We start from the raw sequence: 64,585 nt of genomic DNA, 5'->3' as shown, positions 1-64,585 counted from the left end.
CTAGTCACCTATAAAATTATAGGTGAGGAAACCAAGTCCATCAAGGTAATGACTTACCCAGGTTCACAGAGGCAGTAAATCAGCCAAGGCAGTACTTGCACCAAAGTCATCTGACTCAAAATCCAGTGGTCTTTCCACTGATGGACTTTTATACAAGCTGACTGTGTTCATCAGAATGAGGTATCCCCTTTGCTTCCTTGGGTTCCTAATGATCTGAAGAAATAGGGCTTTGTCTGGCAACTGCAAATATAGAATAGATAGAATACAGAAATTAGAATATGGAAAAGATAGAATGTGGTTGTCATCTCTTGGTTCTTTCTCTTTTTTTCTCCTTGTGGGAAATTGCTTCCATGTTGTGGCCAAATACCCTCCATGACTAATGGAAAGAGTGCTAGAGTTAGGAGTCATAAGACCTGGATTCAAATTCTGACTCTAGGAACTTACTACTTGTGACCTTGGGCAAGTGATGACCTCATTAGGCCTCAGTTTCCTCATGTATAAAATTGGGGATTTGTACTAGATGACCTCTAAGGTCCTTTTCAGGTCTAAATCCTCATTTCCATGACTTTATTTAAATGGAGTGGAATGTAATGCAAAAGGTACTTGGCTGAGAGTCAGAAAAACTGGATCCATGTCCTAGCTCTGGTTCCTTGCTAGTAATATGAAGGGGCCACGTTGCTTCCACTCTCTAAACCTGTTTCTAATTTTTTATGAGGTAGAGAGAATACTTGGATTCCTGACCCCTCGGGGCCATGAATATCCAATGAGGAAATGGACATAAAATACTTTATGGTCAGAAAATGTCAAAGAAATGTGGAATGCTATTTAAGTAGAAGATAGTCAATATACATTTATTATAACACAATAAACATTAAGTACTTACTATGTGCCAGGCACTATAGACAGTCTCTAACCCCAAAGAGATTAAAATCTAATGGGGGAAGACAATATACAAAGAATGATTTTTTTAGGAGGGGGGAAGGCAGGGCAATTGGGAATAAGTGACTTGCCCAAGGTCACATAGCTAGTAAGTGTGTCAAGTGTCTAAGGGTCGATTTGAACTCAGGTCCTCCTGCCTCCAGGGCCGGTGCTCTATTCACCGCACCACCTAGCTTCCTTAATTTTTTTTAAAGAAGGGAGAAGAAGGTACCCCATGACAGAGAAATGATGATAATGGTAGAGATGAAACCAAGCAGAGCAGCCAGTGGCAAACGAAGAAATGGCTGGGATTTTGAGCCCTCTATAAAGGGAGGCTATGGGAGGAGTTTTTTGCTTCTACCCTTTGAATCTCCAGTCAGAGTCAGAAGCAACTGAAGGTACTAATGAGATGTGAGTACCAAAGGCGAAGCAACCTCCATGATGATGAGTTTGCTGTGATGAACTTATCCTGGGTCAGGCATGATGAAGATGGAAGCAGAGTTACCTACTGTATGCCAGGCACTGTGCTAATGGCTGGGGATAGAAAAAGAGGCACAAGATTGTTTTTGCCTTCAAGGAACTCACATGTGCAGGTATAGGGACCACTCTTCTTATCTCATTTCAGTGCCTCAATGTGATATTGAGATGACCCACAACAACCTTGTCATCCTTGACTCTTTACCCTATATATCCAATCCAGTTGCCAAATTCTTGCTTGCATTTCTTTTCTTTTATTATTAAATTAAGATTTTTTTTATTTTTAGTTTACAACATTCAGTTCCACATGATTTTGAGTCCCAGATTTTCTTTCTCCCCATCCTCCCCTCCTCCCCCAGATGGCATGGAATCCGACATATCTTGTACATACAACTTTGCGTTAAACTTATTTACACAATAGTCAAGTTGTAAAGAAGAATTATGACCAATGGAATGAATCATGACAAAGAAGAAACAAAAGAGAAAAAAACAAAAGAAAAAAAGGGAGAACAAAGAGTTTGCCTCAATCTCCATTCAGATTCCACAGTTCTTTCTCTGCATGTTCATAGTTCTCTCCATCATGAGTCCTTTGGAGTTGTCTTTGAACCTCATATTGCTGAGAGGAGCAGAGTCTATTAGTCACCACAGAATCAATATTATCTGTGGTTGTGTATAATGTTCTCCTAGTTCTGCTCTGTTCACTCAGCATTATATTGTGTAGGTTTTTCCAGGTTATTATGAAGTCCATCTCTTCCCCATGTCTTATAACACAATAGTATTCCATTACATTCATATACCACAACTTGTCCAGCCATTCCCCAGTTGATGGACATCCCTTTGATTTCCAATTCTCTGCTACTACAAAGAGAACAGCTATAAATATTTCTGTACACAAGGGTCCCTTTCCCACTTGTGTTGATCTCTTTAGGATACAGCCCTAGAAGTGGTATTGCTGGGTCAAAGGGTATGAACATTTTTATAGCCTTTTGGGTATAGTTCCAAATTGCTCTCCAAAATGGCTGGATCAGTTCACAACTCCACCAGCAATGTAAAAATGTTCCAATTTTCCCACATCCTCTCCAGCATTTATCATTGTCCTGTTTTGTTATTTTAGCCAATCTGACAGGAGAGATGTGGTACCTAAGAGTTGTTTTTGATTTGTATTTCTCTAATCAGTAGTGATTTAGAACATTTTTTCGTATGCCTATAGGTATCTTTAATTTCTTCCTCTGAAAACTGCCTGTTCATATCCTTTGACCATTTCTCAATTGGGGAATGACTTGTATTCCTATAAATTTGGCTCAGTTCCCTGTATATTTTAGAGATGAGGCCTTTATCAGAGACACTAGTTGTAAAGACTCAGAGACACTAGTTGTAAAGATTTTCTCCCAATTTTCTGCTTCCCTCCTAATCTTTGTGGAATTGGTTTTTTTATACAAAAACTTTTCAATTTAACATAATCAAAATCATCCATTTTGCATTTTGTGATGTTCTCTATCTCTTGTTGTGTCATGAATTCTTTGCTTTTCCATAAATCTGATAAGTAAACTACTCCTTGCTCTCCCAAATTGCTTATAGTATCAGCCTTTATTCCTAAATCATGAACCCATTTTGACTTTATTTTGGTATATGGTGTAAGATATTGGTCTATGCCCAGTTTCTGCCCTACCATTTTCCAATTTTCCGAGCAGTTTTTGTGAAATAGTGAATTCTTAGCCCAGAAGCTGGATTCTTTGGGTTTATCAAAGAGGAGATTGCTATAGTCATTGACTACTGCATCTTGTATACCTAACCTATTCCACTGATCCACCACTCTTTTTCTTAGCCAGTACCAGGTAGTTTTGAGGACTGCTGCTTTATAGTGCAGTTTAATATCTGGTATGGCTAGGCCACCCTCCCTAGCATTTCTTTTCATTAATTCCCTAGATATTCTAGACCTCTTGTTCTTCCAGATGAATTGTGTTATTATTTCATCCAGCTCTGGATGATTTTTTGGTAGTTTGATTGGCATGATGCTAAATAAGTAAATTAATTTAGGCAAAATTGTCATTTTTATTATATTAGCTTGGCCTAACCACGAACAACTGATGTTTTTCCATTTATTTAGATCTTACTTTATTTGTGTGAAAAGTGTTTCATAATTATGTTCATATAGGCTCTGGGTTTGTCTTGGCAGGTAGACTTCCAAATATTTTATAGTGTCTACAGTAACTTTAAATGGAATTCCTCTTTCTATCTCTTGCTGTTGGGCTTTGTTAGTAATGCATAGGAATGCCGAGGATTTATGTGGGTTTATTTTATATCCTGCAACATTGCTCAAGTTGCTTATTGTTTCAATTAGTTTTTTACTTGATTCTCTAGGATTCTCTAAGTAAATCATCATATCATCTGCAAAAAGTGATAATTTAGTTTCTTCTTTGCCTATTCTAATTCCTTCAATTTCTTTTTCTTCTCTTATTGCTGCAGCTAACATTTCTAGTACCGAATTGAATAATAGGGGTGATAATTGACATCCTTGTTTCACCCCAGATCTTATTGGGAATGCATCTAGCTTATCCCCATTACAAATAATGGTTGTTGATGGTTTTAGGTAGATGCTATTTATAATTTTAAGAAAGGCTCCGTTTATTCCTATGCTTTCTAGTGTTTTTAATAGAAATGGGTATTGTATTTTGTCGAAGGCTTTTTCTGCATCTATTGAGATGATTATATGGTTTCTGCCAGTTTTGTTGTTGATATGATCAATTATGCGGATAGTTTTCCTAATATTGAACCAGCGTTGCATTCCTGGAATAAATCCTACCTGGTCATAGTGTTATTATTCTCATGATAAGTTGCTGCAATCTTTTTGCTAATATTTTATTCAAAATTTTTGTGTCAATATTCATTAGGGAAATTGGTCTATAATTTTCTTTCTCTTTTTTGACTCTTCTTGGTTTGGGTATTAGTAACATATTTGTGTCATAAAAAGAATTTGGTAGGACTCCTTCAACTATTTCCCCAAATAGTCTATAAAGTATAGGAATTAATTATTCTTTAAATGTTTGATAGAATTCACATGTAAAACCATCCAGCCCTGGAGATTTTTTTCCTAGGGAGTTCATTGATGGCTTGCTCAATTTCTTTTTCTGAGATGGAGTTATTTAGGTATTTTACTTCCTCTTCTCTTAACCTTGGCAATTTATATTTTTGAAGATATTCATCCACGTCCCTAAGGTTGTAAAATTAATGGGCATATAATTGGGCAAAATAATTCCTAATTATTGTTTTGACTTCCTCTTCATTAGAGGTGAATTCACCCTTTTCATTTTTGATACTGGTAATTTGATTTTCTTTTCTTTTTCTTAATCAAATTGACCAAAAATTTATCAATTTTATTGGTATTTTCATAAAACCAGCTCTTGGTTTTATTTATTAATTTAAGTTTTCTTGACTTCAATTTTATTAATCTCTCCTTTGATTTTCAGTATTTCTAATTTGGTATTTAATTGGGGATTTTCAATTTGTTCTTTTTCTAGCTTTTTCAGTTGCATGCCCAATTCATTGACCTCCTTTTTCTCTATTTTATTGATGTAAGCATTTAGAGATATAAAACTTCCCCTAAGAACTGCTTTTGCTGCAACCCAGAGGTTTTGGTATGTTGTCTCATTATTGTCATTCTCTTGAATGAAGTTATTGTTTCTCTGATTTGTTCTTTGGCCCACTCATTCTTTAGAATTAGATTATTTAGTTTCCAATTAATTTTTAGCTTATTTTTCCATGGTTCTTTATTAAAAATAATTTTTGTTGCATCATGACCTGAAAAGGATGCTTTGACTACGTCTGCCTTTCTGCACTGGATTGTGAGGTTTTTATGCCCTAGTACATGGTCAATTTTTGAATATGTGCCATGTACCACTGAGAAGAGAGTATATTCCTTTTTATCCCCATTCAGTTTTCTCCAGAGATCTATCATATCTGCCTTTTCTAAAATTCTACTCACCTCCTTAACTTCTTTCTTGTTTATTTTGAGGTTAGATTTATCAAGTTCAGAGAGGGGGAGGTTGAGGTCCCCCATTATTATAGTTTTGCTATCCATTTCTTCCTGTAACTCCCTTAACCTCTCCTCCAAGAATCTGCATGCTATACCACTTGGTGCGTACATGTTAAATAATGATATTGCTTCATAAACATGGTGCCTTTTAGCAGGATAAAGTATCCTTCCTTATCTCTTTTAATTAGATCTATCTTTGCTTTTGCTTTGTCTGAGATAAGGATTGCTACCCCTGCTTTTTTTACTTTAGCTGAAGTGCAATATATTCTATTTTACCTTTACCCTGTGTGTATCCTCCTGTTTCAAATGTGTTTCTTGTAAACAGCATATTGTAGGATTATGGTTTTTAATGCATTCTCCTATCCGCTTCCATTTTATGGGAGAGTTCATCACAATCACATTCGCAGTATGATTACTATCTGTGTCTTTTTCTCCATCCTATTTCCCCACTGTTTATGCTTTTATTTCTTCCGTCTCCCTTCCATTCCTCAACAGAGTTTTGCTTTTGACTGCTGCCCTCCTCAGTTTACTCTTCCTCTTGATTCCCTTCCCTTCTCTTACATTTTTTCCCCTTGCTGCTTCTTCCCTCCCTTCTCAGCACCCCCTCTCTTTTCTTTCCCCTTTCCCCTGCTACTGCCTGTAGGACAAGTTTTATTTCTATACTTATCAGCGTATGTTCTTTCCTTCTTGAACCAAATCCGATGGGAGTAAAACTCAAATACTGCTCTTCTCCCTCCTTCTGTTCCCTCTACTACATGTTTTTGTTCCTCTTCATGTGATGAAATTTACCCTTTTCTACTACCTCCTTACCTCTTCTCCCAGAAGCATCCCTTTATATCTCTTAATTATATTTTTTATCATTATATCAGTTATTTTATACTGACACCCACAGTCTATGAATATCCCTTTCAATTGTCGTAATAACTGTACTATTCTCAAGATTGACATATATATATAAAACAAAATAATCCTATATAAAGATGTAACTAATTAGCCTTATTAACTAGGTTTTTTTTCCCCTGTTTTACCTTTTTATATCTTTCTTGAGTTTTGTATTTGAAGATCAAATTTTCCTTTGAGCTCTGGCCTTTTCATCAGGAAGGTATGGAATTCCCTTATTTCATTGAATATCCATCTCCTTTGCCTTTTGGAATATCATATTCCAATTTCTCCTTTCATTTAATGTAGAAGCTGAAAGATCCTGTGTGATCGTGACTATAGTTCCGTGATATTTGAATTGTTTCTTTCTAGCTGCTTGCATTGTTTTCTACTTGAATCTGGAATTTGGAATTTGGCTATAACATTTCTTGGAGTTTTCAATTTGGGATCTCTTTCAGGGGGTGATCAGTGGATTCTTTTGATGATGATTTTACTCTCTGGTTCTAGGACCTCAAGGGAATTTTCCTTAAGGATTTCTTTGAAGATACTGGCCAGGCTCTTTTTTTCATCATGGCTTTCAGGTAGACCAATGATTCTTAGATTGTCTCTCCTGCATCTATTTTCCAGGTCAGTTATTTTTCCAATCAGATATTTCACATTTTCTTCTATTTTTTCATTCTTTAGATTTTGTTTGACTGATTCTTGATGTCTCATAGAGTCATTAGCTTTTACTTGCCCAATTCTAATTTTTAATGTACTGTTTTTTTCCTTTCGGTTTTCTATCTCCTTTTCCATTTGGTTGATTTTACTTTTCAATGAGACATTTTCTCCATTTATATTCTGATTCTCCTTAAACATTTCCCTGACTTTACTTTTTAAAGATTTGTTTTCATCAGTGAATTTTTTTTTCCATTTTTTCTTTTACCTCCCTGATTTGGTTTTTAGAGTCCTCCTTGAATTCTTCCAGGAATGCTTTTTGGTCTGCAGACCAGTTCACTTTCTCTTTTGAGGTTTCAGATGTGGGTATAGTGTCTATGCTGTTCTTTTCTAAATTGGCATTTTGATCTTTCCTGTCTCCATAATAGGAATCAACGATCTTTGGCTTTTTAGGGTTTTTTTTTCATGGTGTTTTTTTCCCTCCTGGCTTCTAAAGTGGATCTCTGTTTTTGGGGTTCAGAGGGCTCTGTCCCAAGTTTCTTGTGTTGGATTCTGTGGGCCTGCTCACTGGCTTTATGTTCTATGGCCTCTGGTTTTGTGAGGTATGGGGGAGGGGTGGTCAGGCTGCTGGGAGTCTCCTCTTCCCCAGGACCGCTCTACAGCATGGGTTGTCTCAGCTGTTGTCTGCGCTGGTGTCTGCCACTTCCCTGGGCTGTGCAAAGCCATGTCTGGGGTCCTAGCATTGACGTTTGTTAGCTCCACCCCCCTGGGGCTCAGTTACTCTTGTTGTTCTGCTGCGGTGAGGGCTGCTGGGACACCTCTCTTCCTGCACTAGTCTCTTTCCACCACCACAGGAAGGGCCCTCTCCCCACTTCTCTTGCTACTGAAGCCCGCCTTCTGGCTCCTATTTCTCCTGAGATAGTATTCTCTGGGTTTATTCAAGGGAGGGATGAGAGCTGTTTTTACCTGGACATCATGGCTCCCAGAAGTTCAAGAAGGCAAGTTTCAAACCTTTAGACTGTGGGTTGGAGGCCTCCGGGCTAGCTGCAGGCTCTGTGCTGGTGTCTCCCATAGCTCTGACAGACTCCCGTCCTGGGCTGAGAGGCCTGGGGCTTGATCCTGCTTGTATTTCTTTGTCTCTTGATTCCATCCCTTTCTCTATTCACAAAACCACCACTCTGGTGCAAGTCTCATCACCTCTTGCTTGGACTATTGCAATAAGCCTCCCACTTGGTTTCCCTTGTCTTCAAGACTCTCTCCATTCCAAAGCATCCTCCACAGAGCTGCCAGAGAGATTTTTCTAAATTGTAGGACTATATCACCCCCCTCAAATAAACTCTTAATTGTTCTCTATAAATTCTAGGATTCAGCAGAAGCTATCACTTAGAGCCTTTCACAATCTGATCCCACCCTACCTCTCTGGCTTTATTCCACATTGCTCCCCTTCTTGGAGTTTAACTTCTAGTCACACTGGGCTTCCTTTCTTCAGGCAAGTCACTCCATCCCCTGGTTATGTGACTTTGTACCAGATGTCCCCCTTTGGCTAGCAAGCATTCCTGCCTGATCTCTCTATCCTCTTGGAATCCAGTTTCCTTCAAGGTTCTACTCAAATACCACCTTCTACATGGGTCTTTTCCTTTAGAGCTGCTAGTGCTTCCCTCTTCTCAAATTACCTAGAATATATTTTTTACATACATATATGTGTTTATTGGTCTCCCCAAATAGAATGTAAACAGTGACTTTTATCTTTGGATTCCTTTTGTTGTTTAGTTGTTCATTGTGTCTGACTCTTCATGACCCCGTGGATCATACTGCTTTCTTGACAAGGCACTGGAGTGGTTTTGCCATTTCCTTCTCCAGTGAATTAAGGGAAACAGAGATTAAATGACTTGCTCAGGGTCACAGAGCTAAAGTGTCTAAGGCTCAATTTGAACTCAGGTATTCCTGACTCCAGGCCCAGTGCTCTATCCACTGAGCCACCTACCTAGTATAGAGCAGGCAGTTAAGTACTGCTTTTGATCGACCCTAAAAGGCTATGCCAGAATTCTCAAGTTTTAACAGGTCTACAAGATTGCACATCTGCTGTCACAGCACGTCTATTTACCAACAGAGGCATCTGTTACTAGGTTGACCACAGAACAGTAACAATTTTGGAATTAGCACTTCTTGAAGATTGCCTACCCTAAGGTACTGAGGGGTTGTGTTCTCAATCAGTGGAAGGAATGCCTCATGAAATCAATTGCAGATCCTTGAAGAAACAAATACAGCACCTACTCCCTACACTATAATTCCCCTCTTTTCTAAGGAATATATCTTTGGCCTTCTTTAATTAAACTCTGAACATCTGAACATTTACCAGCTAACCAACCTCAAGCTCCTGGTTGTTTCTGTTTTTAAATAACTTGGCTGCTAATAGAAAAAATGGTTTTCAATTGAATTCTGGTAATTTTTTTTTTAATCCAGAAGGGTTGTATCAAATTAGATCTTTGCAAATTTCATACCCACATGGCTTCAATGATCATTTTCATATAAATGACTCTCTAATCTCTATATTGAATCTTTACCTCTTCCCAGAGTTCAAAGTCTAATATTTACAACTACCTACTGGATGTCACACTGGCATCTCAAACTTAACATGTCCAAAAACTGAACTCTGTCTTCCTTCCTCCCCAAACCTGCCCATCTTTCTGGTATTTCTATTTTTATTGCTAGGACCAGCATCCTTCTAGTCTCTCAACCTTGAATATTCATTCATGTTTGACTCCTGACTTTCCCTTTCCACATAGTTTGATAGTCTTACATACTATATTCTCTTGCAGGGGGTATGCTCGGGGAAGATTAGCACCTCTAGCGTGAGGGCTGCTTTCCACCTTTGGTGTCCACTCAATTCACTCAACTCTCACCTGTGGCTCCAAGAAACTGCAGCATGTGCAGTGGCTACACCCTAATAAAAAATTTTGGCAGATTGCCTAAACCAGGCTGAAGGTAACCAAGGGGTCTCAAAGCCACTGGTGACTTAGGGGGGTGTCTACCTCAGCATGTGAAAACTTCTTTTGGCACTATGGGTAGATGAGAACAATTTCTTTCAACGGCCAGTAAGGCAGGGGAAGCAGATGTGGAGTGCTTGGTTAGACACTGAAGACACCAAGGTAACCCACTGCATCCTGAGCCACCAGCAGTCATTGACTTTTGTCTTGCCACTGGACTGCAACGACTGTGGAAGAGACAGTGAGGCTGATGATTTTGCACAACTCTGCCTCACTCAAATCCAATTTATTCTGAAGTCAAAAGAAATCACTCATACCATATGTGGATTATTTGTGCCCAATTTGTGGTAGAGCTTTCTGAGTTCACACTGGTCTGACTGACCATAGTCAGACACTCTGTACCTTGATCACAATATAGTGATGTCATTTTGGTCTTCTTCAAGAATGAAGGACAACAACCATTCTCTTGCATTCATTCCTTCTTTTATATGCCTTCTGTGACCATCTTATTTGAGTCAACTGCCACTTCTTTCCTTAAGATGACATGGTACAGGTGAAAGAATGCTGGTGTTGGAGCCGATGCATTTACCTAGGTTAAAATCCTCACTTTGTTATTTGTGTGACCTCAGTGGGCTTCGGTTTCCTTATTTGTGAAGTGAGAGGTTGGACTAGAGCTTTAAGGTCCTTTCAGGCTCTGCATCTGTCATTCTGGAATCTTATATAATTGCTTCTCATGTGTTCTTTTTGTGTCCAGCTTCTCTCCTTTTCAATTTGTCTTTATACCACTGCCCATAACCATGCCACTCTTCTACTTAAAAAAGTTCATCAGCTGAAAGTGATCTCTCCCTCCACAAACTTGTGTGAATCTCTTTTTAAAAACAGAAAGCAAAATTAAAGACATAAATTGTGAATACAGAAGGGTACAAAATCTACTGAGGAAAATATTGATTTAAACTGTTCCATTTATGTAATGTGAGAAGACTATTTGTAACCTTTCAAAATAAGCCACAGATGATCATAGAATAAGGGTCGCAGAATTTTAGAGGCGTGAGGGACATGAAAAGTTATTCTAGCTCAACCTCTCCATTTTTTAGAGGAGACAAATGAGGCCTAAAGAAATTTAGTTACTTCAACAAGTTCCTAACGGTTAAAAGCAAAATCTTGGGCTCATCGTTGACCCCGGTACTCTTTCAATGTAATATACCATTTCTCTCCCACACCACATCATGTCTTTTAAAGATATATTGTTTTTAACTAATAAATACATAAATTCTTCTTTTAGAACAGAATTGCCAGCTGAGAAACCTAAGCTTTCATTAGGAATTTGAGAACGAAGTTTTATGAAAAATTTATCCCATGCCCATATTTCTTTCATTTGCTCCTTAAGACATTAGTTATTGCTAATTTTGTACGTATTTACCTACTAGAATAAAACACATATATTCTCTTTCACATTTACCAAATGGATTCTTTAGTGAGGATGGAAAAGATTTTATTAAATGATAGCCCAAATCTCTCATTTAAAATTATGTAAAAATACAACAAAAGGTTAAAATTAAACACAATCCAAAGTAACAAAATATCAAAATTTTATTTTAAATAAATTTTGTATATACAATTTGGTCACCTACTGTAGGGTCCATTATCGTTTAGAAACACTGATACAGATATAGCTGTAGCTTGCTTAGAAATGCAAGTTACCTGTCACATTTAAGAAAGCATAAAAAAGTTCATTATCTAATCTAATAGAAAGTTGTTATTCTAGAAAACATATCTAGGTTTCATCATATTTTCTATAAAAGACTACCAGAGTCCACATATAACACATTTTGGATAAGTCATTCTAAATTCCAAATTAATGGGCTCATGAAGCTCTTTATCATTTCTATGGACAAAGGATTAACTTCATGCAGCTTATTTTTTCTCAAATGATTTTCTAAAAATTTCCAGTGAAGCTAGAGGAATCTAAACATCATGCTGCTTCTAAGATTCAAATATTAAAAGATTTCTTTGACAATATTGAAATTACAAGTCCAAAAAAGAGCTTTAGATCAAAGGCACATGGAGAGGTGTAGAAGAATAAACTGGATATCCCAGGGGTGGATCTGCTGCTTGTACAGTAAGGTTTCTTAAAAGTACTGGATGAGCTTGTATGCTGTAACGTTCTTCATCATCATTTGTGGCATAAAGCAGTTCCCATGAAAGATTGGCCCACTGCCCCCTAACAGCTTCACCATTTAATTTCCCAACTTGGACCAACAATTCCTGAAGAGTAAGTACTCTCCCAGTGTATACTCCCTTTAAAGGAAAGGAAAAAAATGAAAAAAATTCAACACATTTAATGTTGAATATTAATTATATATACAAACACACAGGCAACAAATATGTTTAAAAAGTGTACGTCAAATTTTCTACAAAGAATCTCAAAGTAGGAAAGGACCTCAAAGACAGTCTAATCTTTAAAGTCTAACCCATGTTTGAACAAGAATTCCTACTACAACATACCCAATAAGTGGTCATCCAACCTCTGCTTGAAACTCACATTAAAAAAGTTTCACTGATATTTTTTTCCTTTAAATCAGTCACTCCAACCTCTCCTCACATACTGAGTCCTTTCTTACAACAAAGTAAAAGAAATAAACAAAACATGGTGACTGCACCAGATGATGTCCACAATACTCTAGTCATCCCCTGCCTTTCTTCCATAACAGGGAAGGTATATTTCATGAGGTATTCTTAGGAACCTTCAACAGTCTTGCAATTATCCAGAATTCAACTGAAGGTCATGTTGGGTAGTTTGTTATTTAAGGGAATCTTATTGTGAATACTTACAAATTGATAACTTATAATATATGCCTGAACTGGCATGTTAACATGGAGTTAATTTGTCAGCAAAAGGCATAAATACATAATTAAAAACATTTTTTAATAGCCAAATTTGAGCTAGCATAAGCATAAATTCTAAAAACATTTGTTTATGGTACAGAACCTTTAAGTTGTTATTTTTAAGCTGTGAGAATTTAATAGGTTAAACTTCAAGTGGTCATAAGAATATGGGTTACACCTACATGTAAGAATCAAAATAAGCATTCTGTGAGTGTTTAGTTCATTTTCATATTAATATATCAGAAATGGGTGATTTTGTTGTTTGGGAATGCCTAGTGTGGAAATTCCTTCTACCTATGTAGATCCCAACTCATCCAGAATTTGTGGTGTGAAAAAGTTCCCTGAGCTATTGTCAAAGGCAGGATATGAACCTAGGTCTTCTTGAATTCCAGTCCAACACTCACCATACTGCCTTCCTAACTCATTATTATTAACAGTAACTCCTTCCACTAATATCCTACTCTGATACTTTACTCTGCCACTGAGGAGACCCTGGGTTCTTACAAGGTTTTGCCACTGGAGCACAAATTTGGGTGGGTCTACTAAGCTGGAAAAGTTTTGAGAACAGGTTTAGAAACACAATGCATACAAGTTGTTCCCTAAAAATTTCTAGCTAAATTTAAGGAAGCTCTTAAGTTAGTCACTGGGTACTGAGGTTCTACTCACCTCACACCCCATAACTCATGAAGACCATTTATTAAGATGTGGAGAAGTTGGGCTACGAATACGTGGAGGAGGACCTTTTTTATATATAATAATGAATATTTCTATAATTCTTAGCAGTTTACAAAATCATCTTCTCACTAACTGTGAGGTAAGTATTGTACCCAAAGTACCCAGCTAAAACTTTTATATCCAGTTACTTCTAAATAAATTATTCCTCAGGCTCAACAATTCCACAACCCCACTTCTTCCCTCCAGCCTAGCCCCAACCCCCTCTCCTTTCTTTAATCTGTCCCATCTGCTAATCCACTGCTGTCAATTTGCTCTCTTAATTGTTCACCTATCTTTTCTTATTTACCTTGCCTTCCCAGCTACCTTCTCCTTTTCCTTCTTGAGGTTCTATTTTCCATTCATGTTCTACTCTCTGTTCTACTTCCTAATCTACCCTCCCTTGGAAGGTAAGCTTCTTGACAGTTAGGGATTGTTTTATTTATTTTATTTGTATCCTCAGCAAAGTGTCTGAAACATAGTAGGTACCTAAGTAGGTTGATTGACAGTTGAAATAATTCTGGCTACCTTAATGAATGGCTAGTTCTACCCCCAAAATAATGACTAACTTTACAATAATTTGAATTTGTTATCAAGATGGCAAAATTAAATGGCCTAACCATACATGAAGCCATAATTATGAGTTTATTAAAATACATAATTATATAGGCAGAGTTGGCTAGAATATGCTGAATCTCTATAAAACATTAATTATAATATTTGAAATAACTGATTCTTGGGGTGAGGCTGGACTTAGGAACAAAGATATTTTTGAAATTTTGTCTTTCTTACCATATTAGGATCATGCCCCAGAGAAAAAAGGTATGGCTTTTCCTGTATAACTGCTTCCTGCCACTCTTCATCAGATACTAAACCAATATACCAGTCATGTTCATATTCTTCTAAGTAGCTAGCCAGGTCTCTGAAGTTCTCTATAGGACCTAAACTTGCTTTGTCAAGCATAAGCTTAAAGGCGTACCTGAAAAAATATAGAACCAAAAGTCTTTTTGCATACTTTTGATCAATCTCATTAATGAAATAAATTTAGTCCACACTTCAGGGACTAGATTGGAATTATATACATTTCATGCAAACAGGTTAGAGAGAATTTATTTAAATTATCTATGGCTACAATATCAAAACCTACCTTAGGCCTTATGAAAAATAAAGTTTTCTTATCATCCAAATGGAAGTACAAGTTAAATGTAATTTCATCAAAGGAACCAGAACATATAAGGACTTTTAACTCGAAACACATTTTTTCAACTCCATCATTACAACAATACTGTGATCTCACTGATGTGGGTATCCCTACTAACAATGAAGATTTTAAAAAATTTATTTCTTTGTTACATTTTAAGTTCTGAACTGTCTCTCTCCCCCGCCTTCTCACCCCATACTAGAGAAGTCCACTATTTCACACACACACACACACACACACACACACACACACACACACACACACAATCATACTTTGCACATTTCTATTTATCAGTTTTTTTCTCTGAAGTATCTTCCTTCACAGGTCCTCTGTAGTTGATCTGAATATTTGTAATACTAAAAATAACTTAGTTGGTCACAATTATTCTTCGAACAATATTACCGTTACTATATACAGCATTCTATTGGTTCTGCTCATTTCACTCTTAGTTCATGCAATTTTTCCCACGTTTTTCTAAAATGAACATGCTCATCATTTCTTACAGCACAGTAATAATTCCATCATTCCCAAACAGATGGGCATCCCCCAAATTTCCTGTTCTTTCATAGGTTCTTTTCCTTTTCCCCCGATTGCCTTGGGAAACAGACCTAATAGTGGTATTGCTGGGTCAAAGGGTATACGTACGTACATACATACATACATACATACATACATATATATATATATGAATTCTTTGGGCATAATTCCAGATTGCTCTTCAAAATTGTTGGATCAGTTCACAATTCCACCAACAATGTATTAAGGTCCCAATTTTTCCACATCCCCTCCAATATTTGTCATTTTCCCCTTCTATCATTTTAGCCAATCTGATAGGAGGGAGATAATATCTCAAAGTTGTTTTAATTTACATTTCTATAACCAATAATAATTTAGAGCATTTTTTCATATGACTATGTATAGCTTTGATTCTTCACTGAAAAACTGTTCATATCTGTAATGGCAAGTAAAGTGGGACTTTTTGTTGTCTTTTGTTTTGGAGTGCTTCTCAGCACTACGGCAACCAAATGCCTTTGACTGAGTCTTGCCTTTGTTTGTAGGAGGGCCCACACTCTTTTGCTAGTTAGGTCATGAGAGGTGCGAAACCCTCAAGAGGTGTGAAGCCCTCAAGAATTGTGAAGCACTCTGACCCTGAAGTATATATACTTTGAGGTTAGCATTTTGTTTGGGACTCACTCATTGGAAGAGTGTTGGTGTGGAGATTCTGGGTAGCCATTAAGGAGCCCTCTGGCTTTGAAAATCCAGACATTGGCGCTTCTTTCTCTGGTGACTGCGTATGTATTTCTATGGTCAGACACATAGAATCCTGTCTGTTGATTTGTGTTATTTTGCTCTGTTTATATAATTTCTGTTTGTAATTTCTATTTGTATTTCCTCTGAAGTTCAGGGTGCTGACTTTTTCCCTGAACTAAGTGAATGATATATGTGTGTTTGATTAAAATTGAGACTGTAAACTCCTTAAAGTTGCTTTCCTTAGAAAAGCAGATCAAAGAACCTATGCGCTTTTGTTGTTGGTCTTTTACCTCCACAACAGCTGCTAGCAAGAATGTTGTTACAATATCCTTTGACCATTTATCAATTGGGGAATGACTCATATTCTTATAAATTTGACAACGTTCTCTACATATTTGAGATATGAGACCTTTGTGCAACAGACTGTGTATAAAATTTTCTTCCCAATTTTCTGTTTTACTTCTAGTCTTGGTTACATTGGCTTATCTAAGATTCTAATCATTTCCTGCTCCAATATCTTCGCCCAGAAAACCCCAAATGGAGTCACGAAGAGTCAGACATGACTGAAAAATGATTAAATAACAACAGGCTGTCCACAGGTTTTCTGTAACTCTTGCTATGTGACAAACCACAGGAAGTTCATTCCTAAGTAATTTATGTTTTCTGGTTTATTGGACACTAGGTTGCTGAGTTCCACTGTTTCTGTTTCTTCTTTCTCTAGTCTGTAACAAGGATCTACTTCTCTATTTTTAAACCAGTACTAGATGATTTTGCTAATTGCCATTTCATAATATAGTCTGAGGTCTAAAAGGGCTATTCCCTTTTCATTCCTACATTTTAAAATTAATTTTCTTGATGTTCTAGATCTTTTATTTCTCCACATGACTTTTGCTATTATTGTATCAAGTTCTGTAAAGTATTATTTTAAGAATTTCATTGGTATAGCAGTAAAATTTTCAATTAACTTTGGTATTTGGTAGTAGTATCATTTTTAATATATTAACATGACTCAGCCATGAGCAATAAATATTACTCTAGCTTCTCCAGTTGTTTATTTCTCTAAGAGCACTTTGTAAATATGATTTTCTAAGTAAACTATTATATGAGCAGCAAACACGGAGTCTTATTTTTTCTATACCTTTCTCTCCTCTTGTTATTACTAGCATTTCCAGAACTATATCAAATAATAGTAGAGTGGGAATGCTTGCTTTACTCTTGTATTTAATGGAAAATCTTCTAGTGTAATCCTACAGCAAATGGTACTTGCTTCTGTTTTAGACATATACTTTTTATAACATTAAAAAAGGTCCCTCTATGCCTATACTTTGTAGAGGTTTTTTTAAAAGCATAAATGAATAGTGTACTTTGTCAAATATTTTTTCTGCATCTACTGAGATAATCATGTGGTTTTGGATGTTTTTATTTTTAATATGTATAATTATATAAATTGTTTTCCTGATGTTTAACCATCCTGGAATCTCTATTATAAATTCCACTTAGTCAGGATGAGTGATTTCTTGAATCAACACGTAACTTGCAAAGCTGTCCTGCTTGTTTAAGATTCTGTCTATGCTTCCTTCTATTTTCTTCTTTTTTGGAGGGGGAGGGGGAGGACTCTACTGAAATAGAGTCCCCCCTTTCTTACCCACCCCTAAACTGAAAAACAAAATTCTTGTAACAAACATGCACAATCAAGCAAAACAAATTCCCACATTGGTCATGTCAAAAACTTATGTCTCATCCTTAATCTTGGGTTCATCACTTCTCTGTCAGGTAAAGTCCAGCTGTACTTCTTCAAAGGTTTTCTGGAATCATAGTTGATTATTTCATGGATCAGAGTTCTTAAATTTTTCAAGGTTTTTTTTTCTTTACAGAACTGTTAATAGTGTATTAATTATTCTACTGATTATGCTTTACACATGGCTTTTCCTATCTAACTCCTCATCTGTAATGTGTTACAGTCTGCTCACATTCACCATGCACCTCTACATTCCACTGATGAACCTCATCTTAAATACTTAGTATGTGCCTGGTACTATGCTAAATGTTTTACAAATATCAATATGTCATTTGATCTTCACAACCACCCTACAAGACAGATGCTGTCATTATCCCCATTTTATAATGGAGGAAACTGAGGCAGGCAGGGGTTAAGTGAGCCCAGGGTCATACAGCTAGTAAGCATCTGAAGCCAAATTTGAACTCAATTCTTCCTGACTCCAGGTCCAGCACTCCATTCACTGAGCCACCAGCTGCCTCTTTCAGTGGAGAGAACTGTGCAATTTCTTCAAAGTAACCTGGCGGGCCCATCTCTTCCTGTACAATTCTATATCCGACTTGCTGTCACACTTTATAGCTTGCCCAATCAACTGCATGTCACACATCAATAGGCATTCTTCATCCTCTTGGATTTTCTTGTTTTGATAGTTGGTCTGTGTTACCGAAGCTCAAGCACATGCCCTTCCTTTCCTCTAACAATCAGCAAACTCTAAAAGTGGACAGTGATTTGTAAAGCCAGTAGCAGTGACATTATTAGGTAGTTTTGCTTAAATGTTTTCAAGGAATGTATTTTTTGCGAATTTGGGTGTGTTTAGTGGTAACTGTCTCATGTTAAACAAAAAAATTTAAAACTTTTTTTCTATGAAATTAACAGAAAAAAATACTGGGCTACCTATACAACACAACATGTCAGAGTAGGACTTTAAGGAAGGTTACTCTTAATACTGACACAAAGAATCAAAATTATTTCTTACCTGAATGCTTTCAGTGCTTGCTGGAACAGTTCTGGTTTTTCAGTTAGCCAGTCCAAACCAAGAGACCAAGGAATGCCACTGTTGTAAGCTCTATATATGTGACTAGGGCTGGGGACTGTATTGTCTATTCCGAAAAAACTAAAATAACAAGACATCACTGCATGAATATATATGTCTTTCAAAACTTCATCCTTTGCTATTTCTTCAAGTATATTTGAAAGATTTTCTTTTGGATGCAAAGACTCCAACTGACTTAAAACAAATTGGTACCAGTCTTCTGGAAATAACTGCTTTATTTCATTAATTCTGGATTTGGGCAAACAACTAGACCTCCATTCTTCTGGTATGCTTAACAGCTGTGAATGAGAACAACTAAATTCCAACAGAGGAAGGTGTGTCATCTCTCTTTGCTTCCCTTTGTCAACAGCAGGAAGTCCCAATGCAACTGCTTTATACAGTTTATCTTCTGAAATAGTCTCTGCTGAATTACCATCTGTGCTCCGTGATTCCACTGATCCTGGAATAGGTAAAGATGTACTTGGCAAAACTTTTAACTTCCCATTTTCTTTGTTGGTAGTAGACTCATCATCAAAAAAGTCATTATCAGACCACTCATCAAGTGTTTCTAAATTTAAACTATCTGTATCACTGGGGACTTGTGGGTATGGTGAATGATTCCACTCAGGCTGCTTGATTAGAGGCGGCACACCATTATTTTCAGCTTCATCAAGTTCCTTTGGTGTTTTGGTTCTTTTATAGCAGTATCGTACAAGCATCCACACAAGTACTTTAATGAGGTCACCTTTAAATTCTTGTAAATTTTCATTAGAATCAATTATACCAGATAAAACACTTCTGGCGTCGGAATATAGCCTCACAGGTAGAACAGTACAGGGTGTTAAGATATTTCCAAAGTGCTCATTGAGTGGAAGTGCTTTTGCATATTCTTCTTGCTCAAAAGCTGCTTCAAAAACTTCATCAACTCTTCTGGCTTCAACAGTGTGGCATGATGTTTCTTGTAATTCTAATCCCTGAAAGAAGAAACAAAAACTTGAGTGTATTCCACGGAAGCCTTTCCCAACCCCTCTTAATTCTAAGTGCTTTCTATTTATTTTTTCCTATTCATCCTGTATCATTGCTCGCATTACATGTACTTCTTTGCTTTTGCTTATTGTCTCCCCCGTTAGATTGTAAACTCCTTGAGGGCAAGGACCATCTTTCACCTCTTTTGGTATCCCCAGCACCTAGCACAGTGCCCGGAACATATAGGCTTTTAATAAATGTTTAGTGGTTGATCATAATCACTTAGACATAAAAAGTTAGTAATTTTAAGAATATTTATGTATTCTTCCTTAATAAAAATATGGCAAATAAAAGTCAGTTCTTCTTAATCAATAGCTATACCTTATCTTTCAAATCTAGAGGCAGCAAGGTATGGTAGAAGAACAATGGATTTAGAGTCAGAAGGCCCAGGGTTTGAATCCTGGCTTTGCAATTTAGCATTTCTGTGGCCATGGGCAAGTCATTTAATCTCTCAGCTTTAGTTTCTTCACCTCTTCACCTGTATGTCTCTATAGGACATTATGGGCAATTGAAGAGTGCTAAATTAGAGAAATATTAGTAACAATATTATTTTTATGACAATTATAAAGAACATTACATTTGAAAGACCACAATTATATTTTTTATAACTTCAATTTCTAGAACATTCTATATAAACCTAGAAATGTTTTTTCTTCAAAATGACCAATGCCTTGTATTAAGCATACTGATTTCAAATACTGCTAAGCTAACATGAACTATCTGCGTAGGGAAGCTTTAATAGCAGTTGTTACTTTGCTGTAAAAAATTGTAAATATATACAGAAAACATATAAATAGTTGCCTATCTGGCAAAAAAAGACGGCCAAAGAAATTCTATTTAGAAGGGCCCACTACCACATTACAAGATGCTTCAATATTATATACTAGCTTAACAGCAAAGAAAGAAGAAGTAGGGATTACTCTAATATTATGGCACATTTTCTGCTGTTTCTTCTTTATGAGGTTGCAGCGTCAGTTTAGCAACAGTCTGAACCTACCATGTAATGTTTAAGAGAGCTCATACTATACTGTTCTCCATACACCATTCACTCTATAAGTCAAACAGTAATACAGAATCATACTTTGAGGATGGTTGTTTGGATTAGGGCAAAAAGAATGGGTCTTAGAGAAGAGGTGACTGGTCTATATAGCTTCTTTGCCTACTTATAATCTGACAACAGACTACACAATGTCAATATGTATGTATTTTATTGTGAATATTTAAATTTTTAAAAAATACATATTTTCAAATTCAACAAAAAATAGATTTACTCCAAGTTGCTTATGTATTTGATATCTACTAAATTGATCACAGAAACATTTTTATATATATCTACTCTAGAGAGAAATTTAGTGGTCTGACCTTAATGTTAATACAGCAATAAGTATATCCTCGTTCTAGAACTAGTATCCAGATAAGTCGATCTTGAAAACGACATAAGTAGTGTGACCCAGGTAAAATGAGACCTAAAATAGAGTAGAAAAAGGTGAATTATTTTTTATGTGGGGTTTAGATGGCTCATTTTTATTATGGCAGATCTGACAACATTTAGGAGACTGACTTTTAACTCCTGCTACCGTTTTGTTAAAAATAGAAAGTGAAACACTATTTTGCACCAGGAAAGGCATTAAAATTAATTACAACACACAAAACAACCACTTAGATTACTAATATGATTTAATTTACTATTGTGCTATGTATGAGGGTTTTCAAATCCCCAGAAAAACAACAAAACTAGAAGCAACTGTATCAAATTTCTACCTTTTACAACATTTCTTACATACATCCCCTTCTCTCCATTTGCATAGTCACAACTCTAGTTCAGGTCATCAGTACTTCTCACATGAAGTACTAGAATCATCTTCTAACTGGTTGGTCTCCTTGCTTTAAATTTCTCTCCACTCTAATCAATCTAGGATGATTGCCAGGGTTATTTTTCTAAAGTATACGTCTGTGTCACACCCTGCTTAATGAGCTCCAATGGCTCCCTGGTACAGGTATCAAGTCTTCTACTTTGGCATTCAAAGCTCTTTATAACCTGCGTTTTTTCTACTTTTTCAGTTGTCTTCTTACACCTTACTACTCCACTCCACTTGCCTGCTATCAAACACGATACTCTATCTCCTCTCGGTACCTTTGTCTGGCTGCCACTTATGACAGGAGTGCTCTTCCCTACCACCTATTCTTCACTCTTAATTTCCTGTCTTCCTTCAAGGCCCAGTTCAAAACTTACCTTCTAGAAGACATCTTTCCTGATTCCTTAGTTTACAATGCTTTTCAGATCATGTTCCATCTAGTCTGTAGATATCTTGTAGGTATCTACAGATTTACCTAGTCTCTCTCACTAGAATGAGGATAGGGACTGTAATTTTGGCCTTTCTTTGTTGCCTCTAGTACTTGGCATAGTACCTGGGACAGTGCTTAGAAAATGTTTGTTGACTGACCACTCATATAATCATTATCCCAGCTGGATCTCACCACCTCTTGCCTAATCTATTCCAACAGCCTTTGAACACACACACACACACACACACACACACACACACACACACACCCTTTATAACCTGACCCCTTCCTACATTTCCAGTCTTCTTACACATTATTCCCCTCTACACACTTAAAGATCTGGTGACAGTGACTTACTTGAAGTTCCTCAAACAGAATGCTCCATCTCCTATCTTTGTGCTTTGGTACTGACTGTCCTCCATGATTGGTATGTTTTGCCTCCGCACCTCTACCTCCTGGTTTCTCTGACTTCTTCTAAGACTCAGCTCAAGACCCACATTCTGCAGGAGCCCTCTTTTCGTTCTCCCAGTTTCTAATGCTTTCCCCTTTTAGATGACATTCCATCTACTCTGTATAGATCTTGTCTACATATAGTTATTTACATGTTGTCCACCCCCCCCCAACCCGGCTCTGGCATGTGTGCTTTATGAAGGCAGAGACTATTTTTACTTTCCTTGTGGCTCAAGCTCTTAGCACAAAGTAAAGAATAAATGTTTAGTGACAGTCTGATTTGCAAATATATTGATAATGCTAAATCCAGATAAAAATTTCAATGTAACTAAGAGAATTTAAGTGAAAATGATATAACAAAGGATAATTGCATAGGACTCGGAAATAACAGAATGCCAATTAGTGTTAAAATGAAATACAAGTCTATAAGCACTAGTTAAAAAATGTAACCCATTATGCAATTTATGTTGAGAAATGACTGAGGAGCTAGTTTTTAAAGTTGTTACAAGAGTAATAAAGTTTATAAAATTGTGCATTAAAAGGAAGGCTTTTTGTAAATATGGAAGCAGATCATAGGACACTTCTATATTATTGTGAAACACACCCCCTTTCTTATGCCAAAGTACATCAAAGGGTATTTAAGCAAAAAGAAGAAATTGCCCCTTTTTAAGCAATAATAATATAGGAATTTCATTTTATATTACAAATTCCTCCTGAAATTGGCATGTTCTAGACATTTCTGAAAAACTGACTATTTTAAATAAATAAATTTAATACCATCCAATTCATACTATAAGCCAGCAAGATACTGTCATAAAAATTAGAAATATAGATGATGTATTCTCAATTTTAAAACTACTTGACTTGCAAACGAAATAGAAGAAAGTATACCTGCTCAACCATCACTTGACTGGCATAGAGAAACAAGTCTTACTTTATTTTAAAGATCTACATATTTTTAAATATGAATGAATAAGGAAGCTATTTGCTGTGGATATGACACTTCTGGTCTAATTTATATCTTGTGACAGAAAGTTGAACCTGATAATCTTACTATTTTTAGCTAAGGGTGAATAAAAGTTCTTTAACTTAAAGCAATACATATTTTATTACAACTTTAACATGTTATTTGTGAGAAATGGGCATTTATGCTGTTGAAGGTTATTTGAGTGCTATTTCAGAGATCTGGACAAGCTCAATGCAACAGGCATTGCATTTGACAGTGGAAATGGGTGGGGACTGGGGGGAAGTCTGGGAGGAAGATTAATACATATGTTGCTGAAATGTAAGTCATCAGACCACACAGAATTGGAAAATTCAAGAATAATTCTCTGTTTCTATTGAGCAAGTGTTCTAAATAGCAGCCTCTAATCTCTGTTCTGGATCCTGGTTTCCAAACTGTGGAAACATGTGGCTTTTCCAAAGCTGTAAACAATTGTATTGCATTAATTACAACATAGTTTGAAAGAAAGCCCTGAAAAAAAAATACCACTCGGATTACTACATTTAGTACTGCACAAAGCTGAAAGCTCAACTGACCATCACATTATAGATACCAACTATTATGAGCATTACAATCAGTACACCTGAAGTATTAAGACACTGATATGGACCAGCAAGAAAATCCTGGATTTTCATGAGGGCATGTGCAGAGTTTTGTTATGACCTGCAAGTAATCCTTGTGGTCTGGGACATCTAGGTACAAATAGTGCAACCGATTTTACAAGCACTTGTTAGGCACCTGTGGTGTGCCCCTTTTTATACTACCCATTGTGAAGAATATCAAAGAAATAAATGACATTATATTTGCCCTAAAAATAGTAATTTGAAAGATAAAATATTGTTCTTAATTAGTGTTTGAAAAAGAATTATAGGTAGCAATGTTATAAATATAGCCTATTTTGGGAAACTTAGTGAACAGGAAAAAAGTCCTCCTATTACATTGATAACATTATTACAGGTGACATATGAAATATAAAAATATTGTAGGATTTTATTAACAAATATTGTTGTTTCAGTCGTGTTGGACTCTTCATGACCCCATCTATTTATTTATTTATTTATTTTTTTTGGCAAAGGTACTGGAGTGGTTTGCCATGGTTTGCCATTTCCTCCTCCAGCTCATTTTACAGATGAGGAACTGAAGCAAACAGTGACTTGCCCAGAGTCACACAGATACTAAGTGTCTGAGGATATATTTGAACTCAGAATGATGAGCCTTCCTGATTCCAGGCCCAGAATTCTACCCACTATACCATCTAGCTGCCCAGTTATTAATATCTATGCGTCTTATTTTATTGTACGTCAAAAATTTGATTTGTTACATACTTGTAATGAGGAAATTAAGTAGACAGTCACTCTAAATTAATTCAGCCTTGTTGGACAGCAAATTGATAGCAAGAGTGATTTTGGTTCTTATTTCTCTTAAAAAATTTTTTTTTCTAAATCCCTTTATAACACATAATCAGAACAATTGTAAGTAATTGTTTTACCAGGGTAGAGAACATATATTCTTTCCCAAGCCTAAACCAACTTGCCAGAAAGTTAGCTATCGGCATTTAAATACCATATGAGTCTGCATATCTGCTACTACATTACACGTTTTCTTCAAAATGACCTTGAGAATTCCAGTACAAGTCATTGTACAATTAGCACAGGGTGCAAAAGTTGCAATGCAGCCACATTATTGGAGAGAGTAAGTTCATTTCCACCAAATATTCTATTTTCTTCCTGAAAGCATTATTTTTAGTATTATATTTATTTGGTGGGGGCAGAGGGAAGATGGAGTGGTAAGTGCAAAGGACAAAATTACTTAAAGAAAAGTTTTGTTTCTTTAGGATTACTTTTCTTCAGCAACCAGGTAGGGCTGATGAAATTACCATGTTAGTGGAATAAGACAAACTTTTTATACTTTTCAATATGACTTACGGTCAGTTCCCATTACTTTACCATTAACTCATTTATATAGTATTTCGAGGTTTATAAAACATTTACCTATAATCTCACTTCATCTTTTATGACAATCCTGTGAGGTACATATAAGCAAACGGAGGCTCAGCAATTAAATGACTTACCTAGTTACATTAGTGTCTGACATCACTCGAATCCAGATCTTCCTGAATCTGAGGCCACTACTCAACTATAGGAAAAACTGAGGCCATTAGCCTCTTCTCCACTCTTGCTCATTTCAGACGCTTTTTATTGTTCCCTTTGCCTTCCTTTAACAAACTCTCCTCTTCATTCTTGACATGACCTCCAAGCCCTCAACCACTAAGTTCTCTTCCAGGACAACTCTAGTGTACCTGCCACTCTGTTTTCTCCATCTTGACCCCTTGGTAAACCAACCTGTCCTCATGTCCCTAGACTCATTACACCGCACTCCTTGCCGAGCCTTAGCCCTGGATCACTCCTACCATTTATTCCTGTACAGTTGCTACTGTACGAATGTAGAGAAAGATCATACAACTGTTCTGACTGGGTCCACTACAAATTTATGTTATATAACCTCACCTGGGCCCTCACTGCTGCTAGGCAATCCCTCTATACCTGCCTTATCAACCCACCATCCCACTTAACACAGCAGCTCTTCCAAACCTTATCATCTCTCCTCAAACCTCCCATGGCTCCCCCTCTCATCACTCTCTCAGTTAAGATCCTTACCTCATATTTACAGAAAAAGTCAAGGACGTTTGCCAAGAGCTCTTTTCTCCCTCTTCCTAATCTCACAGAACTCACACGTCTTCTGTCACTATCTCTTCCTTCACTCCTACCTCATATGGCCTTACTCTTTAACAAAGCTAAACCCTTTATTCATGCAAGTCGTTCCATTCCATCTGAACTCCTCCAATAGAATGCCCCATCATTCCAATTCCTTTACTGATGTCCAATCTCTCCCTAAGGGTTCATTTCCTACTGCCTACAAACATGACTTTCTCCTATCTTGAACAAATCCTCATCATTAACTATTATCTTTTATCTCTTCTGCCCTTAGTGGCTAAACCCTTTGAAAGGGCCACCTACAACAGGTATCTCCATTTTCCTTCCTCTCACTCTCTTCTTCACCCCTTACAATCTGGCTTCTACCAAACCTGCTCCCTCCAAAGTTACTGATTACTTGGTAACTTGTCTCCTCCCTTAGGCTGTTAGCTTTTTGCCTCTTTTTATATACCCAGCACTTAGTACATAGTACCTGGCATATAGCAGGCTACTTGGTTGACAAATCCAATGGCCTTTTCTCAGTCCTCATTCTCTTGACCTCTCTGCAGCCTCTGACATTGCTGATCTCTCTCCTCCTCAATACTCTTCTCTCTGGGCTTTCAGGACACTGTTCTCTCTTGGTTCTCCTCCTACCTATCTCAGCACTCCTGTTTCCTTTGCTGGAGCCTCATCCAGAACACTCACTCTGACCATAGGTGTCACAGAACATCCGGACCCTATTGCCCCTCTATACTACTTCTTTGGCAATCTCAGCTCCCATGGATTTAACTGCCATCTCTATGCTGATGATTCTCAAATCTACCTATCCTGCTCTAATCTCTATGCAGACTCCAAATTGCCTTTTAGATTATCTTGAAATGGAAGTACAGTAGATATTTTAAACTCAGGTCCAAAAATGAACTTGTCATCTTTCCCTCTAAACTCTCCCCTTCTCTATTACTGTACTAGACAGTACCATCCTCATAGTCTCTCAAACCTAGGAGCTATCCTGGACTCCTTACCATCTCTCACCCCACTCTCTTCCTGCTGGGGACCCAAGCTATTACCAATACTTCTAAATTTTACCTTTCTACTATCTCTTGAAAGGGCTACTTTCTCACCTCTGACACTTGCACTGCTGTGGTACAGGCCCTCATCATCAAATGCCTAGACAATAGCCTGCTGGTGGGTCTGCCTGCCTCAAGACTCTCCCCATCCTAATCTATGCTGTTCAGCTACTGCAGGTCAGCCCATCACCTCCCAGACTCAATTAACTGCAGTGGTTCTTTATCACCTCTGGGATCAAATACAAAGTGATCTGCTGGCATTCAAACCTTTTATTACCTAACCTTCTCCTATCTTTCCAATCTCCTTCCCCTTTACTCCCTGCCACATATTCTTCAATCTGGTGACATTAGCTTTCTGGTTGTTCCATGAACAAGACATTCCATCTCCTGGCTCTGGGCAATTTTTCTGACTGTCCCCCATGCCTGGAATGTTCTCTCTCAATTCCTTGGCATTCTTCAAATCCCAACTAAAATCTCATCTTCTCCCAAAAAAACCTCTACAAATTCTAGTACCTTAATTCTCTTGCTTTCTCTCTGCTGATTATTTCCTATTTATCCTGTATGTAGCTTATTTGTTGGCTTATTTTCGCCTCCATTAGGCTGTCAGCTTTTTGAAGGCAAGGAATATCTTTTGCCTCTTTTTATATACACAGTACTTATCACATAGTGCCTGGCATATAGTAGGTGCTTAAAAAATGTTTGTTGATTGAATGAATCTTCAACACCATGCTGATTCTCTTTAAAAACCTGATTCATCACATGTACTTGAGTTTCTCTATTTATCATTGCCTCAGATTCATGGAAGTCTTAAAAAATTTATGTTTTGATTACAGGACACAACTCTGACTCTGAGTGATCCTGATAGAGATCCTGATCTCTACTGATCGTTGCTTCAGCTTCCTGGGAGACTTTTAAAAATATTTATGTTTTGATTACAAGACAGAACCCTGAACTGTGATGGAGTTTACAATTCATTTTTAATCAGTAAGATGAATCCTCTTAATTTGTCAACTCTCACTTTTTCTTGTTAAGAAAACAAAGATTCTGAATGCTTTGGTAATTTTATTCATCTCAATAAGGTAAATTTGCTTTTTACTTCTTGTCTGTTATATTTTTAAAAATTTAATTTTTATATGTTGGCTCAAGTTATTTTCTTGAGAATGATAATCTCTCCAGAATGTTCTCTATACTAAATTTAGAGATGAAAATACCTCAAATGCAGCTTAGTCACTTACCTAAACTACCAGCTGCCATTGCAGATCCAAGTGCAGCACTCAGACTTGGAACCATTTGCTCATAGTAAACTGTATCTGGACAAATGCATGCTGTTGCACCTACTGGTCCCGGCCAACTCTTAACTGGTCTTGGAAACCCAACCAGAAACACAGGAAGGGTGAAGAGGGGCAGCAAAGGAGAAGAAAGTAGTGTAGAAAGAACTATGAAGAACATTACAACTGGGAAGAAGACTATATTGAGGGTAATTAAAGTGGTTGTAGATTTTCGACGCTGTTTTTTCTCTGTCCATGATGTCAAGAGAACAGATACAGCAAACTGCAATTTGGTGATAAGCTGAAGCAGTCGGTCACGAATAATACCAACCTGAAAATATAAAAACAAAATAAATATTTCTATTTATTTCATAGAAGCTCAGAACTGGAAGAGACCTCAAGAACATTTGGCCCAATTCATACATGAACAAGAATTCTCTGTACATATCATACATACAAACATACATATGTCAACCAAGTATTTATTAAGCACCTATTATGCGCTAGGCTCTGGGTACAGAAAAACAATGAATGAAACCATCAGTGTTCTCAAAGGGCTTAATTCTAGCAGAGAAGACAATAAGTACATATATAGGTATGTACAGAATAAATTTAAGGAAAATAAATACAAACAACTACTTAGTCAGTTAAAGAGAAAGCTAGGGCTTGAGAGAAAGCACTAGCCATTGAGAGAATCGGGAAAAGTTTTATGTAGTAGGGGGGCATGAGCTGAGTCCTGAAGAAAGTGAAGGACTCTTATCAAGCAGTGTTAAGGAAAGAGCACATTCCAGATACAGAGGATAGCTAATACAAGGACATGAAAATGGGAGCTGAAGTGACATGCAGAGAGAAGCATAGTATGGCTAGACCTTAATGTGTAAGATAATATGTAATGAGGCTGAAGGGGTATGTTTGGTCCAGGCTTTAAAAGCCCCTAGAAGAAGGGGCCACTAGAACTTATTGAGTAGGAGAATGAACTGGTCAGAACTGTGCTTAAGGAAAATCACTTTGGTAGCAGGGTGGAGGATGGAATGGGCTAAGGCAAGATGAGGTTTGGAGACTAATCAGAAAGGTACTGCAATAAACTAGGCAATAGGTGATGAGGGGAGATGTAAGGTAGTATCAGCATGAACGGAAAGAATCAGGTATGAAAGATGTAGAGGTCAAAACATAAACATCTGGCATATGTGGGGTGACCGAGTAAGGAATAAAAGATAATGCTAAGACTATGAATCTGGGAGACTAGAAAAATAGTGGTGTTTACTTGACAACTGGTCATTCAGTCGTTGCCAGAAGACTTGCAATTAGAGAGAATCCACTACTTTCCAAGGCAACATATCCCATTTTTGGATGGCTTTGTGAGTATTTTCTTATACCAAGTCTAAATTTGCTTCTTGGTGGGAAGTTACGAGGAGCAGGATTGTTTCATTCCTCCTATCTGTCCCACTTTTCTACTGACTCTTTGCCTAGATGGCTTTACTGGTATAAAAAAAAATCCTACTCTGCTAGGGCAGGTTTTTTCAGAGGATTAACTAGTTCATTCCAACTGCATTTTCCAAGTACACCCACACAGGAAAGCCCTGCAATTAACATTCTTCATAAAGACAAAGTAAACATTCAAAACACGGAAAGGAAAATGGGCTTTCCCAGTGCCAAGAGGGAAGAGTTTTAGGGTTCTAGGAGAGAGCTCAAGGGGAAAAAAAAAACAGGACTTCTCCACAGGGATCTATGCTAGGATGGGATGGGGAAGAGTTCCTCTCTGGGCCCTGCCCTAGAGCTACATCCAGCTCTGGGCCACCCTCTGAGGAAAAGCCTTTTTCCACCTTGTGTTCTCAGGGCCCTCTCCAGGGTACACAAGCTACTCTTGCCTCCTTCAGAGGTTCCTGTATCTCCACCCAGTGCTGCCTGCTAAGAGGCAGGTAGAGTCTCTTGGAACACACAACTACCATCTAACAAAATGGTAATACTCAAGGGAGTACTTTGAACAATCTGATCTCTGAGTCCCTCAACAGACCTCCTTCTGAAACTTTGCCTAGATTTACACTGTTCAATGGTTAGCATACTCCCATTCCCTAACACTTATCATAATCTAGTAAATTAAACTCCTGGCTAGGCATATACAAATCTCATTCCCTATTCTAAATTCATGACTTCTTCATGCCTATCTACTTCAATTCTGTCCTGATGTCTCATTCCAAATCTGTCCACCCCCTTCCACTGAGTCCTCCGGAATGCCAGTGCCCTAATTAATTTCCTTTCCTTTTATACTTTTTTTTCTTCATACCTTCCAAATTTCAGCCCTCACTTTGCTACTTCCTTTTAACTTCTCCCTCTACCACAACCATTCCACAATCTTTTTTGCTTTGAAGTTCATATTATTGAAATTTATCACTCAAACTACAGGACATTCTCTTTCCTCAATGAGTTTAGTACTTGAACTCTCTCTCCTCTCCATCTTCTAGCCTCACACTTGGGGATTTCAGCATGCACATTGATAATTCCCTGTCATACAACACAAATAAGGTGAAGAACCCTTCCTGTAGATATTCTCCAGCTTATACATGTCTTTCCTTAAATGCAGTTCTGATAACTGAGTAGGACAGTCTAACACGGTCTGACCAGGACAGAGCATATGGTAGAACCCTCCCCTCTCATATTTTCCTTATTAATGTTAAGAGCACCACCATCTTCCCAGTTACCCAGGCTCCTAACCTAAGCGTCATCCTTGGCTCCTCGCTTTTACTGCACCCTCCCCCATCCAATTAGTACTCCAATCCTGTGGTTTCTACCTTCCTAAAATCTCTCTTATATGCCCCTCTTCTTTCTTGGGACACTGCCACCACCCTGGCACACGCCCTCATTACTTCATACCTAGATTGCTGCAATAGCTGTCTCCTGTCTTCCTCCACTACAGTCCAGCCTCCACTCAATTGTCAAAGTGACCTTACTAAAGCATTACTCTGACTTTGTCACCCCCTTATTCAATCAACTCCAGTGGCTTCTGATTATCTCCAGGATCAAATATAAAATCCTTTTTCTGGCTTTTAAAGCCAACTTGCTCCCTCTTACCTCTGTAAGTCTTCTTATACTTTACTCCCTTAAACAAAATAATCCATTGTCCAACTCAGGGCATTTTCACTGGTTACCTATCTCTCAGGCCTGGGATTCTCTCCGGCCTGGGATTCTCTCCCTCCTCATCTCAGTTTCCTGGCTTCCTTAGAATCTCAGTTAAAACCCCACCTTCTGCAAGAAGCCTTTCTTAGTCTTCCTCAATGCTAATGCCTTCTCTCTGTGGTTACCTCTAGTGTGTGTGTGTGTGTGTGTGTGTGTGTGTGTGTGTGTGTGTCTATTGCTTGTTTGTATGTTGTCTTCCTCAGTAGATTGTTGGTTCCCTGCAGCTAGGAACTATTATTTGCCTTTCTTTGTATCTTTACTGCTCAACATAGCACCAGACACAAAGCAAGTACTAAATAAATATTTGCTGATGACTCTCAGCTTCTTATTCTTAGCAGTTACACCTCTATTGCTGTGTAAGAGAGCACTTTGTTGGGTGTGTGTATCACTTTTGACACAATAGCATTTGAGTGCACAAAAACCCCTCACCGTTTGTCAGATGAACTAGTGTAACACTACATTTACACCTATTAAATTGGATCTTGTTAGATTTGGCCCAACACTCTGACTTGGCCAAATATTGACAGAGCTCCTTCCTTTACAAAATGTTTATGGCAGCACTTTATGTACTGCAAACAAAGTAGGTGCCCATCAATTGGGAAATGGTTAGGCAAATTGTGGTACAAGAATGTAATGGAATATTACTGTACCTTTAGATATGACGAACATGAAAAATGCAGAAAAATACGAGACTTAAATCAACTGATAGAAAGAAATATGCAGAATCATAAAACCAAGAATAAATAACGACTAAAATAATAGGCGGCAGCTAGGTGGTCCAGTCGAAAACACTCATCTTCCCGAGTTCAAATCTGGCTTCACACACTTACTAGCTGTATGACTCTGGACAAGTCACTATAGCCTTGTTTGCCTCAGTTCCTCATCTATAAAATAAGCTAGACAAGGGAGTGGTAAACCATTCCAGTATCTTTGCCAAGAAAACCTCAAATGGGATTTAGACATAACTGAAACAACTGAACAACACAATAATGTAATAAACAACCACCACTACAACAAAAACCATACACTGAATAATTATAATAACCAAGTCTGGCTTAGGAGAAGAGTTGAGATAACACATCTGCCCATTCCTTCTCTGCAGAGGTTTGGACCTATAGGTATGGAATACTGCAAATACTATCAGACTTAGGTATATGTGTTGGTTGGTTCTGCTCTCTTGTTTTTTTTCTTCTTTCTTTTTTGTTTTTCCAAAAAGAGAAAGAAGGGATATATTTATTAAGGGCTGGGGAAAGAGGACGGATATATTTGTAAAGGAAGGTGATACAAAAACAAGCAAAAAGGAATATTAATATTTCTAAGTGGAAGGCTTAAACTAGATCATCTTCAAGGTCTCCTCTACTTCAAATCTCATGACCTATGGATAATATGACTATAGAAAGCAGCCGGACTACAAAAACATTTACAAAATTCACACACATACACAGTTGGGAAAGCTTCTAAAGGAGGGGTTCTTAACCTTTTATTGTGGCAGGGACACCTCTGGCAATCTGGTGAAGCCTATTGATCCTTTCTAATTACAATGTTTTTAAATGTTACAAAATACATAGAATTACTAAAGAAACCAATTATATTGAAATATAGGGATCAGAAATAATTTTTTTTTAAAGTTCATAGACTCCAGGTTAGTAACTCCAGTTCTAAAACCTATTCATTTGTTCTCCTGGTGACAGGTGCTAAGAATGTTGGGTGGACTAAGCCACAGAATGCACAGCTATTCTGAAAAAACAAAACAAAATAAAAATAGGCTTTTCAGGGCTTTGTTCTAGAAAGCTGTGCTTTTCTGTCTGTCTTCTTGACAGCAGCTAAGGGGCATACTGGATAAAGAGCTGTGTCTCAAGTCAGGAGGACCTGAATTCAAATCTGTCCTCAGACAGCTAAGTGACCCTGAGAGTATCATTTAACTCTGCCTGTCTCAGTTTCCTCAATGGTAAAATGGGGATAATACAGCACCTATCACAAATGAGATAATGGCACATAATAGCACTCATGAAACCTCTCTCTCTCCCCCTCTTTGTTCCCCCTTCTTTCCCTTTCCTAATATTTGCTGCTAGGTTTTCTTAAAGTAAACAGTGAGTATTGGTGACACTTGCCTCTTTATAAACTACCTAGGTTTTTACATTATCTATTCCTTAAAGCTCTTGTTTGAGGTTAGAGAGAGGGGGAGAAATAGCCAGTTATTTTGCCTCATTGAGTGAAGTATGAAATCTAATGAAAGACCCTTTCTAATTCTAAACAACCTTGGAGTCATTGCCTCAATCATCTTCTTCAAATGGGCAATACCATCGTCTGCTTAAATTTGCCAAGTCATAAACACATGAATGTCAGTCAGCACCATTATTTATTTATTGCTTTATTATTTTTAGTCAAGTCCCAAAGTAAAAGCTAACTTCTTGACCTTGTTTGCCCAGAAAATAAATATTTCCTTATCTTGGACTGGTGGGTGGAAGACACACTTATTTGATCCTCTGCTTAGTAAATAACTAAGTGGCTGATACTATACAGGTCTCTGGGGAAAAGTTAACTGGTAGATAATATTATTTAACATGGTTTCTATTTCTTTTCATGGACATGTAAAATAAACATTTGAGTTTTCTAAACCATATGCTTGCAAAAGGTGCTGAACACATTATCTGGGGTGATATCAAATAGGGAAATTCCCTGATCATTTGCTTGTAAATGATAAGCTTGTAAGTGAGGGAGGGTTGTGCAAAGTCACCAGCTTCACTTTCTCTTCCAGAGCCATCTGGGTCCAGCGGCTAGATATAGATCAGGACAACTGGAGATGGCCCAGGATGCACTGGACCTTGACTTTTGCAAGCTAAGGTCTTCAAAAGGTCTCAGTTTGACTGAGGCCAAATGATAAGCTAGAAGAGTCAGAAATCTCACCAAAAAATTTCCAGACTCATTATATGACATGGCAGGTCATGTTAAAGATAGGTGATTTTATATAGAGAAAGAATAATCAATCAATAAACATTTATCAGGTACCTAGTAGGGATTCATGAGAAGAGGTCAACGTGGAGTGGAACTGATTCACTGAGGGGTCAAGATGGGGAAAATCGCCTGATGTCTTTCCTTGAAAACCATCTGTTTATATCCTTAGATCATTTAGCAATAGGGGATTGACTCTTCCTTATAGTAGTTTGGAAATGAGACGATTATCAGAGAAACTTGCTATAAAGATTTTTTTCTAGTTGATCATTTCTCTTTTAATCTTATCTTTATTGGTTTTGTTTGTACAAATTTTTTTTTTAATTTTATGTAATCAAAGTTATCCATGTTATCTTTTGTAATTCACTCTATTCCTCATTTGGTCATTAACTTTTCTCCCGTCCACAGGTCTGATATATGGTTACTTTTTCCAAGTTTCTTTTTCATTTGTTTATGATGTAACCTTTTCTATCTAGGTCACACACCCATATGTAACTTATCTTTGTAATGAGGTGTGAGGTGTTAGTCTAAGTTTAATTTCGTCCATACTGCTATCCAATTTTCCCAGCAGACAAATAGTGAGTCCCTGTTCCAGTATCTTAGGTCTCGCGTTTATTGAATACTGCATAATTAAATAAATTTGCTTCTCTATGCTGTAACCTTCATCTGTTTCACTGATAGATCTATGTTCTATACAATACCAAATTACTTCAGCAATTACTGCTTTGTAGTGTAGTTTGAGATCTGGCACAGCTAAGACACCTTCATCCCTATATATTTTTATTATTATTTCTCTTGAGATTCTTGACCTTTTTTCATCCATATGAATTTATTTTTTATAGTTCTGTAACATCATCCTTTGTTGTGTGATTAGTATGGCACTGAGTATGTACACTAAATTAAGCAGTTCTGTCATTTTTATTATATTGGCTCACCTTACCTGTGAGCAATTAATATTTTCCAATTATTTAGATCTGTCTTTATGTCTGCAAATGGTTGTCTGTAGTTAATATTTATATTCTTATGTGAGAAGTAATTTTAAAAGTATTTTCTCTTTCTCTTCTTGCTGGATTTTATTGGTATTATACAGAAATGCTGATGATTTATGTGGATTTATTTTGTATCTTGCAAGTCTGAAAAATGATAGAACAGGAGGAAACAATATAACTGAGTCTATCACACCATTAAACAAACAACCAGATTACTAAATGATTAACCCTTTAGACAGTAGCAAATATGATCCAGATCACCGTAATGAGAGGCTTAGACCTCGTTGGTAAGAAATTCCCAGCGGGAAGATTCACTCTAAATGTCTCAACTATCTCAGCAGCAAGAAGGACACTGAAGGACTAACATGAAACACAGACTTTGCTGCTAAGGTTCAAAAAAAGAACAAAACTAAACTAAAATCAAAAACTTATACCTAAGGAAAACAAATTAACCTCTACAGTAACAGTTGATTTAAAAAAAAAACATGGCAGAAGAAAATGACCTTAACCTCTCTCTCCATCTTCCTCAAACCAAAGACCTCAACTAAGTCTCTTCCACCAAAAAAGGACATCTTGGGATTTAACTGACAAAGAAAAAGCCCCTTCTCTCCCTCTCTTCTCATTCAAAAGGTTTCAACTAAGTTGGATAACAGGACAGAACTTTGGTGTTCATGTGTTCATGATGAAGAAAGACTCATCGGTAAAGGTTCTTGATTTGATCCTGAGATTAGGGGAGATCTAGAACTTAAACCCTGAGGCCTCAGCAACAAAAATGAGTAAACAACAACAAATAATAAAGGACTTTTATGATGCCAGGGATGGCCAAAGAATAAACCTGGAAGAAGAAGAAAACTTAAAAACCTTTGATCAAAATCTCAAAGAAAAAAAAAGTTTACCTATAAGAACAAATGAAATTCTTTGAAGAACAGATGCACAAACTTAAAAAAAAGATGTTATAAAAGAAATGAGGAGATTATAAGAGAAATGAAAGAGAGAACTAGAAAAAGGATCAATAGCTTCACAAAAGAGGTATAAAACTTTATCCTAATAATAAACTCTCTAAAAATCAAAATGGACCAAATGGAAATTAATGACCCTAGGAGACAACAAGAATTTTTAAAACAGAGTGAAAAGAATGAGAAAGCAGAGGAAAACATAAGATATCTCATATAAAAAACAATTAAAAATTAGATCAAGGAAAATTAGGTCAAGGAGAGAGAACTTAAGAATCATAGGATTATGTGAAAGATAGCACCCAAAAAAAAAACCAACCAAACAAACCCAAAACTAGATATCCTATTTCAAGAACTCATTAAAGAAAACTGCCCAGACATATCAGAACAAGAGAGTAAGGTAAAAACTGAAAGAATTCACTGGTCACCTCCTAGAACTTCAAAATGAAAAATTCCCAGCAATATCATTGCTAAAATTTAGCCCTTCCAGACAAAAGAAAAATACATTACAAGCAGTCAGAAAGAATGAACTTAAATATCAAGAAGCGGCACAACCAAGACTATATAAGAGGTAGCAGCTATCACTTCAAAGGAACAGAAAATATGGAATGAGATATTCCAAAAGGCAAAGACAAAGGACACAAATAGAAATAACTTATCTAGAAAAATAAATACAATCCTACAAGAAAAGAAATGGATTTTCAATGAAATAGCAGCTTTTCAAATATTCCTGATGAAAAAACAAGAATTGAAAGGGAACTTTATAAATATAAATAACAAGTCAAGAGGAAAATTTAAAAAAAGTAGCTACTAGCCAACAATCAAAAAGATAAACTGCATTTTAAAGGAGAAAGGCAATACTAAAGGGGAATTCTTTTAGAATTCCAATGTCACAAGGTGAGTCATAGAAACAGTCAGGTGAGACAAAATAACAAAATACCCATAAATACTTTTGTTAGGTTTTAAAGATGCAAAAATAGAGAAAAGCGGTTGGAGTGGGTGGGGGAAGAGAAGGATACATTAAGAGAAAATGGAATAACTTGTTAAGACAGAATTAGGTTAAGTAAGCAGAACTACATGCAAACATGGAAGGAGCTGAAGGGGGCAGGTGTCATTTGAAGATCATTTTCATCTAAACTGGTCAAAAGAGGGCAGAACACATGCATACATACAAAGAGTTCATTTAATGTAAGCATGCATTCAATTCAACAGGGATACAGACAGAACAGGAAGAAGGGCAAGGGGAATATGAGTAAGGGTAAATACAGGAATGGCAGTGGCACAATGGATAGAGTGCTAGTCCTGGAGCCAGGAAGACTGAGTGAGTTCAAATATGGCCTCAGACATCCCTGGGCAAGTACTTAACCCTGTTTGCCTCAATTTCCTCATCTGTAAAATGAGTTGAAGAAGGAAATGACAAACCACTCTAGTATCTTTACAAGAATATCCCAAATGAGTCATAAAGAGTCAGACATGACAAAAAAAAAATACAGGAAGGTATTAGTCATAAGCAAAACCTTAAGCCTTGGAGAAGAGAAGGTGAAGAAAAGGGTAAAAGGGAAAATATAAAGGGCAACATCAATTGGGGAATGGTCAAACAAACTGTGGTATATGAATGTAATGAAATACTATTGTGCTATAAGAAACAAGGAGCAGACGGACTTCATTATAACCTGGAATGACTTATATAAACTGATGCTGAGGGGAGCAGAACCAAATACATGATTAGTGTCTTAAGGACTAACTTTGGTAGACCTGACTCTGCTCATCAATGCAAAGTTCAAAGACAGCCCCAAGAGACTCGTGACAGAAAAAAGCTATGCACATCCAGAGAAAGAATTATGGAGTCTGAATGCAGATGGAGGCAAACTATTTGCTCTCTTTTTTTCCCCTTCCTTTTTGGTATCGTTTCTCCTTTCTCATGGTTCACTCTATTGGTTAAAATTCTTCTTTACAACTAGACTATCATGTAAATAAGTTCAATGCGAAGGTAAATATAGAACCTACACTGGATTACATGCCATCTTGGGGGGGAGGGAGGAGGAAAGGGAGGGAGAAAAAATTCAGAACCCAAAAACCTGTGGAACTGAATGTTGTAAAGTAAAAATAAAAAATAAATTTATCTTGGAAAAAATATGAAATGAAACAACTTGAAATAAATAGGTAAAGAGGTACCTAGAGATGAAAAAGGATAAGATAATAGACTGGAGGGAAATAAACGATTAACTATCATAACTGATATGGGATGAATTTGCCCATAAATAGAAAAGGTTAGCAGAATGGGTTGGAAAGCAAAATCCAACACCCCTGAAACATGAGTAACAAAAAGTTGAAATAAGGAATTAGAGCAAAATCTATTTTGCCTCAGCTAAAAACAAAAAAGGACTAGTAATTATGATTTCAGACAAGGCAACAACAAAAATTGACAATTAAAAAAAATAAAAAGGGAAACTATATTTTTCTCAAAGGGTAACTGAGATGATGAACTCATATAACACCCAATGGCATAGTTTTTAAATACTTAAAGTAATAACTAAATTTATTACAAGGAGAAATAGACAATAAAACTATAATAATGGGCGAACTCAAATTACCCCTATCAACTCTTGATAATCTAGTCAAAAAATAAATAGAAAAGAAATTAATGTCCCGAGAATTTTAACAAAATTTAAGTAAGCTGTATCTCTGGATATTATTAAATGGAAATAGAAAGGAGTATTTGTGTTTGTGTGTGTGTTTGCATGTAGCAAACTTACCTATACACATAAATATACATATACATACACAAATATTATCAGCTGCACATTGCACCATTATAGAAACTGATCAAGTCTTAAGACATAAAGACCTCATGTAGAAAAGCTATTGAATATTTGTAGTTATTCTTGGGCGGGAAAACACCAAACTAATAAAACAGAGAAACCATTAGTTATTTTGATTAAAAAGGATGACGAAAACCAGTATCAAAAATGAGAAAGGAGAATTCACAACAAATGACGAACAAAAGATATTATTAGAAATTATTCTTCCTAACCATATATATGAACAAAACCAACAACTTAAATGAAATAAATGAATATTTATAAAATTTCAAAATACTTGAATTAACAGAAGAAATAGAAAATTAAAAAACAATCCAATTTCAGAGGAAGAAATAGAACAAGCTATAAATGAACTTTCAAATAAAAATTTTCCAGGATCAGATGGATTCATAAGTGAATCTATCAAATATTCAAAGAAATTAATTCCAATATTATATAAATTGTTTGCAAAAATATCAAAGAAAAGATTGTACCAAATTCCTTTTACGACACAGATATGGTTTTGACAAATAAAATGAAAAATAACAGAAACATTCAAAACAGAAAAAGAAAACCATACACCAACATCCCTCAAAAACAGAGAAGCAAAAATTTTAAATAAAATATTAGGAAAGAGGCCAAAACAACATTACACACCATGGCCAGGTTAGATTTATATCCAAAATGCAGGGTTGGTTTAATAATAGAAAAATTATAAACTTACTTAACTGGTAATAGTAACAAAAACCATAAGACTATGCCAACAGATGCAGAAAAAGCTTGCAACAAAATATAATACCAATTTCTGTTAAAAAAAAGACCCTCAAAATACAATACTATATAGGAAATGTAGTAGGAATAAATGGACCTTTTTTTAAAAAAAAGGTGGTCTATACCTAAAACCAAGAGAGCTACTCTAATTTGTAATGGAGATAAACTAGAATCCTTTCCAATAAATTCAGGGGTGAAACAAGGATGCCCATTTGTCACCATTTCTCTTTGACATGGTACTAGAAATGCTGGCTATTACCATAAGGCCAAAAAAAAAAAAAGGAATTGAGAGAATAATCTTAAGAAGAAACAAAATGACCAATTTCTGAATTTGCTTTTTTGGCTGCCAGATTCCACTGCTTGCTCCTATTTAGCTTGCAGTCCACTAAAATGCTTGGATCTTCTGTAGAATGGCTATTTTTTAACACCTCTATCTAATACTCAAGAGGTTGATTTTTTTTTTTACCCAAGTGCACTTGTCCCTACTGAATTTCCTCTTATTAGATTCAGCACAATGTTCTAGCCTGGCAAGATTCTTTTGGATCCAGACTCTGTCATCCAATTTTAGTTATCCTTCTTAGCTTTGGTTTTCTGCAAATTTGATGAGCACGCCATCTATGACTTTATCTAAGTAACTGATAAAATAAACTGATAAGAAGCACAAGTCAAACCACAGATCCCTGGGATCCTCCCTTGGAACAATGAAGCATAAATGACTACTGTAAGTTTAATCATCCAACCAGTTTCGAATCCAATGAATTGTATTATCATCTAGCCCATATTTCTTCATCTCTTCAAGAACAGTGTGAGGCACAAAACCTTCTATGTGTTGTTTCTCTCGATTGGGGTATAAGCTCTTTGACAGCACAGAATATTATCTTGCTTTTCTATCCTTACCTCCAGTACTTAGGACAGTGTATGTTACATAGTAAATGCTTAATAAAAGTTTATTGATTCATTGCAGAAAATATGCTAAAACTTAGGTAAACTACGTCTACAGATTTTCTCTTCAATAATAAGTTTAGTAATCCTAACAAAAGGATTTTTGCACATTTTTTGCACTGAATGAACTTTCATTAAACATTTATTATGTGCCACTATATACCACATACCATTATGTATGCACTGTCCTAAATACTTGAGATATGGATAGAAAATTGGGCTAGTCTTGCTTAATTTTTGATAAAGTCATGCTGACTCTGTAATCATCTCTTTCCTTTTGAGATGCTGGCTAACCATTAAAGGTTAATTTTTAATGATCCATTCTAGAGTTATCTCAAGAATCAAAGTCAAGCTTAATGGCCTATAATTTATAGACTGTTCTATTCCCTTTTGTGAAAGTTGGTACATTTTTCTTCTCCAATCTTGTGGCCTCTACCTCATTTTTCATTATCAACAATCTCATCTGCCAGTTCTTTTAATAACCAGAGATGTAGTTCATATGGGCTAAATGATGTGAATTCAACAAAGGCAACTTGCCCATTATATTTCCCTCCAAACCCATCTTCCTCTGCTGAGGTCACCAACACCCTTCTAGTCACCCATTTTTGCAATCTTATCATTACTTTTGCCTCCTCACTTTCCCTGACCCTGCACATTGAATCAGTTGTTAAATCTTGTCATTTCCATCTCTACAATATCACTCCCATCTGTCCCTTTATCTCCACTTATACAGCCACTACTCTAACTTAGGTCTTCATTACTTCTAGTTTTGACTATTTTAATTGATTCCTTCTTGGTCTCCCTGTCTCTAGCACCTCCCTCTAACGTATCTTTCACACAACTGCCAAGACTTTATTCAATAAGCTCAATGTCTCCCTACTGCCTTTTAATACAAATTTAGCTTTTTAGCTTTTAAAGTACTTTCCTACCTGGCCCCAAACAACTCTTTCAGTCTTATCATACATTATTCCACTTTGGGTACTCCTTGGTCCAGATAAACTAGCTTCTCATTCTGTATGCATAACTCTCCATCTCCCATCTCTCAGGTCTGTACTAGTTTTCTCTCATGCCTGGAATGCACCCCTCTTTCACTTCCTTTCTTGTAGCCTACTTGAAGGCTTTCCTGTATCACCCTCCACCCTTAGCTCTAAGAGCCTTCCTAACAAATAAATCTACCCTGTATATATTCTGAATGTATTTATATATATGTATATACATTCTGTTTCCCCAATGTAATATAAACTCCTAATGTGAAGATACTCTTTCATTTTTGCCACTGCATCCCTACTGCCTGGCACATAGTAGGGTTACAGAATAATAATTTGAGAGTTGGAAGAAACCTCAATGGCCATCTAGTCCAGCCCTCACATAAAGAAGGCCCCACTATGGTATACATGACAAGTCTTTTCCTACTGTTTCTTATTGTAACACTCTCCACAATTTTTTTTCTCTTTTTCTTCCTTCTGATTAATTTGGAAGCACACATCAATGTTGCTAAATCTCAAGGCTAAAAAGGCTCCTGTTATAAATATACAAATATGTAAAGTTCAGCACTACTGTCATGTACATATAACTAGAATTTATTAATATTCCATTACTTTCTGCTTAATACATTTTTAATAATTCTTTCTGGAAAGTATTTCTGATTTTTCAAAGAATTTTTCAGTGAGGACGCAATTTCACTATTGCCTCTAACTTACCTCCAGCAGCTGATATGGTATTTTCCAAGAAGACATCCCTCTCTACCCCTAAAAGACCTTCTATGTAGAAATGTCTACTTATTCTTTATGAAGGAAAATATATTATCTTTTGTTTTTGTATTGAATGATAATCAAACACTTCTAGCTTCAAGCCTATTGATAATCAAATGCTTCCAGCTTTCCAAAGACATTTCTTGCCAATGCATATATATAATAATCTTACTCTAAGTCATCAAGAGATATCTTAAGACCTCATTTGTATTTTGAGTGGGGTGGAGAGCATTAGAGTAAAAAGGTTTACTAGAATCTAGAAAGTACACTGGAAAGTAGGCTGTCTTTTTTTTTTTTTACTTTACAAATAAATTCCTACTTTTCAACATTTCCCAACACTTCATTTTTGCTCCCAAGTCAATGATATCACACTAGTTTGATGTTTTAAAGTTTACAATTCCCAAACCTCTTTTAACCTTCCAATATTAGAGTAAATGACCTAGAGTCTAATCAAAGATAAGATTGGTCAAATGATAGAATGTCTAGTTCCAAACTGAGAAAAATAAAAAAAAGAGAAAGGGCATGCATTAGATTATTAAAATCAATTAAATTTACCAATAAAAGTCTGATTCCTGTGTCCAGGCTTCTGTTCCACCACAAGTCTTTATTTAGTATGAATAACTGCATCAATGATACAACTACCATTTCCAATAATGCGTTTTCTGTATTCTGCCATACCTGTAGTAAATACATTGACAATTTTTAATAGGAAGAATTTACTACTTCTAAGCAGAATTATATTCCTCTTGACTTCTTTCTTTATACGTATTTAGAGAAGTCAAACATCTCCTCAATATGGCAATAGTAAAATACTTTAAATACACATAAAAGTTACCATTCTAAAGGCTCTTGTGAATCCAATGCAAACAGATACAGAGTGGAGTACTTGTAAGGAACTGTCAAGTGAAAGAAATGCGATCATAGCAAAAGGTGACACTGAAATAATAATGAACAAAAATTAAATTTTGCCACGGGTAATGCCTTCTACCATAATTTAATTTGGTAAATTGAGATAACCGCATAATTCAAGTAACTGATTGAGAAATTATGGTAGTAAACCACTTTTTACTTAGTAAAGTATCATAAAATTCAGAAATTTAGTAATATGCTGTTAAATTAATATTCCTACCTAGAGTTAGCAATATTCGTCTTACAACAGCAACTTTCACAAGTCTTGTTTGCTTCTCCAAGAAGACAGTCACAGTTCTTGTATCCTTCGTATAGAAAGGATTTCGGACAATTCCAAACAGATATACACTTTGAATTTCCCTAAGTAGCCATGTTACTATAAATAGTACCATCAAAATATAACTAATAATAGTCTGGGGGCTGGTTTTGGAAAAGGCTGAAAAATCAGCAAAGAAATGTAGCAGGCTAGCTTCAGTCAGTGCTAAAACTAGTAAGATGAAATAAAAAAGGCATTCCCGCCATCCAAATGGTTTTTTTGAACCATTACACAGAGTCTTAGATTTGGCTGGACTTCTCTGTCTGATTTTGCCTTCAAGTACAGAATGACCAATTACACTTAGGTTAAGACTTAGTAAGAATCCAAATCCAGTCATGAAAAGTACCACACCAACAGTGCTGGGAACGAAATAGGATGCTATAGCTGTTCCAGCAGAAACAAGAAACATTACTATCAACCTGTGAAGAAAAAAAAAAAGATTTCTGTAACTTTGTTACAAGGGAAGGTTCATATTTATTTGGAAATAAATGCAATATAAAAGCAAAAGGCATTCATAAAATTAAAAAATCAAAAATGTTGTAACACTTCCAAAAATATTTTCCAAAATAAATTTACCTTAGGTGGCTTGACACAGGTGACCCTCCAAGGCCAAACTCCAAAACCTGCTCCATGCCCCATAGAAAAAGTGCATCAGGAGGGGGCAGAGTCCCCAGTGCCCACAGAATGGGCAAAAATACAAATAAAATGTGCAAAATTTGATTGATTTGCTCTAGAGCTGGTAAATTAACTGTAAACCTACAAGAAAAAAATTCAAAATTACACAAAAATAAGTCATTACATGGTATTTCAGTAGAATCTAAGTTCCTTGAAGGTAGGAATGGTTTTGTCTTTGTATCTCCAGGGCAGTGGCCAGAATGTTGTTGACACTTAATGATATTTGTTGAACTGAATTGAGCTGGAATTATCTATTCCAAACCTCTCATTTTATAGAAGAGGAGAATAAGGCCCTCTTTGTGAGGTAAACTGACTTGCACAAGGTTGTTCATTCATTTGATAAACATTTCTTAAGCACCTACTACATGCCATGTACTGTGCTAAGGACTTGGGATACAAAAAGAGACAAAAGATAGTCCCTGACTTCAAGGAGCTTACAATCTAATAGAGGTCACAGAACCAGTAAACAGCAGAGCTAGATTTAGAGCCCAGGTCTTGACTTCCAATCTTCCAGTGATCTTTCTCTTACATCATGGTACACAATGCAGGCTCTTTCCAGAAAAAGAAACCCACATACAAATAATTGTAGACAATTATCTAAACCTACACATACAGCACAATTCTAATATTTAAGGATAAACAATCCTAAACATGAATTATTCATGAATACCCTCAAAGTCCATTCACTGAGTTCAATTCAATCAAAGGCAAAGATGCTAACCTATGCAAAAGATCCTCTACCTCCAATTTTCTAATATGAAAAGAGAGCCATGAACAGAGTTTTGAAGACTCAATGAATAAAGTCAAGAAAGTCAAGAAAATAATAAAGCCAAGATAACACCACTAATTATGCTACTTAAGTACATAGAACTATATCAGAAGTAAATGAATGAAAAGCACAGAGAGGGAGAGGGAGAGCAGGGTGATATAAGAAAACACTTCCTCTGAAGTAGGAGAATGCATGTCTTTTATATTTCTTGAACAAAGGAAACATGAACTTAGGGGTAACAGTGTAATGCTGAATTCTTTTTAATAGTTTCTATAGTGGTAATATTTTTAATCTTTCCATTTTTTGGTGTTCAATTTTCTTATAATAAACAAAATTTTTAACGTGTTTTTAAAATTTTGAGTTCCAAATTTCCTCCCTCTCCTCCTCATAAAAGAAAGAATTTGGTATAGACTGTACAGGTGCAGTCACGGTGCTAACTTTTAAAACCAATTTCATTTAGTTCTTAGAAGAAAACATTTTAGCCATAAAAAGCAATCACATCTAAAACAAGCCAAATGGAAAGACCATAGCTGTGTATGAAAAAACAAATGGATCTTACATTATATTGTTCAAAGCCATTCTACTTAAATAAAATTTTATGTTCTGCATACATGTTCATTCAAATCATGGCTTAATTCAATGTTGTTTATATTAAAATACCCAATGATGGCATGGAAAGATCATCTCTACACGTGGAAGCAGTAGTTAACGACAAATCAAAAGTGAGTTAGTCTACTGCAGTGGGAAATTCAGCTGCTTTGTAATTTGCTTTTATAATGTTATCCTTTCTTTTTTTATTGGGGAAAAATAGTTAAACTTACTTTTATTCACTCAAGAAAATATTTCTGATAATGTTTTGGGAAGTGAAAATTTATTAACCTTGTGGAAAAAATATCAAACCAGGTCATATGAAGTGGAAAGAATATTAAACCAGGAATAAGGAGACCTAGTTCAGCTACCTACTGGCTGTAGCCCTTAGTTAAGCCAATTAGCTGCTGGGGGCTTAGTTACTTCATCTGTAAAAGAGGGTAATGAAGCATGTACTATCTATTTTTTGATTGTTGTGAAAAAAAATCTTTGTAAACCTCAAAATGCTACACAAATATAAGCCAAAAACCATGAAGGTATACTTCAGAAAAAATTCACATATATAATATTCATATACTAATAGAAAATGAATAGTTATGCTTCGGTGTTCTTTAAATCAATCAACTTAGATAATGAAACATATATGATGATGATACAGTACTTGATTATGATGATTAAATGACTACAATAAAGTATTATTAAAAATAAAGCAATTATTTATTCGTATCTTAAAAAGAGATGAAATACTATCTGTTTTGGTTTTTCTGATATCCTATAATCTAATGTTAAGAGATGTTTCATTTGCTGATCACTTGCTTCTGAAAGCAACATTCACCTGAAGAGGTAAGTGCAAATTCTGTATATATTTGAATTTTGGTTAATAACTATTCTTGTAAACATCATTTTTATGTTTGTTATTAGAGTCCCTTAATTCTCCCTAATTAACTAAGCAGAAATGACCCACTTTGAGGCTAATTTTTACTTTCCACTGACAGTGATGATTAGAGGGTGTATTTTATGACTTTCTTTGAACTCCTACTATTTTTTTGAAGAAAAACATCCATTTTCCAATAATTTTTCTTTAAAAAAATTTTTTTTAATAAAACATGCCTTGTATCTATTAAATCCAGTCAGGTTTTTTTTTTTAGCAAAATTTTATTTTGATGTTAGTTCAGGAATAAGTAAAATGCAAAGGCATAAAGAAGAGTAGCCATATTATATATATACTTTCCCTTCACTAAATCTCTGCTGGGTGTTATCCAGGGAGCTGACCTTCCAAATGAAAATTAGGATATATGTCATCAGGTTTGTAATTACCATTTAAAACAAGGTATGGGTTATAGGCTGAAGAAAAAAAAAACCCATATTCTGTAAATTATGATTCTGGAAAGAACTCTGAAAAAAAAAGAAAAAAAAACTTTCTTTTTCTTAAGAGGGCACATATATAGACATATATCAAAACACATTTTTTTCATAACTTTTTAAAAGTAGTATTCAAGTATAATTTATTTGGTTACTCTAACTTTGCAAATCATACCACCAGAAGAGAGACCAACATATAAAAATGCTTTCTTCTAAGGTCATCAGTGACACATATTTTTGCCACAGTGCTAAGACTATATAAATACTATAGTCAGTCTTGTTCATAAATGTAGTATAACTAGAATGACTACATTAAAAAAATGAAAGACACTAGGGAGTTAGTCAGTTTTATTTTACTGACTAGTAAGTGCCTGTTATAGTTCTACCTGGATACTAACCTGGAGAACAGAAAGCTGCAATCTATAGAAACAGAGAAATAAGAGTCAAGCTAAGGGGAGAACAAGCAAAAAATTATCATTTAATAACTTTTCCATACAAATTATAGGGAACTAAGCACATTTTTTTTCTATACCAGGGCTAATTTCATCAACAGTCATGTCCGGTTCTTTTATGAATTAGTATTAACACAACTATTCAAGAACAAATTTATGAAAATATTGAGCACAGAATATTTTAAAAAACATAAAACCATTAACTAGTTGGAGAAAATTACACAAGATGACATGGACAATTTTGATTATTTAAAAGTAAAAAGGTTTTGCGCCAAAAATTCTGATGTAGTAAAAATTTGAAAGGAAATAAGTAACAGAAAAAAAAATCTTTATAGTATGTTTCTTTGATAAAGGTCTTATTTTCAAGATATATAAGGAATTAATGCAAATTTATGAGACTAAAAACTATTCCCCAGTAGATAAATGGCCAAAGGATATAAATAGGCAGCTTTCAAAGAAATTCAAGCCATCAACTATCACCTAAAAATAGGCTTTAAATCACTAATAATTAAGAGAAATTCAAATTAAAGCAATTTTGAGGTACTATCCCATTACTATGACTGGCAAAGATAACAAAAGAAGGAAAATGATGAAGTTTGGAGGGCCTGTGGAAAAACAGGTCAATTGGCCCAGCCACTCTGGAAAGCAATTTGGAACTAAAGTGAGAAAGTTACCAAACTCTGTAAACCCTTTAACCCAACTCTGCCATTACTAGGCCTATACTGCTAAGAAATCCAATAAAGAGAAAAAGGGCCTATATGGATACAAATATTTGTAAGTTTTTTCAGGAGAGGCAAAAATTGTAAATCACAAGGGTGACTTCCTATTGGGGAACTGCTAAACAATCTGTGGTATATGAATATAATGGGATATTACTATGCCACAAGAAATGATGAATTGGACAATTTCAGAGGAAACTGAGAAGACCTTTAATAATGATAAAGAGAAAAGTGAGCAGAACTTTAGACTAATACAATGTTAACATTATAGAGAAAGACAGCATTGAAAGACTTTAGAAAACTGTGATCAATGCAATGATAAAACATTAAGTCCAAAAGCATGAAGACAAAACACTCCATTCACCTCCTGTCAGAAAGGGATAACCTTAAAATACCAAAAGAGACATACATTTTTGGACATGGCTAATGTATTTTGCCAGACTATGCAGCAATATATTATGGGATTTTTTTTTTTAAACTTGGTCATTGGGAACAAAGGGACATATTGGAAGAGACAAATTAATTTTAAAAACCTGTTGCTTAAAAAAAAATAATTCCCACAAAAATAAAAATAATTCATTTTTTCATTTTAAAGTGACATTAATAACTCTTGGAGATTTCAACCATCTTACTTAAGTGAATGTAGAATTTGAAGCAATTATTTAATCCATAAAAGTGTTTTTCCCTTTTCCATGATTACCTGGATAACTGCCTTAATCCTAGTCTACTACTTTGTGAAAAACTCTGGTTTTATGCTTTCAAAACATTATTCTACAACCTAATTTTATGGTCATACGAAGGTATTTGAATTATTATTTAAAATTATTTTCTCTTCAGTAAAGTCACTTTAAAATTTATACTATCTGCCAAAAGCACCTGAGGACATAAAAGAACTTATAATTTTTTTTACCTGTGTGCAAGATCCACGGCAATAAAGAAAATAATGTAAAGCGGCCTCATGAGAGCAGTAAATTCGTAAGTGTCAAGTGTTTGGAAAGTGGCAGTCTCAGTGGCTGTATTTATGATTAATGAATATTCTCCTATGCATATTGTCACCCATCCAAAGATAAATATCATAACAGTGCCTCCTATGTTACTATATAATAAGGTTATTCTGTTGGGAAGCAGATACCATGTTCCGAGTCCACAAATTACTCCAGCAAGTACAGAATGGAAAACAGTGTTGACCGTATATTTCTTTCCTGGAATTATAAATTTGATTGTTTCAGCATCTGCACAACCTGAAGATTCATATTCATCTTCATCTGTCAAGGTATCTGGACTCAGCATTCGTTCTATAGTCACTGATTTCTTTCTTGCATATAAACTTGTCATTTGGATGGCAAATGCAACAAAAAGCATTAATCCACCTGAAAGTGCTGCAGTATAATAGTCTTTCAGAATGTCTAATTGGTACAATAGTGTTCCTATTCCTCCCAAAACCCATGGTATCAGGAAAAGAATTATCTGATTTACATATATGTAAGGAGGGGCACAATAGCCTAATTTGAATCGAGGACCTCCAAGAACTGTTTGTGGAAAGCGCTTCAGAAAGAAGTCCTGCTTGTAATCATTCAGCAAAGGTACATCTGGACCCATTCTTCTTACTCAAAAAAATAGTGAAAGTCTCATCTTCCCTGTCATATGGAGCTCAATCTAAGAAAAAAAAGAAAAAAGGTCAACATTTGAAAATGTCATTCATAAAAAGTAATTAAAATTTTATTGGTATCTATTTTCCTATTAATATTTATTATTTCATATTGTACCGAACTAAATAATTTTATATTTTAAAATATTTTTTAAAAAAACCTACAAACATTCTCCTGGTGATGCTGTATGGTTGCAAATCTTGGAGTACCATCCTGAAGAATCAAGAGTGGTTTGTGACTCAAGGGGTGACAGAGAGAAGCAGAGCAGGTCTAAGTCTGCTGTAACATTTTTCTAGTGGTGCTCTATGAAGAAAAAGTGGTGTGAAGGGTATTAGGAAATGTGAGACTTAAAAAAGAGGTGTGACAATCAGGTAGAGAGAGTAAGACAGACTAGCTGGACAGCCCAAGTGTTGCACTGAAATCCAAAAAATGTCAAAAGATCTAAAGGAATGCCTCACCCATGTCGGGTGTATTCTCTGTGGAAACTCTATGGGACAAGACAGGCAACACAGAATCATAGAGGATGAACAGATATACATGTTACAATATGAACCAAAAGAGAAAATAACCCATCAATGAGATCATTGAGTCACTGAAATAACAAACTCCATATACTCTAGTTAGAATTCCATATACTCAACTCAGGTTTTCCAGTGACTTCATGTATTATCCTACAGTAGTCATTTTTCTATGGTACTTTGTAAGCTGTTTTTTCCCCCTTCGATAAAGTTCGTTAGAATGGATGGGCAGAAATTCTATGGATTCATATGCTCTTAAAATCCAGAGCTGTAGAGAGCCTTAGGGATCATCTAATCCAACTCCCTTCATTTTATGTATGTAAATAATAAAGTTAGAAACTAAACGAAGTGCTGTTTGAACTTTTCCTATATTATACAAGCAATGTATTCCCAGAAATGCTGATATAAATTATATTATTTTAAATGTAATATGAGTGCATATCCATTAACCCAGCTATGCCACTACTAGGCCTATATCCCAAAGAAATTAAAGAAAGAGGAAAAGAATCTATGTGAACACAAATATTTATAATAGCTTTTTTCATGGGAGGCACAAAATTGGAAACTAAGCAAGGGGGAGTATTCTCTAATTAGGGAATAGCTAAACGGTTGTGGTATATGAATGTAATGGGATATCATTATGCCATAAGAAATGAAGAAGTGAACAATTTCAGACGAAACTAGGAAGACCTTTATGAATTGATGCAGAGCAAAGTGAACAGAACTAAGAGAACAATTTATACAATAACATTACAGAGAAAAATATCTTTAAAAGTCTTTAGAAAACTCTCATCAATGCAACGATAAATCAAAAGTCCAAAGGAATGAAGAGCAACATACCACTCATCACCTAACCAAATTAATGAACTTAAAATGTAGAAAGAGACATACAGTTTCAGATGTGACTAACATGGGAATTGATTTTTTTGAAGGTTTTTAAAATGTGTTCAATGGGGAAATTAAGTATACAACATACAAAAGTGAATGATCACAGAATCTTTGTGTTCAATGAACTCTGGGATCCTGGTTACTGGGGTAAAAGACTCATTACTGCAAAAATTGCTGGGAAAACTGAAAAGTAATCTGGCAGAAATTAGGCATAGATCAACATCTCAAATTATTTACCAAAATAAACTTCAATGTATACATGACAGAGAAATGTTGACATCTTAAGCAAATTAGAAGACCAAGGAAGAACTATCCTTTTGGATATATGGATAGAGGAACAGTTCATGACCAAAAAAGGGACAGAAAGTATCAAAGGAGATAAAATGGACAATTTTGATTACATAAAATTTAAAAGTTTTTGCACAAACAAAACTAAATCAGCTAAAATTAGAAGGGAAACAGGTAACTTGGAAAAATATTTGCAAGTTTCTCTGAGAAAGGTCTCATATGCAGACCATAAAAGGAACTGATTCCATTTATAGGATCAAAAGCCATTCCCCAAATGACAACTGAAAAATATGAACAGGCTGTTCTCAAGGGAAGAAATCTAAACTATCCATAGTCATATCAAAGATGCTCAAAATAACTATTAGAAAAATTTAAATTAAATAAACTTTGAGGTACTTTCTCAGACCTATCAGGCTGGCAAAAATAAAAAGAAAATGACAAATATAGAGAAGCTTCAGGAAAACAGGCACGTTAATTAACTGTTGGGTTAATTATAAATTGTTAGGCCAGCCAGTCTGTAATTTGTAGATATGCCCCAGAAACCACTAAATTGAATATCCTTTAACCCAGTGATTACCATTAGTGGGCTTGTACCCCTAAAATGACCAAAGGAGACAAGAGCCCATGCATGTAAAAATGTAACAGCTTTTTTCATAGTAGGCAAAAACTCAAAATTAAGAGGGGGCCCATCTATTGTGAAAAAGATAACTAAATTATGATATATGAGTGTGATGGAATATTACTGACCCATAAATGATGAAAGACAATTCAGAAAAACTTAGAGTATCTGTCAACTGATGAGTGACGTGAGCAGAAAAAGGCAACTTATATATTAAAAATATTATAAAAACAACTTTTAAAGACTTCAGAACTCTTAATGCAACAACAAACCACAATTCCAAAGATGCTGAAGTATGCTAACCCTCCTGACAGACTTAAAATGCAGAAACACACTGGAATTTGCTTTGCTTGACTATGCACAAGGGTTTTCTTTCCTTTCTTTTTTTGTTCTTCATTTGGGTGAGGGGGCAATGAGAAGACAAAAAAAATCAGAAAAATAAATGCCTGCTAATTGAAAAATAATTATTTAAAGAAATTTAGGTAGGAATTTAAAGCTTTCACAGCAATTCTGGCTGTGCTTCCTATACCCTTGACATTCTGCTTTTTCTCCTCCTCTAGTCACTCTTTCCCTTTTTCCTTTGATTTTCTTCCTTCTCTACCTGCCTTTCTGTGTACCTAACCTATTCCACTGATCCACCACTCTGTTTCTTAGCCAGTACCAAATGGTTTTGATGACTGCCATTTTATAATATAGTTTTAGATCTGGTACAACTAGACCACCTTCCTTCGCTTTTTTCCCCCCATTAATTTCCTTGATATTCTTGACCTTCTGTTCTTCCAGATGAATTGTTATTATTTTTTCTAGCTCTATAAAATAATTTTTGGTAGTTTGACTGGTATTGCATTAAGTAAATTAATTTAGGCAGAATTATATTTGCCTGGAATACTATAATAACAATGCTACTTCCAGTAGCTGTGGGGGTGTAAAACCAATTAACAGCAGCATACAGGAGGACTGCTAGCATAAGTTCTTTGATCTGCTTTTCTAAAGGAAAGCAACTTAAAAGGCGTCAACAATCTTATTTTAATCAAACATAAATATATCATTCACTTAGTTCAGGGGAAAAGTCAGCCCCTGAACTTCAGAGAAAACAAAAACAGAAATTATATTAACAGAGCAAATACAAACAGAAAGACCAAGAGATACGGCTTCCAACTGTCTGACCAAATGCAATACATAGTTACTAGAGAGAGAAGGATCAACATCTGGGTTTTTCAAAGCTGGGCGGGGGCCCTTAATGGCTACCCAGAGTCTCTTCTCACTACATCTCATGAACACTCTTCCCATGAGTGAGCCCCAAAGCAAAATGCTAACCTCAGAGTATTGTATATATACATTTCTTCAGGATCAGAGGGCATCACAACCCTTGTGACCCAGGCTCATGTGATACAAACTCATGTGACATGCAGGTCACATGGGCCTATAAACGGATGAGAAAGATCTTCCCATTAAGCAAAAATACATTAACAATACACACATCCATAAGCAATTGATATTTTTCCAAATATTTAGATCTGAATTTATTTGTGCGAAGTGTTTTGTAACTGTGTTCATATAGTTGCTGGGTTTGTCTTGGCAGGTAGATTCTCGAATATTTTATATTACCTATAGTTATTTTAAATGGAATTTCTCTACCTCTTGATGCTGGGCTTTGTTAGTTATAGAAATGTTGATGATTTATGTGGGTTTATTTTATACCCTGCAACTCTGCTAAAGTTATTTAAGTTATTTCAAGTTGTTTTTTTAGCTGATTCTCTAAGTATACCAACATATCATCTGCAAAGAGTGACAGTTTTGTTTCCTCACTGCCTATTCGAATTCCTTCAATTTTTCTTCTCCTGTTGATAAAGCTAACACATCTAGTACAATATTAAACAATAAAGGTGATAATAGGCATCCCTGCTTCACTGCTGATATTACTGGGAAAACTTCTAGCTTATCCCCATTACACATAATGCTTGCTGATGGTTTTAGATAGATACTATTTGTCATTTTAAGGAAAACTCCATTTATTCCTATGCTATCTAGTGTTTTTAATAGGAATGGGTGCTGTATTTTGTCAAAAAGCTTTTTCTACATCTATTGACATAATCATGTGATTTGTATTACTTTTGTTATTGATATGGTCAATTACTCTGATAGTTTTCCTAATATTACCAGCCCTGCCTTCCTGGTATAAATCCCATAAAAACTAGGATCCTAGGCTTAGCCTTCCCATCCAGGACCATGACCTCTGTATCAATGTTCCAGATCAAGACTGCTGAAATATATAAGGCTAAGAAACTACTGTCAACCTGTCTTGCTAGCTGCCCTACTTTGAGACCTGAGACATCAGTGTGGCTTCTTGTATTTATCCACTCCCACCCTGGTTCCAGCACTCAGCAACTTGAATAACAATTTCAGCAATTGCAGAGGAAAGAGGAGTTCAAAAGAAATAGACAGGAGAGAGACCTTTGCCAGCCAATCCTAGCAGAGAACATGAAGTTGTAAGAAAACAGAAGAAAACTCCTAAGACAATGAAAGAATACTATGAGTTGAGACTCCTAAGCTAAAATTCCAGAAGAAGAAAATAATTCCAGCAATAATTAAAAGTATGAATCCCCAGGGTAAAAAAGGATGAATTGATCACAAGGACTATGAGAAAAGAAAGGAGAAATGTAGCAAGAAATCAAGAGCAAAATAAAGCATTCGAGGAAAACTTAAGAAGAGAAGTTGGAAAAATTAAGTAGACACTTTGATAAAAAAAAAACCTCAAAAATCCAACAATACTAGAATACAAATGAAAAAGACTAAAATATTAGAACACATGAAGTAGATTTACTATAAAAAAATGAACTGAAAAACAGGATGAAGAGAGTTAAATTAAGAATCAATGGATTCTCTGAAAACAGTGGCCAAATAAAAATCCAGAATGGCATATTTTAGGGAAAAAACTGCCTGAAGCTAGGGCAAAGGAAAAACAGAAAGAATCTATAAGTCCCCACCTGAAAGAAACCCCAAATTTAACACATTCAAACGTATGGTTGACAAATTCCAGAAAGTGTTCAGGTCAAAGAAAAAAAAATACTCTCAACAGCCAGAAAAAAGTACCAAAGAACCAGTGAGGTTCATACAAGATTATGTACCAATTGCCATTAAGAGAAGGAAAACTAGGAATAAAATTTATTGAAAAGCAAAAAGAGAAAATCCTAAAATGAAGAATAATTTATCTTGCAAAGTTGAACATAATCCTACAAGGAAAAAAAAGAGTCTTTAATAGAAGCGACAACTTCCAATCATTACTATTGAGAAAATGAGAAAATCCTAGGAAGATAAACAAGTTCAAGCAATATGAAAGGACTAAATGATGACGAAATCTTTACATCTTAAAGGGAGGAGAAGAGTCTATTGCTCCTCCAGACCTCTTGAAGGACAAAAGAAGCTCAGAAAGAGGATGTGTGTGTGTGTGCGTGTGTTTAAAAGAGAAAAGATAGGGAATGGGAAAAGGAGGGAAGAAGGGAAGTTCTCTTAATTGGGGTGGAAGGGAAGGAAGTGGGAGTAGGAATATTTGAGTGAGGAAAGGAAAGGTGATGGGAACAAAAAGGGTATAGTGTAGAAATACAATAAAAGTAAAGGAGGTGGGATTTAAGAGAGTGGGTAGAGTTAAAAAGGAGATAAGTCATAAGCAAAACAAATTCTGGGTGTAGGCATAGTAAAAAGAGGAAGAAATAAGTGTGATCAGACCAATCCCTCCTCTACTATGTCTCTCAGAATCCCTGAATTCCTTCAAGATTCAGCTTAAATAATATCTTCGGTAGGTCTTTCCAGGACCCCCCACCTACTAAAGATTCCTCTTCTAAGGTTATCTTTCATTTAATTTTATATGTATCTTGTATACAAATGTTGTCTACCCCATTAGAATATAAGCTCCATGAGGACAGGGATTGGTTTTTTTTTTGTATCCCCCGGTTTTGATGTAGTGTTTGTCATGTGGTAATTGCTTAATAAATGTTTATTGATTAAATGATTACTTTTAAGGCTTATTTAAGAATACCCAAGGGCTGTATTACACAGACTGAAACTGTTTCAGAAGAGAGGTATTAGGTCGTTGACTCTAGTTTTTAGTTAGGGATTCCAGCACAGGCCCAGAAATTTTATGGCAGCCAGGTTATCCGTGAAAAAATAGCAACCAAAGATTAGGCCAGTTGTATGGACTGGGAAGATAGAAAGGCCACTCTGCTCAAAAGTACCTTTCCCTCCAAATATTTCAAGAATTACAAATTCAACAAAAATTGACTTGAAAGACAACTAGTTTAAGGCCTGTTCACTGAACAGTTCTTTTAAAATGCAAATACCTTCTAGGAGGATTGAGCCTTAGTGTAAACTATTTTTAGACATCAGCTCACTTTCTTTCCAACATCTAGCCAAGATTCAGATTTTATAAAGCAGAATTATAGAGTTGGACAAGAACTTAGTAGAACACTTGGTCTAATCTCCTCATTTTGAAGATGTAGTAAGTTAGATCCAAAGTTTACATGACTGGCCCAAGCTAGTTACTGCTGGTTACTTACTGGCAGTACTGGAACAAGAAGCCAAGTTTTCCCAACTTCTAATACTGTTATTTTTGTTATATACTATATGGCTTTTGAGAAAAAGATGCTTTGATTTGAGAGGGGAGAGGATAAAGGAAGGGCAGTCTTGGAGCAAAAGAAACTTTAGTTGGGGAGAACTGGTCTCAGTCAGATGCCAAAATGGGGATTAAGGAGGCTGAGCAGAACTCAGCCTAAGGCGACAGGATCCCTGGGAGACGAGAAACAAAGACCAACTTCTTTTGCTTTCCAATGTTCCCTAGGGAGTTGCTAGAGACAACCCTGGTACTGTTAAGAATTATTCTATATAGGGGGTGGAGCCAAGATGGTGGGCTGGAAAACAGGGACGTGCCTAAAACTCTCCCCCAGGACCCTCCAAACACTTATAAAAAATGGCTCTGAACAAATTCTGGAACTGCAGAACCCATGAAATAGCAGAGGGAAGCAGGGCTCCAGCCAAGGACAGCTTGGATAGTCGCTGGGTAAGGTCTATCACGCACAGAGCTGGGAGCAGAGCAGAGCCCAGCGTTGGACGTGCCCAGACCAACCAGACCAAGAGCCAGGCAGACCAGGCCCTAGCACCCTGAATCAGTGAGCTGTGGCAGTTACCAGACTTCACAACCCACAAACACCAAAGACAACAGAGAAGGTTAGTGGGAAAAAACTGTGGGGACAGAGTGAAAGGAGTTCACGGTTTGGCCACCACCCCAGGGGCAGCGGAGGTGGTGCAGTTACAGAACTACAGCTGCAGTTGCTTCAGGCCCCAGGCCCACCTAGTGGGAGGAATTAAGTGGTGGATCAGAGTGGGAGTGCAGAGCCTGCTCAGATCTGAGTCGTGGTCTGGGTTGGTGATTCTTGGGGAAGGAGTGCTGGTGTGGCAGAGCTGGCTGTAGAGAAATAGCCCTGAAAACAACATCGCAGCCCCTCAAGCTTGGAACAAAGTACTTTCTACTCTACAAGCAGTCATACCCTGAAGAAAAACTCAAGGGTCAAGTAGTTGGCTGGGAACATGGCCAGACAGTGTAAAGGCTCTCAGATTCAGACTCAGACTTTGGAACTGTTCTTTGGTGACAAAGAAGACCAAAACATACAGCCAGAAAAAGTCAACAAAGTCAAAGAGCCTACATCAAAAGCCTCCAAGAAAAACACGAACTGGCCCCAGGCCATAGAAGAACTCAAAAAGGATTTGGAAAAGCAAGTTAGAGAAGTAGAGGAAAAATTGGGAAGAGAAATGAGAAAGATGCGAGAAAACCATGAAAAACAAGTCAATGACTTGCTAAAGGAGACCCAAAAAAATACTGAAGAAAATAACACTTTAAAAAACAGACTAACTCAAATGGCAAAAGAGCTCCAAAAGGCCAATGAGGAGAAGAATGCCTTGAAAGGCAGAATTAGCCAAATGGAAAAGGAGGTCCAAAAGACCACTGAAGAAAAGACTACCTTAAGAATTATTATATATAAAAATATGTACCATTGACTGCTGATCAGTATAGGAATTGATACAATTCAAGTATTAAAAGAGTAGTCCTTGAAATTGTTTTGCCTGTATCTTAACAAAAATTCAAATATTTATTAAATGCCCACTGAGTGTAAGTACTGTGCCCGGCATCTAGAGGGATAAAAAGTAATATAAAACATACTTCCTGCCCCCAGGAAGCTGACAATCTAGAGAATTAATAATCAAAAAAACACTATAGAGCAGTATGGACCAAATGGTTCACGTAAAAAATAATGCTAGAGGAGGTCACAAAATCTTAGACCTGAAAGGTCATATATGAGTTCAGAGAAAGCAACATGGTAACAGTGGAAAGAATAGATTTCAGATTACACAATTAAAGTCTGACTCTAAGCTCTGCTTACTGCCTGTGTAACACAGGGCAAGTTTTCCCAATTCTGTGTCCCCCTCTAAGTCAATGTCTATTTATTTTGTATATATCCTATATTTAATTTATCTGTGAACATGTTCCCCATGGAGAATAAAAAGTTCTCTACAGTCGGAATAAGTCATTTTAACATCTGTATCCCTAGTAGATAGCAAGCCCCCAGTCTGGAGTAGGTAGGTGCTTCATATGCCCAGTGACTGAGAGAAAAGGAAGTTATTAGGCCTTTGAAGAGGGGCAGGGCCATAAGCAGAGAATACGGGAGAGCATTCTTAACAGGGAAAATGGCACGTGAAAAGCCAGAAGCAGAAAAACAGGAGCTCGGTAAGGGGAAGGGTCAGTAACCAAGTGAACAGTTGTAGTAGAAGGCTCCTCAAAGATGAACTAAGGAAAATAAAGCTGGAAAAGCAAGGTTACCTTAAACACTTTATCAAGAACAGTTTGTAAACTAAATTGAGAGAATATGGTAAACAGACACCTAATAACTCAGTCAAGAAATTAATACTAGCTTTTTTTTTTATATAGTTGTTGAAAGAAACAAATTAGAATTCAGCAAGCCAAAGGGATGGAAACTGAAGTCACCTGAACCGTAGAAATTATGGAGTTTATGTGGGGATAAGGTTTTACACCTTGTTCTTTTTAAAGCAAAATAGGTGTAAAGTTGTACGGAAGGTATGGGGTGAGGTGCTGCAAATTATGCAAAGCGGAGATTTTAAACAGCAGGCCCAACGCGGTTCTCCATCTGCTAGGTAAGACAGCAAGAGGTATGTTCCACGTGCGTGGAAGGGAACGTACCTCATCTCATCCTAGCGAAGATGCATAGACCAGGGCTCCCGGAGAGTACATTTTTTAATTTTAATTTTTGCGATGGGCTGGGAGCTCCCGCCTGATGGGTACAGACGACCTGCTGGGCGGAGGAAAAGGAAAAAACCCTGCAGACTTGCCCTCGACACATACAAATACATCCCTACACCCCAAACAACACAATCTACAATATCCCCAATTCTACAGCCCGTCCCCCAAAAGAGCCTAGTTTCCATAGCTCAAGTAAACTTAACCTTCCTAAGGCCCAGCCCGCGTCCATGCGTTGCCAGGTTTCAGGGCGGCGTAGACCCCGCCTCCACCAGCCTCTGGGGAGGCCGCGCCCAAGCTCCGGCCCGGCCGAGTGCGTTCCCCGCCCCCATCTCGTCTCAACCCCGGGAGACACCCCCCACACACACCACCAAAGGAGCGAGCTCCGCAACGCCGCCCCGCTTCCCCGGTACCAGAGGCTGCGCGGGCTGTGGAGACAGGCTGGGCCCACGCCCTTGCCCTTCCCCTGGCTCTCCCTCTGCCCGCCACCCTCGCGGTGGGGCGCCCGCCCCGGAGGATCTGGGGGAGGTGAGGGAGTCACGGTGTCTTACGGGGGCGGAGATGAGGCGCAGCGGGGCGAGGAGGCCGTGACGATGCCAGCTCTGACCTTTCACCCGGACGCGCCAGGACGTCGTTGCCTTGACTACCACGACGTTTTTCCTAATTGGGGGGCCAGCGGATGGGCGGGGTAAATGCGCGGCCGCCATTTCATCCTTTTCCTCTCTATCGGTCTGATCACATTCTCCGGGCCTTGTTTTATTATGTTCCCGTTTCCTGCAGTCGTGCTCTGTCTTCTGGGTGTTACCTCCCCAAAGACTTAAAGACCGAAGCTGCATTCACCGCCTCCCACCGGGTGTCCATTTTTTTTCCTGTCGCTCTCCTCTCCCCCCTCCCCAGTGCCAGTCACGTGGCTGCCCGAGACCCGCGTTGGTAGCCGCCGACTGCACGTCTTTACCTAAAAAGATCAGATTGAAGAGTCTCCTGCTTTTTGTCGGTGGTGTTCAAAAAAAACATACGCAAGATTTAAAGAAAAAAAAGCCAACGGGCAGTCATCCATCCTGCTGTTCGTTCCTGTGCCTCTAACCACATTCTAGCTCTGTTCCTTCCGAAGTGCGCGAGCTTGAGCAAGTCCCTTCTGACCTCTCTTGGTTTCATCTGTAAAATATTAAGGTTGGACTAACAACAGTAACGACATATAATAACATCTGTATAGCGCTGTGTGCCAGGCGCTGTACTAAACTGTTTACAATTATTACAGATCTCCAGGTGAAATCTGAGACCCTAGGGCAATTGTGTGCCTATACCAAAATGCAGAGTTCTATTAGGAGCAGATGAGAGGTCCTGTCGATTAACACCCCCTCCACCCCAACCATTACACTTCCACCCGGAACATTTTTTTTTTTTCTTTTAAATCTGCCTATTGAACTTGTCTCTAACCCTAGCTTGAAAGACACTTCCTCCTTGAAGCCTGCCTTGGTCTCTCTTGTTCCTCCCCCCATCAATAGATAATGCTGTGTGAAGGGCACAGGGCTAGGCACTAGGGAAATGCACAGAATAAAAGCATCCCTGTTTTCAAGCAGCTTACATTCCAGCGGGAGAGTGTTTTCCTCCTCCTTGGCGTTGCCATGGCACTCTATCTGTACTGCCCACACACTTGTCACATTACATACACATTGCATCACGTTTATTTTTTAATCTCCCTTACAAGATTGTATCCTCTTGGAAGACAAAGTTTTTGTTCATTTTTTTCATCCCCTCCATAGCTCCTGGCACAATGCTCTTCTCACAGTATGAGCTCCAGAAATTCTTGTTGAATGAATGAATGAGCCTTTTTCTGTCGGTTCTATGAATAGCCGTCCTTTCTCTTGCTTCTAATAACTGTGTTGTCTAAACCTAGAACTGAAGTTTGATGTCTGTTTCGAAATTAGTTTGTTTTCTTTTTTTTTTTTTTTTTAGCTTTACTTTCTAATTTCTCTGCCGTGCTAATAGCACAGATTATATTTAGGTAAAGCACTTGTTCTTTCAGAAAGTTTACTGGGGGATGCGTTCATGTCCATCACACCGCTGGAAGCCCACGTGCTCTCTCTCATCTACATTAATGTCAGTGTGAAACAGGTGCTGGAGGTTTAACACATACACGCCAAAAGGCAAGTTGCAGGGGTTTTCTTTTTTCAGTTGTTTAAATTTAATTTAACGTGACAGTCTGTCAAATACTTTGGTTAGGTACCAAAGCAGCCGTAATACAGAGTTTGACTAAGGCTTTCCTGGAAATATAGTTGTAGTATTTTGTGATTTTCATTTGATATACACAAATTGTTTTCACGTATGTGTTCTTACCTCACATAGACCCTGGTAATTTGGTGGGGAAATTTTTATACTTGAATAAAATAGTAGGTAAATGGCAAATGTAGGCTTGCTTAAAGATAGAGGGGTAAGTTGCAGGACATTTAAAGATCTTTTTCCTCTCCAATGATTCACTCTGTTGTGTTTGTGTGAAGCCAGCATTGTTTTGACTTACCTCTTACAGGTTATCTTGTGGTACTGTTTTTCATTTAAAACATATAAAAAGGAAACCACTCACAGATACTTGTTTAGAAGTAACACAATGATGTTAAATGGTACTCAAATCATTTGACTCTCAAAATCAGAATTTGAAAAGCAATAAAAATGTCATATTAGCCATTGTAATAGTAACTAATATAACATTAATATAATACCAATATATTGGTTATTATATATTTATAATATATCATGTATATGTATATATGATAACATAAATTAATATTGTACTGCAGTAGTATATAAGAAAACTAACTATCGTGTAGTGGAAAGACTACTGGACTTGGAGTCAGAAGAGGTTCCAAATTCAAACCTGCCTTTGATGCTGACTATATATAAGCATTGGCCAATCACTTGATGACCATTCACTCACTCTCTGAGACTTAATTTCTTCATATGTCAAGTAGGGATAATAATATCCATAGTATCTATTTTACTCAGTTGTTGGGAAGATCAAATCAGATAATATAAGTGTTATGTAGGTTGAATTGGCTTATAGGAGCTAAATCAGGGAGTGGGATCCAGCATCTCCCTTGGAAATTTCTGGGGTATGGGGACATAATGACTCAGCATAACTTGCACCTGGACTGCTGGCTGCCTTTTCTGCTTCTGTCATTTTTCTTTAACTTAGGTGAAAAAATATCCATCCTGAGATGAATATGTCCCAGATTTGGAGGTCACCTGACCCTTTTGTTTAGAACTGAATAGCTGCAAAGGAAAGAATCCTGGCCAACTACTACTCCAGCACTCTTGGAGAAGATTTATTATCAACTAGAGGACTGGCCTATTTTGCCAGAAGGCATGTTAACAGGAATTGTTTGGATGGTGTTGTAACAACAGTGTTGCTAGTAGCTGCAGTGGAGGTGAAAGACCAACAGAGGAGCACACAGGAGGGCTAATAGCACAGGTTTTTTGATGTGCTTTTCTAAGGAAAGCAACTTTAAGGGGTTTACAATCTCACTTTAATCAAACATACATATATCTTTCACTTAGTTCAGGTGGAAAAGCCAGCACCCTGAAGTTGAGAGGGAATACAAATAGAAATTACAAGCAAAAATTATACCAACAGAGCAAATAACACTAGCCAGTCTATCCATAACAATATATACATAGTTACCAGAGAGAGAAGCAACAACATCTGGGTTTTTCAAAGCCAGGGGGGCTCCTTAACAACGGCTACCCAGAGTCTCGTCTGGTTAAATCACACAACAATCTTCCAGTGAGTGAGAGCCCCCAAACAAAACACCAACCTCAATATATACCCTTCTCAGGGTTAGAGGGTGTCATAGCCATGCAACTCAAACCCATGTGACCTAGGGCCTTCCTGTGACTTAAGTGGCCAAGCAATCCCAGAGCCAAACTCCACTGGACAATATGCTTGGGTCTAGTAAAGAGGGGTCACACAGCCAAAAAAAATGGTTACTTATTGTTCAATAATTAAAGTGCTTAAGGACCTTAACTAAATTGTTATTGAACTACTTGTTCAATGACTAAAGTGCTTACTGGACCCCAGCATGCTGTCCAATTGGGTTCAGTCCCGAGAGAGCTTGGCCTCCCAAGCAAGCAGATGTAGACTCCTTTTTTCTCACATGCTTGGATTCCTTGTTCTGGGACAGTTTCCCTATAACTTAGGGTTAGTCTCATGTCTAGGGTTTTTTCTTAAAGCAATATGTGTAAAATATCTCCTACAAAAGCCACTGCAGTGAGGTATAAAGTGCTTCTGTTGAAATTGGAGGACCTGGGTTCAAATCCATACCTGTAGTGACTAAGCATAGCTGTTGATGTTCAGTTGTGTCTAACTCTTCATGAATCCATTTGGGATTTTCTTGGCAAAGATACTGGAGTGGCTTGCCAGTTCCTTCTCCAGCTCATTTTACAGATGAGGAAACTGAGGCCAACAGGTTGAGTGATTTGCCCAAGGTCCCACAGCTAGTAAGTGTCTGAGGCCTGATTGGAACTCATGAACCTGAGTCTTCCTGATTCCAAGCGCAGTGGTGTGTCCACTGTGCCACCTAGCTGCCTTGATTAGTATGGT

The 64,585-nt window shown here is 36.7% G+C and overlaps 1 protein-coding gene across 5 annotated transcripts; it reads right to left on the bottom strand.

Annotated features, from left to right (window-relative positions):
* Positions 1 to 11,518: 11,518 nt before the first annotated feature.
* On the bottom strand, positions 11,519 to 60,632 carry PCNX4 (pecanex 4). Of its 5 annotated transcripts, XM_036736869.1 has the most exons (13): positions 60,360 to 60,428; positions 59,935 to 60,043; positions 50,540 to 50,678; positions 49,637 to 50,382; positions 44,738 to 44,917; positions 44,066 to 44,580; positions 43,772 to 43,872; positions 43,492 to 43,614; positions 28,571 to 28,934; positions 21,199 to 21,302; positions 18,754 to 19,784; positions 14,341 to 14,527; positions 11,519 to 12,249 (listed from the first exon to the last, which is right to left on the bottom strand). In XM_036736869.1, the coding sequence occupies exons 4-13, from the start codon at positions 50,323 to 50,325 to the stop codon at positions 11,998 to 12,000; spliced, it is 3,546 nt and encodes a 1,181-aa protein (XP_036592764.1). In that variant the 5' UTR covers positions 50,326 to 50,382; positions 50,540 to 50,678; positions 59,935 to 60,043; positions 60,360 to 60,428; the 3' UTR covers positions 11,519 to 11,997. The 5 variants fall into 5 exon arrangements, with proteins under 5 accessions (XP_036592764.1, XP_036592763.1, XP_036592762.1 ...); XM_036736868.1 differs by lacking the exon at positions 50,540 to 50,678 and having other exon boundaries at positions 59,935 to 60,046; positions 60,405 to 60,473; XM_036736867.1 differs by lacking the exon at positions 50,540 to 50,678.
* Between the last annotated feature and the right edge of the window lie 3,953 nt (positions 60,633 to 64,585).

The sequence above is a fragment of the Trichosurus vulpecula genome, chromosome 8 (assembly GCF_011100635.1).
Source record: "Trichosurus vulpecula isolate mTriVul1 chromosome 8, mTriVul1.pri, whole genome shotgun sequence".
Classification (NCBI taxonomy): Eukaryota; Metazoa; Chordata; class Mammalia; order Diprotodontia; family Phalangeridae; genus Trichosurus; species Trichosurus vulpecula.
Note: the sequence above shows the minus strand (reverse complement) of the source record. Positions and strands in the feature narration are given on the sequence as shown.

Coding starts and splice junctions, on each gene's coding strand:
- PCNX4 (XM_036736870.1), bottom strand. CDS start 50,325: ATGGGTCCAGATGTACCTTTGCTGAATGATTACAAGCAGGACTTCTTT. Junction 14,528..18,753: donor CAAGCACTGAAAGCATTCAG/GTAAGAAATAAT, acceptor ATATTTTTTCAG/GTACGCCTTTAAGCTTATGC. Junction 12,250..14,340: donor TGGGGCATGATCCTAATATG/GTAAGAAAGACA, acceptor TTTCCTTTAAAG/GGAGTATACACTGGGAGAGT.